Source organism: Paramormyrops kingsleyae, chromosome 7 (assembly GCF_048594095.1).
Source record: "Paramormyrops kingsleyae isolate MSU_618 chromosome 7, PKINGS_0.4, whole genome shotgun sequence".
NCBI classification, from domain to species: domain Eukaryota; kingdom Metazoa; phylum Chordata; class Actinopteri; order Osteoglossiformes; family Mormyridae; genus Paramormyrops; species Paramormyrops kingsleyae.
In genome coordinates, this window is record NC_132803.1 from 8248947 (window position 1) to 8321035 (window position 72089).

At 43.7% G+C, this 72089-nt stretch overlaps 2 protein-coding genes across 6 annotated transcripts; one reads left to right on the forward strand and one right to left on the reverse strand.

Moving 5' to 3' along the window:
* The first annotated feature begins 17708 nt into the window (after positions 1–17708).
* Positions 17709–60292, forward strand: tcf7l1a (transcription factor 7 like 1a). Of its 3 annotated transcripts, none has more exons than XM_023800070.2 (12): positions 17709–18684; positions 18804–18876; positions 18979–19106; positions 49479–49562; positions 52770–52905; positions 53003–53105; positions 56648–56731; positions 57112–57255; positions 58798–58957; positions 59047–59154; positions 59282–59336; positions 59454–60292. In XM_023800070.2, exons 1-12 carry the CDS (start codon positions 18499–18501, stop codon positions 59939–59941), a joined length of 1749 nt encoding a protein of 582 aa, XP_023655838.1. In that variant the 5' UTR covers positions 17709–18498; the 3' UTR covers positions 59942–60292. The 3 variants fall into 3 exon arrangements, with proteins under 3 accessions (XP_023655838.1, XP_023655839.1, XP_023655840.1); XM_023800071.2 differs by having other exon boundaries at positions 18807–18876; XM_023800072.2 differs by lacking the exon at positions 17709–18684 and having other exon boundaries at positions 18828–18876; positions 18957–19106.
* Positions 60293–65725: 5433 nt separating this feature from the next.
* casp17 (caspase 17, apoptosis-related cysteine peptidase) lies at positions 65726–71071 on the reverse strand. 3 transcript variants are annotated; one of them, XM_023800068.2, is made up of 6 exons: positions 70865–70971; positions 70567–70607; positions 70210–70398; positions 67342–67505; positions 66665–66791; positions 65726–66361 (listed from the first exon to the last, which is right to left on the reverse strand). In XM_023800068.2, exons 1-6 carry the CDS (start codon positions 70927–70929, stop codon positions 66057–66059), a joined length of 891 nt encoding a protein of 296 aa, XP_023655836.1. In that variant the 5' UTR covers positions 70930–70971; the 3' UTR covers positions 65726–66056. The 3 variants fall into 3 exon arrangements, with proteins under 3 accessions (XP_023655836.1, XP_072570288.1, XP_072570287.1); XM_072714187.1 differs by lacking the exons at positions 70567–70607; positions 70865–70971 and adding an exon at positions 71026–71071; XM_072714186.1 differs by lacking the exons at positions 70567–70607; positions 70865–70971 and having other exon boundaries at positions 70210–70544.
* Positions 71072–72089: the final 1018 nt, after the last annotated feature.

Genomic DNA, 72089 nt, shown 5'->3' on the forward strand with positions numbered 1-72089 from the left:
GACAACACCAGGAGCGAGGGTACAGAACAAGGGACAACACCAGGAGCGAGGGTACAGAACAAGGGACAACACCAGGAGCGAGGGTACAGAACAAGGGACAACACCAGGAGCGAGGGTACAGAACAAGGGACAACACACAGTAACACAAACATAACAACTGACTGGAGAACAGAGCAAAGCAGGCACTTAAATATACATAGAAAACTGAGGCAACAAGGAAACAGGTGTAAGACATAATCATTTAACCAATCAACTGAGGCACAAGAACAATGAGAGGCAGGTGGAAGCTGCAACACTAAACAAACACCGAACTAAGAGACATAGAAAAGACTGAAATTAGGAACACTAACCATACACTAGTAATTACTACACTAGGAAACTTAACTTGGAACAATAATACACACAGGGAAATCCTAAGACCAAGGGAACCAAAACAGAACATAAGAAACATGGGGGAAACAGAACCCCCAGTAAATACTAATAAACAAATGAGGCTAGTTAGAGGCCAGCCTGAAACGCATGAGCAGCAGGTACTCAGTCTCTGAGCCACACACTATGGGCTTAAGGGGCAAGTGGCAGGAAGGAGGGCAGGATGACCAGCAACAGCTGCTGGCCAAACGGGGAGGAGACATGAGGGCCGGGTCGGACATTACAGACCCTGACATACCAGCAGCGCTGCCACCACGTGAGTCTGGGCAAACAGCAGCACCCCCCATCCCCCCACCTCGGCCGCCTGGATCACAATGACACATCCTTCCGTCTCTCTCCCCCTTTCCCTGGCGTTTCCTTGGGAAACAAAAGAGGGATTTCCTCTTAAACAGATATAGGCCGGCAGTGCTGAGCAGACAGCACTCTCAGAATGTGACTAAATTAAGATTAGACTAAGCAAACAGGAACATTTGTGGACAATACATAGAAGGATGCAGGGAATCAGTCTGGAGTGTAACAGGTAACAGACAAAAAGACATGTTTTTTTCCACTAAAGAAACCATCAGGAATTGCACAAATGCCTTGAAGATGGATATTTGCCAGGAGGGCAATGCTGTTATGACTGCTTGTCCATGTGACATTTTCATGACAAGTCTGCCTTATTAATCAGCTTACCATGCTTACAGCTACAGGTTCTACCAGCCCAAGACACAGATTTTCAACTTCATCCACAATTAATGCGTCCATTATGCACTATGGGATGTTAGCTTGCATCCACAGCATGTTCCAACTGTATCTGTAAATCATGTATGGTTATTAATTAAATAAAATCATTGCTGTAGAGGTTTAAGCCATGGGCAGACAGCGGCTGACACATCTGGTATAGCATATTACTTAGGATTGCTAACGATTTACATCATCAGGAGACTAAAACCAAAAAAGACTTATTTTAGTTCAGCCATCATAGCCGTGATAGATGGAATACAAGGACAGACACCAGGAAATGGATTTTAAAGAGAACAAAGATGGGGGCTTTTTTATGCCACATTGCAAAACCCCCATGTTTCCTAGAATGCAGTAGGATGAGCACTGGACGGAGGCATTTTGGGGGGAGGATGCATCTTGTTTTTTTGAAGGGAACGTTCAAAGAACGTCCACGCAGAAGTAAAACACGGTGAAATATATGCAGTCTCAATGCAGTTCATATTAACAGACAACAAAACGGCAACCAACTAATATGAGAAGTGGTGAAGTAGGAAAGACGACGGGGGAAGGGGATTGGGGGGGAGGAGGCAGGCATTCACCTTGCCTCACAATAAACAGTTTGTTCTACCAATATGTTCCTTCATGCCCGATGAATAGTTGGACTATCTGGATCAAGCTGGGGCAAAGGTCACAGGATTCAAGGACTCGATTTTTTAAAAAGGCCTGGAAGTGATAACCGTTTCTCCTTCTTTGGTTTTCTCCGCCACAGAGGCACAGAAAGGCCTCCGCAGCCTCAAAGGAACAGCTGACTGCTGCATAAAAACTCCCTGATTGTTTGTAGATGATTATGTTTGTATTGAGCCACGTTTTCTGTTTCATGTTTGGTTGTGTCACTGTGGGGTGGGGAGGGTTGATGGAGGCCCATTTCCACGTTGCCTTTGAGCCTGGTTACGTGGGCAGAGAGGAGGCCAGGGCCAAAATAAGAGGGTTGGTCATTTATATGGTCCTGTCCACTTTCTTTATGTGTTATAAATGAACAATAATGTACATACATTTTTATTTGCTGCAGAAAATTAGGTTCTGTGGTGAGGGTGTAATTCCTGAGATGTTGTCCTGCACAACATTGTAGTCACAAGTCCAGTCCAGTCAGACAATTACAAGAGTACACTGAAGTGGGCAAACAAGTGGTCTAAAGTGCAGATGTTCTCATGTTTTTCCAGTTCATCCAGTCACTTTTATTATTCTCACATCACCAGATAATGTATAAATGATACAGGAATGTATCACAACACACTCATGTAAAGCACCTTGGAGCAACTTTTGTAAAAGGCACGATATAAAAATGAATTGAATTGAATTGAATTGAATTCAATTGAATTGAGTAATGGAAACTTCTAGGTGTGGATCGGGATTTGAAAGCATGGTACTATGAATTCTCACTGTGAAGGGTTGGTGGTTCCAAAGCAAGCAGGCAGCTAAATGACAACTCTCAAATTTTTATGAGAGGCCTCTCAGATGAATGAAACTAAAATAAAGCTCACTGACATGCAGGCTTCAAAGCAATGAGCTCTCAGCCACTGCCCAATTTAACCCAATAGAAAACAGCAAGGTTGCCAGGGGAAGTGGGTTACACAGCATGCAATATTTATACCCAAAGTTTGTAATCATCACTTGTGCTGTGCTGAAAATGGCAGATCCTCTATTCAGGGTGAAAAACCAAAGAACAGTGAAAGTAGGGAGATGTTACAGCACTTTGTCATACAAACATCAGGATTCCACTTCAGCAGCCCCCCTCCCCCCCCCCCCCCACATGCACACACCCCATTCACACTCAGCTCTCCTTCCCCCTCTCAAAAAGTATCCATGTCATGGAGATGAAACTCAACACCTGAAGCAAGGAGAGGAGGAACGCCTCCATCTTCTGTTAAGGGAATGTGAACCATTTTCAAGTCCTATGTTACATTGATTCCCCAGGGGTATCCTTGATGTAAATGTGATGTATATGCATGAAGTTAGAGAGTACAGAGCTCTGTGTTGGGGAGTAATCTTACTCCCTGCAGCTGTGAAGCCACAGCCAGAAAAAGCTAGTGGGTAATGAAGAGTTCATTCCTGCTCTCCTTTCTGTCTGCAGTCTGCTGATAAAGTTGTAGACATCGCAGTCATCTAGAGTAGAGTACAAACATTGCAAGTCCACTCCCAGGAGAAACGCAGACTTCGCAGTGAACGAGCTGAGGAAGGTTTCCACAAAACATTTTGCTTGCGTCCTCTTCCGTCCCCACCTTCTTGACCAGATCACACCATGACCAAACCACAGTCATGTTCTACTTTATACCTAGCTACCATAAGATTCCTTTTTATTTTTAAAGAAACAGACAGGGTAATTGTCAAGCCTCCTACTAATCCCTTCTGCGGAATTCATGTAGCTGTAACTCTATCCGTAACTCTTGGTCCCTCATCTACTCAAACAAAGTGTTTACTGCTATAACTCATTTCTGGATGCATGGGTCAGACCTTGACACACTGCACTCTGGGTTTGTGCACAAGCTCATAAATCTACTTTATGATGCCAGTCACAACTCAGTGCTGTATTCCACACGCATTGCTGTCAATCCAGTGCTTGCTTTCAGCATTCCCACACCTGATACATCCCTGGTGCTCACAGGTCCTATATGTTTGGGCCAGTATGAGGATGCCGCGATGTGTGGACACACATCCATGATGCACTTTCTGGTGTGCTCTTGGCAAGGCCAGGTGAATTAGAATGTCAGAGATAAAGTTTGATATAAAGCAAGGATTTTGTTTAGTGAAGACTACAGTATATAGCCATGGCAACTAAAACTGTACAGACGATAAGAAGATTTGATGTTGACATTCAGTCAGTCCGTTTTGGTCAAGGTATCACTCCCCATTCCAGGTAGTGACCTCACAACGTTTCACAGCATAATAATCATTTAGTAACACTAAAGGCCATGTTTTTAGTAATTTAAAAACACATTCAAAATGCATTATAATGCATTCATAAAGCATATTAAACATGACTACAAATATTTACAAAAAAAGGCATAAAACATCATAGCCATGTTTATAATGCATTATGACTGCCTTATGAAGCTCTCATGTATAATACACTATACTGTAGATACCTTCATAATGCAGTACAACACATCTTTAATGCTTATACCGACCATTATAATGCATTAAAACACTACAAACATGGCCTTAAGCAAAGTGTTACCATAATGTGTTATTTAGCCGATGCTTTTATGGAGAGCCGTCTTTACCCCTTGGTAACAGTGAATGTATCAGCTGAACAATTCAGGCTAGACCTCAGTGAAGGGGTGTGCTGGAAGAGAATGTCCTGACCCATAATCCAGACTCTTTGATCTTAACAGAAAAACCCAGCACTCTCATCAGAAGTATTATTGATAGTAGACATGAATCCTGAGTAGCAGGTCTTCTCACTTGCTCAATATATGTACAACAACATTGCAGTAAAGTAACATTTTATGCGTGGTAATGAGAAATACAGGGGTCTTTCAAAACACAGCTACAGAGGACCATGGAAAGTGATGGGTGGGTGGGAGTGAAAGCAAACCACCTACACTTTAGCTTCTGGGCACGTCCTGACCTTTCATGCCGGCTACACGGGCATGCAAATGTTGCCAGAAATGTCCCACTTCCTCGCCTGCATGTACTTTTTGCCTAGGAGTGGAGAAAACTGGACTGGCCAGATAAGACGAATTAAGGTAGATACATGCCATCCACATACATACAGACTTTGTCTTCAGCGCTCACTCTGGGAATACTTGAGCAAACAAGACCAGTTTAAACCCGACTTGTGTTGCCACCAAGGCTGAGACGATCAGCCCAAGTCCAAAGCCAGTTCTGGTCATGGAAATTTTTAAGAAAGGCCAGTACAATTCCACTGCTGCTCTACGTCAGTTGTTAAAATCGAGAGGGCATTTAAAATTTCGGCCGTTCCTTTTTTATAGGCACAAGACTTCCTGCGTTGAGGTGGCTCCGTGGTTTTGCACACAAAGCTTCCATTGGTTGCACTAAAAATAGCAGGAATGATATCATCTTGAGTCAGCCTGAATAAGAATGTTTTTTCCTGGTTGTGTCAGTGTTTTTACTCACAACACTGATAGGGTGCACCATGGGTAATTATGATTCTTGCTCAGTTATGGTATTATAACTGTAACCAGAACTGCAGGGAGTACGGCGGCCAAATGACCAGGGATGGTTTGAGCTGCTTGAATAGCCTCAGTACTGTACCCATGAGCAATGAGCCTGAAAAATACATGGGCAACTTGCAGGTCACACCAGGTGTTTTGGTTTAAAATGTCTGCTTAATGACCAAAATAACTAAATAACATACCACAATTTCTGACACTCACAACGTCAACACTTAGAGTCTGATATACAGTAGGTCATATTAAAATTTTACGATTGGGAGTTTTACACAAGTAAGTGTTAAAATGATGGCTTCTAGATACAACATTTGCACATCAAAGGTGTGTGAGGGCATATGATCCTTGAGGGTGATATTTCTCCCAGTACTGGGAGTCGCTTGTTCTCTAGGGATTCAGGCTACTGGGAGAGCAGGCTACCACCCACTTCATCTGGCCCTATGTTTGCTCCACCCAAATCATAGCCCGTGAATGTGACCTCCTTATCTGTAGGACAGATACCTACGAAATCTGTGCTGAGTTAAATTCCCATCTATCCATGCACCCATCTGCTAACGATGCAGTTGGGTGGGTTTTGTACAGGAAGGGAAGTCCATCCTCCACTCATTCGAACATCTGCTTCTCTAGACAAATACAGGGTGTCCTTTAACTTTATTAAAACATGCATCGTAAACTGCTACTGACTCATTTTTGGACTTGGACTGAAACTGATGAGGTTTGTTACCATCTTCAATGGACCCAAAGATTTCTGAGTTTTGAAACAAGCAATGTCTTGACACAAGTTTAGCCATTACCATGTGATCCATCAGCCAGTGGTTAAACCTGGTTAAAAAGGGGGTCAAATCTGCGCACAAAAGATTTTACTATCCTTACCAGACAGTGCCGGCTCCAGAACTAAATCACTAAGAGTGCATCTGAAATTACCGAGGGGGCATGAACCCCACAACCATGTCACAGACTGATTGACTTCCACCTAAGTGTGCACGTTATTAATTTGAGAGTGCTATGCACCCTTAGGAACCCTTGTAAACCCGGGTCTGTTACCAGAAAACATGTTTATAGTGTCAGGGCTTGTTCAGCAATGCCGATTTATGGGCTAATACAGTATATTTGCGACCAAAGATTGGCATTTCTTGATGGTGGTGGTGTCTCTGCATAGTACAGAAACAGGGTGAGTAGAGATGGAATCATGGCCGCATTATGGCCAAGAGACATGTGGGAGATGGATCAGCGGGACCCCAACACAGTTGCCCTGCTGCACCCATCTGCCTATGACTGCACACATCTGCCTATGACTGCACACACCTGCCTATGACTGCACCCATCTGCCTATGACTGCACACACCTGCCTATGACTGCACCCATCTGCCTATGACTGCACACACCTGCCTATGACTGCACCCATCTGCCTATGACTGCACACACCTGCCTATGACTGCACACACCTGCCTATGACTGCACACATCTGCCTATGACTGCAACCATCTGCCTATGACTGCACACATCTGCCTATGACTGCACCCATCTGCCTATGACTGCACCCAGGGGCGGATTAAGGTGTACAGAGGCCCCTAGGCTACAGTAGTCTGTGGGCCCCCCAACCCCGCCCCCCTCCGCGCCAATGGGGGCCCCCTTGCAGGCTTAAGCCATATCTAGCCTGTGCGTTAATCCGCCCCTGACTGCACCCATCTGCCTATGACTGCACACACCTGCCTATGACTGCACACATCTGCCTATGACTGCACACACCTGCCTATGACTGCACACAACTACCTATGACTGCACACACCTGCCTATGACTGCACACACCTGCCTATGACTGCACCCATCTGCCTATGACTGCACCCATCTGCCTATGACTGCACACACCTGCCTATGACTGCACACACCTGCCTATGACTGCACCCATCTGCCTATGACTGCACCCATCTGCCTATGACTGCACACACCTGCCTATGACTGCACACACCTGCCTATGACTGCACCCATCTGCCTATGACTGCACACACCTGCCTATGACTGCACCCATCTGCCTATGACTGCACACACCTGCCTATGACTGCACCCATCTGCCTATGACTGCACACATCTGCCTATGACTGCAACCATCTGCCTATGACTGCACCGATCTGCCTATGACTGCACACACCTGCCTATGACTGCACACACCTGCCTATGACTGCACATTGCCTCAGTCCCAATGGTGAAACTTTGAGCTTCCCTGCTGATTATTTTCACTTCTTTCCTTGTGATCCTGAGGATTGTAGACAATCTGTCTGGAAGACCTCTTGTATCACTTCTTGGGCCTTCTGTTGGTTGTTTGTGTTTTGCATTTGCATAACCATGGCAAACATACTATCAGTTCCATAGAAAGGTCCTCATCACATTTTTGGTGATCATATAAGTAAACTCATGGATTGTGCATAGCTCAGCACTTCCTGCAACTGAAACACCAAGCAAGTAGGCAGGCTCTTGTGGTTTTGGACTTGTGACCAAAGTGATGGCATTTCCCAAGATGGCATCTGATATTGTACCCAGACTATTTTTTTCCCTAACAGTTCTGAGGATGGATCCCACGCTGCAGCCATGCCCACTCAGTCAGTCTCCCTCGCAAGAGTTTTGACGGCTGTCCTGTATTCTGCTCTCATTCTGCTTAATTGCTCTGTCTATTTAACCGGTGTAGCTGGTTCCCCTGGTGCGAGAAAATGTAGACTCATGTCCAATTACCATGCATTACTCACCCCTGCTTTTCCCTCAGTGCCTGAGTCTCCTCTTGTGTGGTTTTGCGTGTGTGATATTGCTGGTTCCCTGCCGGGTGAGTGTGAGTCCCCACACGTGTGTCATCATTCCTCCAAATCTGCAGATGTTCCTGCCTTACCCTTCACCCCCAGGATATGCCTTCTAGAGGATCAGACTATTAGTAGGCAGCTCCCCCCCCCCCCCCCCCCCCCCGCCACCACAACGTCTAGGGCCTCCCTCCGACTGCAAATCTCACGTATATGTGAAACATTTCTGATAATTAAGGTGCTGACATCATGCGTATTATATAGGCTTGTGACATGCTGCTTTTTTACCTCTCATTTTTATGCATATTATCTCATTAAGGTGGGAGTAAACAGAAAAAAATGTTTTTACACAATTTTGAAACGTAATAGCTAATGTTTTGTAGTTAAACTATGTCGTCGAGGTACAGTATGTAACAAAAGAGCAGGCTTGTGGAAGTTGCTAACTACTGCTGTGCATGATGGGTATGATATTTGGAGGCTACATACATTTCATCACTGGCGTAGGCAGTTCCTAGGTGTGAATTAGGAAAGGGGGGGGGGGGCGACAGCGGCATCCATTATTGCCCCTGGGCCCAGTGTACAGTTGTTCCACCACTGACCTTCTGGATTCCTGACCCCTGCTTGTTTTCCAGACTACGACCTTCTCATTTTGGTTCTCCATCCACTCTGCACTTGGATCCAATGTCCTTGAGGCAATTCATTCATTCATTCAAATAGTCACGGAATTCCTCACTGCATCATGGATCCAATGGGGCTCTGTTTACTTGGAACAATATCTGGGGGGAAAAGTCTGCAGCACAAGCTGCATCCCTGGCATCACCTTCACCACTGTCTGCTGCAGCAGCTGCAGCTCCTTCCTGGCAATGCAGCACTATGATGGGTTGCCTGAACACTGACAAGGTTTCTTCATGCAGTGCAAGCTGTACATCTGGCACAACACCACCCTGCTGGCCGCTGACTGGTTCCACTTCGAAATCTCACTCTAAACCGGGGGAGCCAGAGAGTGGACCACAGCATTATATTATCAAGCCTAGCACTTCACTCCTTCTCTGACTTTATCAATTACCTGAAGAAGGTCTTCAACCATCCCTCCCAGGGCGGAGACGCTGGGAATCAGCTGCTTGAACTTCATCAACGATCACATTCCACAGCTGAGTTTGCCTTCGATTTCCAGATGCTCACTGCCACCAATACTCCTCGTGGCATTCCAGAGAGGGCTAAATGTGGATCTCCAGACTGAGATGGCTTGTAGAGGGGAACGAATGGATTGTCACCACCCATGGTCACTACAAATATCAAGTAATGGGGTTTTTGGGCTTACTAACACATCCTCCCTCTTCTAATCCTTCATGAACACCATTTTCCAGGACCTCATAGACTGGTGTCTGATATTACTAAATCGATTATTTATTAGCCCCTGTCCTTAGCTGAACATGTGAACCATGTACGCCAGATAATTCAGCATCTCCAAGAACACTAACTGTTTATGAAAGCCAAAAATCACTGTTATCCCTGGGGCAGTACAAATGGATCAGATAGCAGTATCCGACTGGCCAGAACCACAAACAAAGGAGGAGCTACAGCAATTCCTTGGGTTGGCCAGTTTTTACCAGTGATTTGTCAGAGTATTCAGCACCGTTGCCACACCCCTTACTGGCATAATCCACATGCATAATCGGGTGATCTTGTGGAATGAGGAAGCACAAGCGGCTTTCTGTAACCTCAAGCAGGCATCCACTCGTGCGTCCATTGTTCCCCAGCCAGATCCCAAACTGCCTTTTGTTGTCAAAGTTGATGCATCCGATATCAGTGTCATGGCAATGCTATCTCAACGTAGCAGTACTCCACCCACCACATTCACCAATCAGCAGTATGTGCCAGCAATTGTACACCTGCAGCTCATCCAGTGAGCACACCCCACCCTGAACACTGGATATCGAGGGATCCAACACACTACAGAATTGTTGAGTTGCCACTTCAAGTGGGAATCCTGGGAGAACAACATTCAGGATTAGATATTGTCATGCCCAGTGTGTCTCCAGTCAAAGGCCTCTTGAGCTCTTTCCACAGGTCAACTTCAGCCCCTTCTGGGCCTCTATATCCCAGGTTTCATGACGCCCTGGATTTAATTACAGACCTACCCGAGTCTCAAGGGTATACCATGATCCTGGTGGTCATTGACCGATTTTGGAAGATGTGTCAGCTCCTCCCTCTGCTCAAATTGCCATCTGCTCCAGAGTTAGCCGAGATTATGTTCCAAAATGTTTTCGGAGTGTGTGGCATGCCGGAGGACATTGTCAGTGACTAGGGACCACAGTTCACTGCGAGATTCTGCAGTACAGTCTCTTCAGAATCCAAAAGCGAATAAACGTGGTCACGTGTCAGCTCCAGTTGCCTGATCCATAATAAATGTCCTTGCTCTTTATTGTATCTCTCCAGAAACCTGTTTGTTACAGTCCTCTGCAGCCTCCCACCAATCTACTGACTTTGCTGTCCCTGTTGGACATCGATGGCTCTCCAACATGCACTATTCATGCCCTTTTAGACTTAATGCAGTGAGATGGCCGCTTCCAAACTTGGTGGACTGGGAGGGATACAGCCCAGAAGGGCAGTATTCAGTGCCTGGCACAGACATATTGGAGCTGACCTTCACCAACAATTTCCACTGTTGCATCCAGATTCTCCAGCACCCTAAACTCATGGATGTCCCTGAAACAGCAGTTCCAGGCTCTGGGAGCCACCCATGGGGAGGCCAGCACTGTGAGAATGGATTCTGCTTCAACATGGCAGTCATGACTCCTCAATCAGTCTCCCTCAACAGAGTTTTAACAACTGTGTTGTATTCTGGTACCATTTTGCTCTACGTCCAACAGTACTTTGGGCTGGAGAAATCAGCAGAATCAAATACAGCTGTCAGTACTCTGGAGAAGGCGACTGGTAACTAGGGTGTGTCTGCGATGCAGACAGTGGAACAGGATCGAGCCTTTCAAGAAGACATCCAGCTTCACAGACATGGAGCTGAAATAACAGGTTATGTTTGTATGGCCACATTTAGTCAATAAAGCTGTTTGAATGTGCGTAAGTGGGGAGAATCCCTCCCTCCACCCAACAAGATTTATATAAATTAGCACTGCTGATCATCAAAATAGACATGCCTCGCTCAATTTTGCACCTACTTCTGGGATTATCACCAAAAAACTGAAATTCATAAGGGAAATATTTGGAGAAAATATTTCGACGGTGAAACCTAAGTGACAGGATCAGCTTGAAAATCAATATTTATAAAGATAAACCTTAATGGCTCTGTCTATGATTCATTCAACATTCCTCCACCTTTTCCCTGTGTATGGAATTCACAATGGGATTCAACAACCATCTTCAGAAGCACCAAACACTGCACATACAAATGCGTACTATTCGTTCTCAATAAATATCACTGCTAAAATTATTAATAATAACATCATTTTATAATAATAAAAAGAAATGAAGGTTACGACAGTGGTTAAGAAGACTCAATACAGAATGTTTGCTGTGGCATTAGGAGAACAAGAATTACAGTAATACCAGTGAACTGGTAAATTCACTGTGTCCCAATGGGTTAAACTAGGCTGCAATTGACAGCACATACTGTAGTGAATCCCGCCCACCACTGCGTGTGAAGCCAATTCAGGATTTACATGCAGTGACACACTTTCACACAGGAAGACTCTTTGTAATTAAACTTTTGAACCTATAACTGAAAATTAAGCTTTAGTGTTCATCCCTCCTCAATACTCAGCTGAAACATATTGCTGAACTTCTAGAAGGTCAATCAGTCACCCCAGATATGGCTGAGACTTTAGTTGGGTGAGCAGATAATCCATGTCAGAGAGGACACTATGAACTATGACAAGATTTGCAAACTACTAATTTAATAAGGACCTGGATTTCACTTCAGCACTGAGTTCTTGCTGTGTGCTGATTGTTCAGTCTCCTCTAATCATGCATGTGTCACTAATATTAATGTGAATCAGCTGGATGAGTCTTTCAATGTAGAAAACAGACCTGTCAAAGCACAAGAAGAACTGAACTATTTAACCAAGCATGCAAACCTTTCAGTTTTTGAGTGGTCTGTAAAAGCTGAAGTAGCGGAATGTCCTCCCTGTCATGGATTATCAGGTCACACTAACTTTAGTGAACAATTTACTCAGATCCAGGCAGCTGCAGTCTTGTGTCAAGTCACTCTTTGGAGTTGGAACACCACAGTACTCTGTGTTTTCAGTCGTATTTATTTATTTGCTTGTTTATTTGTTTATTCGTTCATTCATTCATTCATACAGGAGGAGGTTGACAGTCTGTTAATCATGAATTGAGTATTACTTGAATGCCTTGACAGGGTTCATTGTGCTTCTCCTCTCTCAACCACAGGCAGAAAGCAGATGTAGTACTTGTTATACAGTAGGTAACAACAATTGTCACTTGAAGGTCCTGGAGGGGCCTCTCTATTGTAACTTGGAGTGAACCACAGTCCCATGTGGTTAACAATTCGCCTTGGCTAATAGTGGCAGCTGGGGAACAATTACTAGGATAGTACTAGATAGTTCAGATAGTATTAGGATGCACTATGATAAGAAGGCAAGCTGGTGGAGGCAGTGTGTTGCTATGGGCAATGTTCTGCGGAGTTCAAACAGTAGAATTCCTCCAAGTTCACCAGATCTCAATCCGATCAAGCATCTGTGGGATGTGCCGAACAAACAAGTCTGATCCATTGAGGACATGGGTTGCAAAGGGGCAGTACATTTCTAAAAACTTTCCATTCCATGGGACTTTAACTGGAGAATTTTGTAAATTTTCCATAGGAATTACTATGAATTAACGGAAAATTCCCAGAATTTTGCGACCCTATTGAGGCCCCACCTTACAACTTAGAGGACTTAGAGGATCTGCTGCCATCTTGGTGTCAAATACCATGGGATACTTTCAGAGGTATAGTGGAGTCCATTCCTCAATGGATCAGAGCTGTTCTGACGGCATGAGGAGAACCTTCGCGATATTAGGCAGGTGGTTTTAACGTTATGGTTCATCAGTGTACGTTTAAGTAATTGTATCTTTCGTTACATAATTTATTACGTCACTCAAAGTTGTATCCCCTTGTACTAGTACAATGACAACGAGATTGAATCTTTGAATGCTGGAAACTGTACTCATGTAGAGAATACACTGGGCCCAGCACTAGACCACTGAACACCCGATTATTCCATTTATCCATAGACTTTTCAACTTGTGTTTAAAACAGTGGTTCCATGGAGTTCCTGAGTGTTGGTTATAGTGATGTGTGATGAAGCAATGCAGATTCTGGTGCTGACACAACACAACCCACCAAGGCCTGGGACTGCCCATCGTGATGCTGCTCTGCCTTGCAGAACAAAGTTTCATGTGAAACTATTTATAATTTTTCCTAGTAAGACTAAAGGAAACAATAGTTTCAAGAATGAAAGCCCAGTTAATCTTCTTTTTTTTATCTGAGACTTGTCTTGGTGATCCTAGAGTCATCAGATCAGAATTTATAAAAAAACTATATTCTATATTTTCAGTCAGCAGCCTTTGATATTCTTCCCCTTTATACCCAGCATAACGTATTATTTAAAAAAGTGAATCGAAGCTATATCAAATTTCATATTTACTTCTGTTTGTTGCAGATCTCAGTACAAGTGGTCACTAACACAATGAAATGCATGTTCCACCTATGCCCACAGTTTACAAACAGGGGTGGGGGGGGGGGGTTCAGCAGACATTAAAGATCTGCACTTGGAGGATCTTAAAAGGTCAATAAGCAGTGGCAGTATACACAAAATGCTGATGTCTTTTGGCAGTAGCAAAGCCCACAGGCAGTGCTGTCCTGCAGTCAAAGGCCAGAGAAAAAGAGCCAGAAGACAGCATGGCGGTGCAGTGGCCCCCGGCTTGGCAGTGGGGTGGCCCCCGGCTTGGCGGTGCAGTGGCCCCCGGCTTGGCAGTGGGGTGGCCCCCGGCTTGGCGGTGCGGTGGCCCCCGGCTTGGCAGTGGGGTGGCCCCCGGCTTGGCGGTGCGGTGGCCCCCGGCTTGGCAGTGGGGTGGCCCCCGGCTTGGCGGTGCGGTGGCCCCCGGCTTGGCAGTGCGGTGGCCCCCGGCTTGGCGGTGCAGTGGCCCCCGGCTTGCAGTGAGTTGACCTTTGACACTCAGCATGCCTCCTTTCGGACTGACTCACTGCCCATATTGCTTCCTCTTTCCTTCAACCTACTCACAGCATGTCCCCAGATTACTGGCATTTGGCTGGATTTTGAAAGCTGCCGTTTTAACACACTGATTTTCCCCTCAAGCTGCATTTGGTTCCCGCTTGTGGCCAAAGCCATTGACAGTTTTTTGCTGATATCGTTTTCCAGCGCCGTTAAATAATGACTCAGACGTACAACTGCTTTTTAATACATGAACTGGAAACTTTCAGGTTAGTCACTGGCTGTTAACCACCTTATTAGCTGTTTCTAAAGCACTTCTAAAGCATCTAAGCCCCCTCCCCACTCAGTGGTCCAATGTCAGCAGTCAATGCAGAAATCAATGACCATGTTTGGCGAGTCTGATCAGATCCAGTGGTAGGCAACCCTGAGCCTGGAGCGCCGGTATACAACAGCAGTTTCCATCCTACCTGATCAGCTGCGGTTCATCTGAGACCAGATAGGATGGACTGCATGCTGGATCCTGGCACTTCAGGATCAGGGCTGCCTACCCCTGATAAGAGCAGTCTGAGCCACAACACTATTAAAGGATGTGTGCACACCTAACACCTGTCTGATGTAGACTCTGGAAGAATGAAGTAGAGGTCAGTGGCCAGTAAGATGTTAACAGCCCTTAATTTTTTTCCGTCACAGTTGAGCCCTAAAAATGACAGGTATTACAATATTCATGTATGTCCGGATGTGAGACTCAGCAGAGCCACTCTTTGGCCTGATATGTTCAATTTGTGTTCCAGAGAACCATAATTGAGATGTTTCCTGTCTCTGTAGGCCCAGGTGTGCTTGAGGGAAGCTGGCAGTTTTTACCCCGAACACCCCTGATAAATATAACTGGCCACTGCAATCAAAGATGACAGCAGGCGGCTCTCTCCCTTTCTCCTGGCGTTACTGAGAATTTCATTAAAACTGACCGTCTCAGGCTTTTAGTTTTTTACTCTTTTCTTGGCACAAAGCAATACAGGCTGGATTAGCAGTGCCGCAGGGCCTGGATAGAGCTGACTTACAGTGCGGCTCACAGACACCCATGCTCTAGGGTTCGAGTTCGGGTTTTATCTGACTGCGTTTTACCCATAATGGCCTGACAGGCTGGTTGGTTCAGCTGTGTTTGGAGGTAGAGGTGCAAATCTGTGTGTGTGCTTGTTTTTTCCCTTCTCAAAAACCCTGATTCTAATTAACTGTGTTCCCATTCATCCTAGAAGCAAATTATAAATAATAGCTGACATGTTACAAAGTATATGCTTCCAAACTGTTTGACTTTAGGTGCAAATCAGTTTAAATCATCACTGATGACCTATCGCCCTCCCCTCCCCACCACCTCTACCCAGTTCACGCCTTTTAAATATGGTTTTAATAATATTGATTGTCTCAAATTGGAAAAGGGAAGTATTCGGGTCTGTTAAATATGTTGCGCTTGTTTTTCCCCTCCTTTTCTGGATAACACTGGCACATCCGGAGGCCATTCTAAGTGCCATACATCATCATCTGCTTTCCTCTCTCTAGTCATCTGCTCCTCCATGAGTGGGTTCCAGATATGGGTCATGAGAACCTCCCCCCCCCCAACACTTTTCCTGTCTGTTTCCCCTCCTTTCCCTACCCCTTTCAGGTTTATTTCTCAACCGTTCGGTCAGTTTATGAAATTTAGACTAGACTGGGGAATACAGGCTGAGTAAGACTATCCTATCCACATGACTGACCATGTTTCATGGTCTTTAATATCACAGACTGAGTAATTCAGGTGTCTTGGCACAGCACAGATCTTTCCCCTGGGGGTATGTTTATATATTGATATTTATTTCAATTGTGGAGGAAAGGGAGTAAATCATAGGAAGCAACACTTTCCTTACATTACACACCAGGAGCCCACACACAGAAATGGAATGGCCCTTCAGCCATGTGTAATTAAGCACCTCCTGTAGGGCATCCCTAGTGGCATGAGCCAATGTTAACAAAGGCCAAGAATGGGGATTCCCTCCTGTGAGGTGAAGGCTGGGTAAATAGTCCAGTCTGGGTGTATTGTTTCAAACACTGGTGTCTAGCAGATGCAATACAAAGGGGCAAATCAGGCTAATCACAGGAAGAACAGAACCTTTTATTATAAGGGCATAATGAGCTGCATGACAAAAGTCAGACAAGCTAAGCGCCGGGAAATTATCCGAAGAGTAGCGTCTTGTCGAATTTACTGCCACAGCTGGCAGAGCAACTATAGATCACATGTTACTTTACACATCTTCAGAAAGTTGCCGGACCCCAAGCCGCGTGAAGCACGCCACTCGGCAGGGATTGGCAGGGGCAAAAAAAATCAGATGGCTGAAACACAGAAGTAAAACCCCGAAAAGGCCAGGCTCAGCTTGTGAAACACTGAGCCCTGACTTCCTGTCAGAAGTAACAGAGAGCATCAACAACAAAGAATGAAACAACGTAACTGTGAAGTTGTCTGATTAGAAAGAGAACAACAGGTCTTCCAAAGAGAAGAGAGTTTGCTGCTTTAAACCACAAAAAGGCAACACACAGCCAGCTGGTCGCACGGGGGGGGGGGGGGGGGGTCACCATGGTTCTGTGCTCAACCAGCACAATACTGTAATAACACTACTACCCATCATATTCTGTCATTGCCATATGCTAGCTCACCGTTGTGAGCAGGCAGTGGGTTGGGATCATCCTGGGGGGGGGGGGCACCGCTGCTATAGGTAGACGTACATGTGCTGGAAGCGGAGTTTCAGACCCGCAAACAAAAACGGGGCCACAAAATAGGGGCCAGGTGCCCAGTTCTCATGCCAGTTGCTTGCTTGAAGAGGAGGAAAAAGGTCCGTATGGCAACTCCACGGGCATCGCTGTCACCTCCTGGCCCCGACGTGGCAGAAATTGTATGTCCCCTGTGCATCCATGGAGAATTCCTCACACTTACTACATTCAGTTCAAGGTTGGCAGGTGTATGGGAGTGACTGTGGGAGCACTGTGGCGGAGCAGCCTCCAGACCATGGTGGACGACAACCTTGGTTCAGGACTCCTGCCAACCTTATTTTGTAAGTGCTTTCAAAAGACCAAGGAAGGGCAACACTACAGTGAGAGAGGAACGACTTCAGGTTATATACACACACACACACACACACACACACACATATATATAGTACCGATATTGTCTCTCTCTGGACACATCAATCCATCCATCTTCCAGCATTGTGATGTGAAATTAACATTCAATGTTAATTATGCTTAGAAGGCAATTAACAAAAACAAAAAAGTTCGTACAGCGCAGCATGAGAAAGTAGGATAATATCCAGGCTGCTCCTTTAAGGAGTTCGAAGCTACTGAGCTGAATGAAGTGTCGGCTTTCACTCCAAACTCCTCCTCTATATTCTAATCGAGCTTCACTTCAGCTCCCAAGCCGCCCCATCTCCACACTCCTCTCTCAGCTCGCTGCGACCTACTTTTCCCCTTAACCCGCCGTGTATTTTTTTCTTCGTTCAACAACAGCCATTTGAAATATGTCGTTGGTAATCTTTGTTAATTATACAAAAAGAAACTTTGGGACTCCAATATAGCATAATTTTGTGGTTTCCTCACTCCGTCGGACAAAAAGCCAGAAGAAACTTGATCAGTAATATTTGACCATATTTTTCTCTTTATGAATTTTAAGTTGAAAAGTTGTTTTTGTCTTTTGGTAGGTTGATTTAAACTTTTCACTCTTCGGGATCGAGATCTATGCGCATGTGTGAATTTTTCTGGACGGCTCTGGCGTCGGCGGTTCTCCCCCACCCGGTTTTAATCCGGATAATATCGCTTTGGTTTGTTTTACATCTTCCTCCGCTAAACTGCGCTCCCAAACGCTCCGCTCGCCGCGCAAAAGTTGCGGCGGACTGATCAAGTTTTGCGCAACGAAACGCTCCTGTTTCTCTTTTCCTACATTTTCTGTGCAGTTCGGTGGATTACTTGCAAGTGTGCCCAGCTTCCAGCTATGGAGAAAACGATGCTTTATTTATTTTAAAGTGATTTTTTTTCCCAAGTCGGGGGTGGGGGGAGTTTAGACACGGCGGACAAGGAACTGTCTGAATCTGGAGAAACATTGTGGATATCGCATGACCAGTTTTCAGAAACTGCATTTTGGATAAGGGATCGAATTATTTATAAGTTTTCACTCGCGAGATGCCACAACTTAACGGAGGCGGTGGTGATGACTTGGGGGCTAACGATGAGCTCATCTCCTTCAAAGACGAAGGGGAGCAGGAGGAGAAAACATCCGAGCATGTGTCCGCCGAGAGGGATCTGGACGACGTCAAGTCGTCACTGGTCAACGAGTCTGAAAACAACAGCAGTTCGTCCGACTCCGAGGTAAGTCTGCTGGTGGATTGGCCGATCGAAGCACTTTGCACCACATTTCCCTTCCAAAAAAAGAGCAGCGAAGTTTCACTCTGCGTGTTTTTCCTCGTCGTGCTCCCTGCTTGTGTCAGCAGGCGGAGAGGGGGCCCCATTCCAGACCGGACTCGGAAAGTTATGAGAGACAGAGAGAGTATTTTGCTGAAGGTAGGTCCAACTTCTGCTGCTCAGATCGTCTACTTTATCACTGTCTTCCAGCATTTCTTCAAACAAAAAAATCCACCTAGTGTTTCCTCTGCCCTTCTTAAGTGTTAAGAAGACAGCAAGATGGAGGTCTTTTTAAGACGCCCCCTTATCCAGGCTATCCGTTTCTAATGATTCCGGATCTCGGTGGCTCCTACCTATCCAACGGGTCGCTGTCCCCCGGAGCCAGGACGGTGAGTGGCATTTGCATGAATGCATGCTTCTTTTATTTCAGTGCCGCACCTTTATGCACGGAATGGGCTATTTGCCCTCTCTGTCAAACACTCATCGTGCACGGGTTAAAAAAAAATTGGCAGCAGAGCCCCGATCGGAGCGCCATGTTTCCCTTTAAGTAACGTCTATATGCGCAGTCAGTCCTTTGTTCAGCTAAGGGATGACAGATTTGCATTATTTCGTTATAGTTGGCCACGAGGTAACGGAATACTAGTATGGATCATTTCTCTTTGTGTCCCGGGGGGCTGCATCTTTTTTGGAAGGGTTGGAAAGTGTGTGCCGGAGTTGTTCAGCGGCGACGAAACAAAGATGGACGTGGAATGAGCTTTGCATCAGAATCGCTTTTGTTACTGCCCTGGTAAAATTATGGAAGTTGTTTAAAAGTGCGCATATTTGGGGTGCACTGGCCTTGCGTGTCAAACTGTGGCGCACATTATGTGAAGTGACTAAATGCAGTGACGAGGGTATCCAAATATATTAATGGCTGATCAGTGTGAATTGGTTCTTTTCGAGTTGACATTCAAAAAAAGATGCCACTCATGTCGATGTTCAACACACTTTATATCCATAGTGCGGGCCGCCTGAAAACACCCTAAACTGCCTCATTAAGTGCCTGGATTGTGACGAGTGGTTCAACCGCGGTCATGGCCTGACCAGCTGGAGTCTTGTTAGAGATGGGTCTCCATGTTTGAGTCAATAAGATCTTTGGGGATATTAAATCAGTATTCATTTGGAGGTCCGACTGCAGAGTGCAGGCTGGCCTTGTGTGACCACACAGATCTTTGAATATCAACCAATCCAAACATTTTCATCCAGGGGTGGACTTACCATAAGGCAGAATTCCCAAAGTTACATTTATGGATATAAGAATACAATCATTTAAATTATAGCAACATGTCTGTTATTTGCATTTTTACTTACTGCTCTTGGAATAGGCAAACCCTGTCCCAACTCTAATGGCTTCATGGTACCCAGTTTTCTTTTCACGCTGGATTCTGGTGGTAGGCTGCTGGTTCTAAAAGTAGTCTTACAGAAAAAGAAGATGGCAGAAAGATACAAGACTAACATTACATCGCCTGTGTCTTTGATACTATCCCATTAGAGTGGGAGACCTATTGTGGACAGATGTAGAGAGAATAGAATTAAATGAACATATGCAGTAATTCAAGACTGAGCTTAATCTCAGGGACAGAGTTAGGGTTTGTCTATCCTAGGCTGCAGCTAAGGGCAGTGACAAAAGAGGGAATGGTTAAACTTCATAAATTCCACTGGAGCAATACTCCCCTCCTCCTGATCAGTAAATTTTACCAACAGCCCCCATCCTCATAGGTGAATTTTACTGCTGGGTCCCCATGCTTTGATTGGCACATTGTGATTCCATCATTCCATCAAAAAAAAAAACAGATAGCTCAAAAGGCCAGCTTAGCAGGCCCCCTACCTATGTTAGCCTAGCCCCCCCCCCCCCAGTGAAGTTTATCCACCCCTGCTTTTATCTGGGACAGGACATGCATATTATCTGGAAGGGATCTGTAGACGTTGTGATCGGACTAATATGAATAAATTATTCTTGGAAGCCCTCTCCATCACGCGTCCCGACAACAGCACTCAGGTGAGATACTGTGGCATGTTCTGTTGCTGGAGGAGTGAATTATGGGAAATATTGTTGGAGCTTCAGTGTTTTTCCTGGAGTGCACACAGAGGATTTCTGAATATAAATTTGTGACTTCTATTCGTAGATTATGACTTCTCTTCTGCATATGTGAAGATCACATATCAAAACATTCAGAGATGGAGTTAGAGCTGAGGGTGTCGGGGTTTGGAAGTTGTGTTTTCCAGGTGCTTCTTGTTTTACATGCAAGCCCTGTCTGTGGCACTCGTTTCAGATGAGAACGGTATGATTTACTGGTTTTACACCCAATGGGGTCGAGACTTCTCTAAGGAAACCGAGAGTATGAGGACACAATGGGGCAGAAGGATGGAGGCTGTCTGTCTGCCTGCAAGAGGTTGTCAGCTCTTTAGAAAAGCCTGCAAACTCCCCAGATGGAATTAATGGTTGGGCCAGTGGAGAACATATTAATAACAATTACTTACTAGAATAGCGATATGGGTGGAGTTTAAACGGTGCAGTAGCTGGATTGTGATATTGCCTGAGCACCTTTGATGCTTTCTCTGGTCAGCACGATAAATCAAATTATTTGTTTGATCTTTTCCGGACTTTGCAGACGTGTTGTGCGGGTGAAGATCTGGAAAATCTGTCAGACATCCCATCAAAATTGAAGCAATGCCACTTAGTGACAGCAAAGAAAATGGTGACTTAGGGTGTATGGTATACTCACACTAGGTGATCTGTACCATGCCCAAACATGTTTGACCCCCAAAATCCAGTTTGTTTGACTAGTGTGATTGCTCCATACTATGCCCAGGCACAGTACGCTTAACCACACCCTGGCCCACGTGATGGCCGGGGAATTGGATCATTTGGACTCTGGCTCAGTACGGATAGTGTGATCGCTAACTGTGCCTGAGTATGGAACACAGACATGACGTCAATGATGCGACTGGCACACACACGTACGTGAACTGGACCCAGAAGGAACAGATTGGGCAGGCTGTACAGGTTGGGTAGCGACAAATATTTAACCAACATTGCGGCAAAGAAATCAGTTTGGTCTACTGCGGAGATGTAGTATTTGCTGGAATTTTGGACTGATGATGATGTCCAGAAACAATGGGATGCAACACACACAACTCAGAGGGACTTTGTTAAAATTCAGGATTCGCTTCTTATACATGCAGCACAATTAAATGACAATCGCTGCGCTGCATACTCGATAAATCTATGAGGGCCATGTGTCATCACGCCCAGAACGACTCCAAATAAACCACAGAATAAGGACATTAATTATCCTCTCCATTGTGCTGTTCAATAGTGCTTTTCTTCCTATGTTTCCTTCAACATAAGTCATGCGGTGATGACAAACGCATTCTTGGGCCCGTAACATTAAGCACAATGCGAGCGCAGAACAGTGGGGGAGGGGGGGCACTCGTGCACAGGCACTGTACGAGGCAGCCAGGCCAAGTGTGAGTGCACCCTTACATAAGATGCTGGACCTGGTGCACAGGATAATTCTGTTTGGTTACCACTTGCTAAAAACATCATATGGCTGAAAATCTGTGCCTGGTAGACCTGAGACAAATCACCCTAAAACTGAAACACCAGCAGAGGGCGAAAAGACAGGCTTGCAGACACCATCTGGGGAAAAAACTGTTTTTTAAACTTCCCCGGAACGTTATACAGTGATTATTAAACTGTAGGGCTCGATTTTCTTGAATATTCTAAAAAATGTTTTGCTGTAAAAATGAAACTTTATCGTGGGTGGACCCCGTCCCCCTGTGTGGACAGTATGCATGCAAATTGCATGCAATTTAATAAATAAATATACAACTCAAATTAAAACACAGAGACAACAACTTAACTAAAAACTATCCACTTTCACGAGTTTGGGGTCTGGTACGTTAATGCAGATTTTACATGTATGGCTACACTATGCCAGCTTAGTGAGGCTTGTGTGTGAGTCTAAAACAATCTAGGTAACAGTAACACGTTTGATCTCAGAAGAAAATCACAATGGGGTCTGTATTTGTACGTATGACACTATGTGGTAGTTGTACTTAGGGAGCCCTGGAGGGTCCACAGAGACGTTTTTTTCTATTTTATCCACATGATGTACTTTAACGTGCCCACTTAACATTAAATCGAGCTCGTTAAATCCCTAACGTGAGCAGGATCTTGTTTTTTTTTTCCCCAATTTGCTATTTCGACGTCTCAAGTTTAGTTGTGCTCAAGCTGTTTGTGTTCTTGTCAGTCATCCAGAAAAAATGCTTGCAAAGCCGGAAGCCGGCATGAAGTGCACAAATACAGGCTTTACGGTAGTCTTAATGTGTCTACCATTGCAACTTAGTGTTCGGATACACTACCTCTTAGGGGTTATGGTCCTCTAATTCTTAATACTGTCCAGTAGTATTCTCTGTGCTCATATTTTTATGACAATAAATGTTTCCCATTCCATATTTATTCTCCTGTTCTTTTTTTATGGACCAAAACAGCACTTTGTGGTCATTTCGTTACAATTTTGACATTTACATATCAGGTGTTTTTTTTGGGGGGGGTGGGGGGTTTGCCTTTTATTTTAATTTGGTAACATTTACATGCCAATTTATAAATAAATTATAGTTGTGCGATAAATGAATAGGCCTGCTTTCAGAGTTATTTGTCAGGCCTCAGAGCAGTCAGATAAACGCACATTCATTTGCTTTCACTTCTCCAGTTGATCCATCCAGTAACTATAGAAATTGTAGAAGTTGGGGTGTGTGGGCGGAGTAGGGATTGGAAAGTTGTTCAGTTCAACATGAGTTTTTAATCTTCTGTCTTCCAAAAAGGTTAGACTGGAAACTCTCTTGCCCACTCCCCGCCTCTGTCTTATAAAGCTTTTCTGAAAAAACTGCCCCCTTACTTCAATTAGTGAGGTGTTAGGCAGCCATTGTTGCTGCACGCTGGCCGTTGATGGCCTGGGGTGACCCCTGTGTTGGCATCTCATTAACTTTAATGGGCACTCAGGCGCAGGGCTGATACCTGCCTCTGAGCCTCTTTTGTTCTGTAAACTCCAGCCACTTAGGTCGCATTAACTGCGTGGCAGTGGTCGCATTAAGTGCGGGGCAGTGGCCCCGTTTTGCGTTTCACGGCCCATTGGCGGCTCCGAGTCTTCTGCATTTCCCTCAGCTCCCCCTTCTGAATGTGCTGAACAATGAGGGGGCTGGAAATGTGAGCTGGAACATAGTTTATTTTTAGGGAAGAGATTGCAGGTCTCTTTGGTGAATACCACCCCCCCCCAACTTTTCATTTATTTATGTTATGTATCATGGCTGCCTGGATTTATCTTTTCTGTTACTTGTAAACCTTCCCTGCCATTTTTAACACATACAATGCTTTTTCTACAATTGTCCTTAAAATTCAGAGTTTGTAGAAAACCTACAGTCTCCCGTAGAAGGCTTTCCATTTGATGTGACATCCGTGACACTAAAAGTTATATGTATCTCTAAAAGGTAAATTTATATATATAAATTTCGAAAATTTGTCTGTATTCATCCCCAGAGGTTACATGAAAATACATGTGAACTGATTCCTTGATGCTACACGTGTCTATATACTGAGGCATTTTGTTTGCCAATGTGAGTGTAAATGCAACATCTGTAATACTGGAAATACCTAGTTCCTGGTTAAGTCAGTCTGTGGTTGTAGAGGTGCTATTAATGGACGTGCAACTACTGTGGAATAGAAGCTTCAAAGGTTCACACTTACTGTGGCCTCGCCACGGCATGTGCGTTTGCGGTGATGTAATATTCACATACGAGGACCGTGTACCACTTAAATGGAAACGATGCAAATGTGATGCAAACACAATGGAAACGATGCAAATGGTTCATCCAGTGACGCAAACATGCCACAACTGTAAAGAAAATCGGACCAAAGATTACATACAAACACTGTTTCTACCCTCTCTAAGTAGATGAAAACAAATTTGGCTAGCTGAGGTAGTCCAGAAATACCAGCGTTTAGATGATTCCTCGCTGTGGGATTACAGATCGGTGTTGTTATTCAGACTGGAGGTAATTCCCAGCAAATATGAAGCTGTGAGGGATATTTCTTCTTGGTTGAACTTGTTTTGAGAAATGAATGTTTTGATGATGCGAGTCTGATGGTCTCTGTCTACTTTGCTTGCCTGCTGGGAATTTGTCAGGTGCCTGCTTGAAGAATCCTTGCATCCTGCTGTTGTACCCTCGACCTACGAGCCGCCCATTTGCTGAAAGCAAGCCCACATTCTCCATGTGCTTGGCCGACCCTTGTCGTAGCTTTTATTGGACATGCACAAGGAAACTGTTATCATCCTGAATGGGATTATGGGCTTTCTCATGGTTTTTTTTGTTTTTGTTTTATTGGGAGGGAGGAAGCGGCAATGAGTAATGTCATAAAACTGTGCAAATAGCAAATAAAGGATCGTTTCAGACTTGGCCACTGATGCTCGACAGCAGTGCCGGAAAGCAGCACGTTTGGGCCTGAAAGCAGATATTTGAATTTTAAAACTTAAATGATGAAGAGGAGCTGGACAGCCTCAATGGCACATACTACTCAAATTTAAACAATGCAGGAGGTCTGTGTCGCAAATACACCCTGATTGTTCATTGACTAGTGGAAAAGTAGCTGAAATTTGGAAAGGAGACTGAACGAAAGATGGTATATAAACCTTTTCTACCCTCTCAAGTGACAAATGGTTGGCCAACTTGGAGTAAGGTTGCGGCATTTACGTAATTCACAAAATTGAAGCAAATCAAAATTGAATTGAATCGGCCACTTGTGAATTGAGATCAGATCAGACTCCCAGCCCCTACTAGGCATCCACATGGACTGCTGACACACAGAGCCACACACTGCATCTGCCTGTTTAAGTTCACGTTTGCCCAGTGTGGTGGTTTTCTGAAGCATTACAAAGCGCGTTCCATCCTGGGGCTAAGTCTGCTACCTTAGCTGATTTGCTGGATGTGGGCCCCTAAATCCACCATTAACTGCAGAAGACTGGTAAATGACTAGTTTGAGGCCTGAATGTTAAGACAGTCAAAGTGGGTAAGGCCCTCTGAAATCAGATTTATTTTAATCTGTTTTAAGTTTTTATTTGTTTTTTATTTTTACTTTTACCTTAAAGACAGCTATAGATAAACAATTGCAAAACGTCACAATGTGTTTAATTGAAACTGCTGACACTTTGTCATAAGCGTAAACATTGTGGTCTAAGCTGTCGCAAAATACGTGAACTTGTAAGTCTGGTGGTTCCTACCAGGGATGCGTGAGCCGATCCGAAATAAGTGGGTGCCTGCGGTCAGCCGCAGTTGTGAGTCAACTAAAGTTGTTTTTAATGATATTTGGGTCATTTGCGGATGGGTGAGTTAAAATTTAAGCAAATAAATTAAAGCATATACAATTTAAGCGTGAGTCAGTTGGGCAGCAGGTTAGGCATCATTTTGTCTTAATTAAAATGAGCATTTTCAGTCACAGTAGGGTTGAATAAAAGTTCCGGTTGCTCGTGGATGGACCGGCGCATCACAAGTTGCTACACCGCAATGGAGACACGAGACGTAAAGGGCGCATTTGGGGTGCGTTCCTGTAAACATTTGAGCTGCCTTTCGCTCATTTGATCACATTTGGCTGTAGCAGAATCCTTCCTATTTAAATGTCTCTGGCTGTGTTTACTGTTAGGGTATTTTCCACTATCTGGGCAATCATGAAATGTGGAAAAATTTCACAGGTTTAAAATGTCAACAAAGTATCCTCAGATTTTACATTTATAACAAAATATCGCTTCCTTGCCTCAATTCCGCAAATCCATCCACATTTTCTGCATTATGGAAATCACGGGGCTCTAAGCGGGACATTATAAGGTCTAACCAGAGTTCGGGGTTTGGGGGGGGGGGGGTGCAGGGGGTGGCTTGACAGCCGCAGTTGCTAGTTGCTGATTATTTAAAAGAACCCTCAGGTTTGTGTCTAATGGAGCAGTGTGGCTTGTCCCTATCCACACCCTAAGCTGCAGGCAAGGGCAGTTATAACAAATTGGTGTTTTTTATAAGAGAGAGAATTAGCGTAGAATTTGTGTGGAAGAAATGCATTCTTAAAAAAAAAAAAACAACAGAGCAAGTACAGCAATAAAATACACAAATTTACATCACTGTCTGCAAACCCTTGATCAAAGGGCTGTGAGTAATTGATTTTAGATGCATAAACAAATTTGAGATGGCGCTCAAGGTCGGAATGGAAGTTTTTCTGTTTTGTCCTGCTGAGCTGTAGCACTACCCCTCATGTCTTTAAAGTGAGGATACGCAAGTGCCGAATGCTTTAAATGCCCCACAATTTTTCTCCGTCTGGCAACAGCGTCACTCACACTTTGCTGTGATCGCAGCCCCCACGTGTATCGCAAGTTGTAGCGAGTGTGCAAAATAGCTCAGGCCAGTGACTCCCAAACCATCCATTGCTTTTTTGTATTACTCACGTTGTCTCGCACAATTGCGTGCTCTATTCCACTAAATGTTACTTCCATCCGTCAATTTTTTTTAAACCGCTTATCCTGTCCAGTGTTGCGGGGGGGGGGGGGGGGGTCTGGAGCCTATGCCAGAGGTTACGGGTGCAAGGCAGGGAATAACCCAGGATGGGTGGGGTGCCAACCCATCACAGGGCACACTCGCACACCTTTCACCCAACCACACACACCTATGGGCAATTTGGCAACCCCAGTTAATCTCAGCATGTTTTTGGACTGTGGGAGGAAACTGGAGTACTTTCAGGAAACCCCAGTCTCCATACAAACTCCACACACATGGAATCCTGGTGGAGACTCGAACCCAGGTTCCAGAGGTGTAAGGCACTGGTGCTAACCGCTGCACCAATATACTGCCCCCTAAATATATTTCTACCTTTCAAATATTTGTTTTTTACAAACATAAAGGTTTGAAAATTTTGTCTGCAATTAAATGTAGCCAAATAGAATTTCAATCTGTCCGGTAAGTTGGTGGTGTTGCCACACGTTGTAGCAACGGACACAAAGCAGTGATGTCAAATTCTCTTTGGAATCCAAAATATTTCCATACAGTGGAAGACTGGTGTATTTTGGTGAGCAGTTATTTACTTTTCTTCCCCTCACTCATTTTTGTGGTAATTTCTCACAAACGTGCCACACTGCCTATGACTGAATCAAACGGCAAAAAATTTTTAATTATGCTGCATGCAGAGCTCATGCAAATGCAGTGGTGGTAAGTTTTAGGCCGATTTTTTTCAAAAAACATATACTTGATAATGTTGAAATAGAATCATCAGTAAAATTGCAAAGCTTGCAAGTTTTGTTTTCTATGACTGAGTAAAAACTTATTGATGGTCTCAATCCAACTGACTGTTGTGGTCTTTTTAATATGACAATTTCACTTGCATAATTTCGTGCAGGCGTAGTATTGAGGGCAGTGTGGTACCGCAGTGAATATCTCTGCCACTGCACACCACTGCTTTCTGCGTGTGGAGTTTGCCTGTTCACTCTGTGTGTACGTGAGTTTATGCCTGATCGTCTGATTTCCTCCAACAGTCCAAAAACATGTATCTTAAGTTAACTGGAGTACTGAATGAGTGAGTGACAGAGAGAGAGAGGTGTGTGTGTGTGTGTGTGTGTGTATATACACCCTGCAATGGGCTGCTGCACCACACAGGATTGGTTCATGTCTTGTGTCATTTGCAATATAAAATGAACAAACATATATTTTTATAACTGTATTTTACATATAAATGGTTCTTCAATGAATTGTTTGATTAATCTGTAGAGATACTTGATTGATTTAATATAATGTAATTGTCCATTACCTGTATTACAGAATGTATTACGGTAGAATGTTAGTAATTTGTACCTTGTAACTTGAGGATCTGTGGGAAGAAGAAGCAGTTGGGAGGTCTTAGAAGACCAGGAGTAGTTTAAGAAAAATTCTTGACATGCATTCCTGGCAAGTTCATCACTAGCTTAGGGGTTTATGTTGTTTTCTCATGTTTCCTGTCTGACGTTGTAAGTCTTTCTAGCACCAGACAGCACTGTCGTTATCCAGAGCAGAATGTAGGGATTGGGGATGATGCAGAAAGTGACTTTGAGATGCTGCAGAAGTAAAACGCATGTTTGCTGCCTGTACAGCATGTAGGGCACACAGAGTCCAAGGAGCACAGACCAGGCTTGTCATTTGAAGGTGAACAGCAGGATACCGATACTCCAGGATACCGATACTCCAGGATACCGATACTCAAGCCCTGTTTGTTCCAGTGGTCATTTTATTGGAGGTGTTTGTCTAGTCTGATCCCTCTGATGAAACATTCTATTACCTTAACTTTTTTACTGTCATTGAATAGTTACTCATGCACCAGCTCATGCACCAGCTGCCCAAATTTTGAGCAGAAGTGCATTTAAGTTTAACACAGCCATTAGTTTCCCAAGGATTTGTCGAGCCCCTGTAGGCTGGGACTGTCGCTTTAAGACCGTGAGCTGGTGGTGGAGAATGTGGGAGGGCAGGGGCTGGCAGCGTGTACAGTCATGTTTAAAAACAAATCGCCAGTCTGATGTTTATCAGCATTTTCGGGTGGGATCTCCATTCGCGTATCTGTGTCATTCTTTGCTGAAGTGTTTGCCTCAAAGGTGCGTTAATTACCCCACAGCATTTACCCCTCTAAATTTGATTTCCGTTTTTTTTTTTTTTTTGCTTTCACTGGTCTCTGCTTTGGTATAAAGGACTTTGAAAACAATGTTAAGTGTTATAGGGCATGAGGGAGATTGCATCTCTCTTGAGTGGAGGACAGGTCTGTCAACACCCAAAGCCTTTTCCACTCTGTCAGCCACTGGGTGGGGGTGGGGAGGGGGGGAGCTTGGGGTGAGCGCCACAGAAGGGACATTGTCCAGGTTTTGGTTTGAGCAGCATTCCTTAAGAAAGCTGCAGGCCTCTGGACGAATGTTTTCCCAAAATGGCTACAGCCAACTGTTGTATCCAGAAATCTTCAAGCTTAAAATTAATTTAGCTTCATCTATTGACCTTCTTTCCTACTGTATGTTTGCTGAAGGTTGGCTACTTACATGGAAACCTAATATCTGTAATAGATTTCTCACACATTTTGTAATGTGATGTTAAATGGACGAAAGTGCCTGGAGCGATCTGCCTGGGTATGGATAGATTTGCTAGGAAGCCCCAGATGTTGTTTTTAAGCATAACACAAACTGAGTGGTTTTTCTTCCCTGTAAAACATCACTGTGACACTGATAAGGTGACACTGGTAATACTCAGTGTAGCAGTGCAGCCGTGGGTGAGGGTGACGGTATTGATGTCACACTTCCTGGCTGGCAGAGTGTCCTTGACGGACCCTTTGCTGCGTGTCTCTGATGTCAGATTAGGGCCGTGAAATTATTCTGTTGTTAAAGGAGGAAGCTAGCTGTGCACTCTTTATCAGGGCATGCTGGGTTATTGACAGGTCTTGATTGGGTGATAAATGTCCAAATTAAATTAGCATTTACCTCCAAGTTACTCTTGGAGGCTCTCAAGGTGGCCAATTCACCCTCAAAGTATTTAAGCAAACAAATAAATCCAGCTGCACAATAGCCTGAAGCCGCTGGGTTTGGTGTCATCTGGTTGGACGCCTGACGGAGGCGGGTTTTGAGTGCCACAGGAAGTAGAGTTGAGGATGTGGATGCGAGATCTATGATCAGCCCTCTTTCCTGTTCATCTGATGGGGTGCAGGGTGGGGGGGGGGGTTTGGAACATGGTGTTCCCTCAGTGTGATCTGGGCTGACAGTCTAATCTGCCAGTATTTTAGATCTGAGCCTCTGAGGACTTGACAGGATTCAAGACAAGGGAGCCATCTTGGGCATCGTGATATTGGGGAAAAAAAAACATAGTGTGAGAGTTGAACTTTTTGTGATAAATACCACAATATTTATAAAACAAAGTAGCTGAAAATTTACCCGAAAAAAACTATCCAAATAGAAGTATATACCAATAATCTGTGAAACACACCGCGAGACACAAAGCAGTGCCGACAAATAACTATTTTGCTCAATATAGTCTCTGTGGAATCCAAAATATTCCATAAAGCGGAAGACAGATATATTTTGGTCAGCAGTTCATGTTGGCCATTCTCCTCATTCATTTTGTTACATTTCCCACAAACGTGTGTCTGAGGGTGAGTTTAACAGTAAGGACAAAAGTGATTATGATTGGCTTGGAGAACACATGCAGAGCTCATACAAACACAGTAGCTGCAAACTTTAGACTTAAAAAAAAAAACATTAGATAATCTTGAAAAGGAACAAATAATTTGTAGAGCTTTTAGTTTTGTTTGCAATGACAAAGTAAAATGTTTTAGTGTAACTTAATTAGCCTCCCTTCCGCCAATGCAGTGCTGGTGCCCAATGAAAGGTTTATGTGCCTGAAAACTATCTCTGGCAAGACACCACAGAATTGCGTGTCTTTGTGTGGGGAGGGGCTACAATGAACAGTAAACTTCAGAGTCACATTCAAAGCTGTCATAACTGCTTGATTGAACTCGATTACTCAATCATTACTCAATCATTAAAAAGCATTGATTAAAATTTAAGGTGGAAAGAAGATGGAGCAGAATGGATGAGGGCCCAAATAGAAAGTCAAAGCATGAATTGTTTGGAAGTACTTTGCAGTAAAAGTGAATAAAAATGCATTTTCCTGTCAGTATCGCAAAGCAGGACCTAAATATCACAACAGCAGAACTGCAATGGAACTACCTCTTAGAAGAAGACATTCAATTTGACGGACTCGCGTAATATTGCAAGGTTAACCATAGATGCGTACCATTTAGCCTCTAGGAGTAGCTTAACATGTCTTTGTCATCATGTTGTCATAAATTCTTTTGAATAATTTACTTTCTACGATTACTGTACGTCAAAATAATCTGTTAAAACAAAGGTGATGCTGTATTCATGTGTAGTTGTGTGTGTGTGTGTGTGTGTGTGTGAATGGCTATACCGTAGCTTATGGGGATACAATGTCCCCACAACGTGATGGATACCCATTTTTTTTCTTTATGGGGGGTGTTAGAGGACTTGGTATTATTGTTTTATCCCATGAAATAAAAATACGACTTATTATAATTAGAGATCGGATCGTATCGGTGCCGATGCAGACCTATTTGACGGATTGGGTATCAGCCATACGTACCTACTTATTTAAGGTGGAAAATCCCACGAAACAAAGTGCACATAATTGTGCAAGACGACGCAAGTAATCTGAAAAAAATCAAAAGATGATTCGAAAGTCGCTGGCTTGGGCTGTTTCTGCACACTCGCTACAGCTTGTGATAGACAACAAAGTGTAAGCGACGCTGTAGCCAGTGGGAGAAAAATTGTGGGGCATTTGAAGCATTTGCCATGTGTGTGTGTGCTCACTTGATGACATCACTATGTGACACGCTACTGTACATCGCCCAAAAGAAGCCGAATGGTCATTTAGTGCAGTTGCTGCAAAGTTGTTCATTAACACGCAAGACTCACATTTACAGAAATGTAGCCAGTTCCCAGGTTATAAACGAGATCCATTCCCTGAGTTTTGTCTAAGTTGAGTTTATAGGCAAGTCAGAAAAATAATTCAGTACATAATAATAATATGCAGTATTAAAAGTAACTGCATTTGGTATTGTACTGTACATTGAGCCAATGAACTGCTGAAGTCATTTCATGAACGTCACAAAATGTGCGTTTGTTGTTACGAACCGTCGTGTTTAACTCAAATAGGTTTTATGTCGATCCGCTCGTAAGTACGAGTTTAAGTCAGATGTTGTTAATCCGTGGGCTACCTGTAGATGCCTCCCCCCGTCTCTTAATTTCTCAAATGACATCGTTATTGATTCTTTATTTCGGCTTCAGAGTTGGTTCTCCAAAGCCCCGATGCCTTGCCCCCTTTTCCGGTTGATAGAACGACGTGGCGGTACCGAGGGCCGTTCGTGTGTCCCGGGTTCCGTCTCCTCTCCCGTCCCACACGCAGCCCCCACAATCTGAGCTGCCTTTCCTTTGTCTTGAAGGGAACCCCAGCACCTATTTAGGTTGTGCCTCGTTCTGCACTAATAAAACTCAATCGTTGCCAGAGTTGGCTTTTCATCGGTCTGGTATTCATAGCAGCAGCTGTTTCCAGTTATGGGTTCAGGGCTGCGTTTCCTGTGGCCGTGGGAGAGAGTGGGTGAGTGGGCAAGAGTGGCAAGGGACTGGGGGTGTGGTTAGTTAATGACTCAAATTAGTTTGAGCACAGGTGGTTTGCATCCTATACCATTCTTACACCTTTTCTTGTGTACCTGGTGGTGTACCCTTATTGGCTCGACTCGCTTCCCATTCACTGTCGGCTCAGCTTGACACAGCTGCTTGACAGAGATGATGTGTATCTGTAACATCTTTACCGGGTTGATTTTTTTTTTTTTTTTTTTTTTTGCATTTTGAGCAGGTCGCTATCAAATAACTGCAATCAGGACATTGTTGTAAAGCGAGATCTACCTGGTTTATGGAAGGTGAGCTCGTTGCTGTGAACCTTATCAGTCTTCAGCTTTGTTTAACAAAAAGGTGTGATGAACTTGAACTTTTCAGACTGTATTAAGGCTGCGTGATTCTTAGAAAAACATGCATGTTTTTGTGATAAATCTTGTGATATTTATAAAATAAGCTTTTACCCAAAGTAAATTAAAGCCAAAAATGATCTACCACTGGAGTCTGTCATATAAGTTGGTTTTATTGCCACAAATTGTGCTGACAGCAGTGTTGAGAGATGACTTGCTCTTTCTCAGTATTCTCTGTATGAAATGCAAAATATTTCCATACAGCCTAAGGCACATGTTTTTTGGTCACCAGTTCTTTGTTTTTCTCCTCTTCACTCTTTGTATTCTCCAGCCAGGGAATACATGTGTTCTTGAGACCAGTCCTCTGCTGCCATTGACATTTTGCTTGCTAAGACCATAACTCAAAAATTATTTGATGGATTATGTCTCAATGTCATTTTAGTAGTATTTTCTCCCCAGGAAAATTTAATATTTTACTACTCAGTACCCACTAAGTTGTAAAACAGTTTCCTATGTATGTTTAAAAATTGTCAGTTAAGGGCTTTTTAATACTGAAGTTGTTTGATAAACCTGACTTAAATAATCACTGAGTATGAAACATATTTATAGAGTTCTGTAAAATTTATGGATACCGTTTCGACATGTATCACTTAACATGCATGAATATTGTTATCGCTCACTTGGATGCAGTTTTACGAGATGTTGCAGGTTTACTGTTTAAAGTTTTATGAATATTTATTAGTTATTAAAAGTACATGTGTACAAGAGTGCAGAGCTGGTGCGAATGGGCAAATTATAATATTCTTGGTGTTCACATCATTATATCTGTTAATAAAATGTCATTATTTGCAAAACCTCCATCACTAACAGTTTAACTACTGTAAATGAGTTTCAGCTGGTACTGTAATCAGTGTTTTCTTATTCACGCTGTATTGTGCATAGTTAAATGCAAAGAAAACTGGGGCAACTGCTGCATAAATGAACCATCATTAAATTGCAAAGCTTGCTAGGTTTTGTTTCCTATGACTGACCAAAAATGTTTTACCGCAACATAGTGATGGTTTAAATCCAGCAGACTTGCAGTTATTGTGATGTGACAGTTACATGTGCATCAAATACCCTGTCAATATTAACATTGCACAAATAAAACTGAATAATATTCAATTTGGTTTTGTTTGTCTAGTATAATTTCGCAACATTATATTGTTTCAAATCGCTTTACAGTATCCCTGCCCAAAGCCCCCAGGGAACAAGTCAGACACGGTTTCATCAATGGTTATTTGGTCTGGAATCTGTCTCTAAGCTCCACGCTGACGGTGGTGACGTTGCGCTAGTGGTGCGTGTGACATTACATGAGACAACCTAGAGCAGCAGCAGAGAGAGCGGTGCCCTTTTCCGCTTGGTTCCGAGAAGACATGGCAGCCGCCTCAGCAACTCCTGAACTCTTCGACAAAGAGGAGGCCTGAAATGAAATATGGAGATATTTCAGGTATAAAGTCACCGAAAAGGCCTAGAGATATTTCAGGTATAAAGTCACCGAAAAGGCCTAGAGATATTTCAGGTATAAAGTCACCGAAAAGGCCTAGAGATATTTCAGGTATAAAGTCACCGAAAAGGCCTAGCCCCTAATCACAGCGGCACCACTGTCCAAGCGCTGTTTTAAAGTGAATCTCGCGAAGGGAGGCAGCACGTAAAATTCATGGTGTACTATCGTTTACTGTTGTAAACTTCTAGTTTAGAGAGACGTCACAGGCAGGAGGGTGGCCAGAAAGGACGTAACTGATGTCACAAGCAGTAGGGCAGGCACAATTTCTTGTTTTTTTGGGTCTCCAGGCAGCACAGCCCAGGAGGATAAAAATTCATGGGGGATAAAAAAGTGCATTAGCCAAAGCAGAGAAGACTAGAGTCCGTGCAAACAGTTAGGTGAGTGCAGTGTGTAAGTGCAGTGTATAAGCTCTGTCAGATAAGGCTATGGCAGCATAAGTAGGAGGGAGAGTCTGGTGGGAATGCAGGCATGGGGGGTCCCTGAACGTCAGCACTCCAATTCCACAGGGGGGTGTGAAGCTAGAGTGACAGCACTGACAGTTCAGTTCATCCAAAGCCAATGGCACCGATCCCCACCCAGCTCTACACCTCACACTGTAGGCCTAACTGGGGGTAAGCAGTTAGCTAGAGCTAGAACTAGAGTCCCTATAACCTAGACTAAAGACGTGTGTTCTTAGTCTAGACTTAAATATTGAGAGTGAGTCTGAATCTCACACATACACTGGAGCTCTGTAGGAGAAAGCTCAGCAGCCTGCCATAGCTCTTTCTACTCTAGATACTGATCGATATTCTCCATAAGATCAAAATGGTCAAGGTGGCTTGTATAAGACTTCTGAGATATTCTACTGCAAGGCCATCCATTGCTCGATAGGTTAATAGCACTGTCTTGTAATTAATATGAGACTTACCTGGTAGCCAATGAAAGGAGCATAGAACAGGGCTAATATGATCATATCTTCTAGTTTTTGTAAGTACTCTGGCTGTTTCCTTTTTGTACCAGCTGAAGTTCATTTAAAGACCCTGGTTGACATCCAGATAGGAGGGCATTACAACAGTCCTGCCTGGAAGTTACAAAGGCATGGATTAATTTTCTGCATCATGGAAGAGAAGAGCATCTTCCAAAGCTTGGCTATGTTCCTTAGATGGTAGAACGCAGTTCTAGTAATATTTCTTATAAGCATCAAGATCTCTGATCACTGTGTTAGGAAGACGAGTTTTAGGTCGCCAAACTTACTTGAAGCAGCCTTAGGACCAACTAGCAGTACTTCAGGTTTCTCTGTGTTTAACATGAGGAAACTTTTAGCCATTCAACACCGGATGTCTAGTAGACAGTCTTCTAAGCCTGAGAGCTGGGATACATCATTTGGTTGACAGATGTATATAAATGTGTATCAACAGCATAACAATGGAAACAAACACCACGATTGCTTATTATATTGCCAAGTTGTAGCATCTATAAAATAAACAGTATCAGGCCAAGCACTCATCCCTGTGGGACACCGTATTTAACTGTAGTGGGCTCAGAGGATTCTTCATTCACACAAACTGATAATGATCTGTTAAATGAGTGAAATCAAGAAAATGCTGTCCCTGTGATACTAACTTCTGTGGCGGCACAATAGAATATTATGGTCCAGAGTGTCGAATGCTGCAATTAAGATCTAATAATATCAACAATGCTATGTAGCCACAATCAGAACCCATAAGCAAATATTTTTTTTTTCTTTTTAGTAGGGCTGTTTTTGTACCGTGGCGTGGTCAGAAAAATTCTCTATAGAAAGGAAGACAGCCGATCAACAACAACTTTTTCCAATCATTGAAATAAACGGAAGATTTTTGACAGGTTTATAATTCCTTAGATCACTAGATTGAAAATTTGGTTTCTTGAGAACAAGCCTAATATCAGCAATTTTAAAAGGTTTTGGGACCTTTCCAAGCCTAAGAGACAAGTTTAACAAGTTTTACTGGGTGATGCTAATCAGCAGTGCAATCTGCTTAAGAAGTTTAGTAGGAGTTGGGTCAACAAAGGTTAGTAGATTTGCAGGAGGAAATTAAGTTCGAAAGTTCTAATTGTGGTAGGGGAAAGAAAGATTCAAATGCATTATTATTATATCAATACGACTAGAAGACTGGTCTCATCTTAGCTATTTTACCATTGAAAAATGTAATAGTCATCATTTCTAAGAGCTTCTGGAACTTAGCATCCTTCAATGTTAAAGAAATGTTTTTGTTCTCTTCTGTCATCCTGGAAAGATGCAGACCTAGCAGTGACTAGCGCAAGTCTGTGGTTAGACTGTTTCCAGGCGACATCTAGTTTCGTTGAGCGCCGTTTGCGCTCTAGCCTGCATGAAGCCTATTTAAGGTCACGCGTGTGATTGGTGTATTGGGGTCAGGGTTTCTTATCGCTGTGTTTTTTTCCCCTTAAGTGGAGCTACAAAATCTAGTATGTTGCAGGATGATTGCTCCATATTCGCAGCTATCTGATCACATTAATTTTCAGACATATGGTTGAAGGACTGTGGAAGTTTGTCAAGAAATGCTGCAGTGGTTAATGAGGTATTGGAATGATTGGTACTTAGGAGCTGGAGCTATGTTGTATTTCACATGTCAACAGGTAATGATCTGAAATTAGAAGATTCTGAGATAATAGATGTGTGTTCCACCAGTTCTCCATGGCTAGGTATCAAATCCAGGGTAGGGTTACAGGACCGACTACTTTCTGAAGCACACCAACAGTGTCAAGCGAACGCTGTGGTTAAAGGATGACTCATTTTTCATGTGAATATTAAAATCACCAACAATCACTGCTCTATCAGTGATGACCACCAGATTTGTTAAGATCTGCAAACTCCAGTCCCACCAGACTTTTGGAATATGTGCCCCATCCCCTCGTTGGCAAAAGGAGGGTCGTGAGTCTGGCACTGAATCTGGGGTGGTGGGTGTGGGAGTTTGGGAACCCATGGCCTGGGTTGTGCTATACCTCAGCGTCCTTGTTTCCTTCTCTTGAACTGCATTGCATCTCATGGGAAAGACCTTCAGGAGCCTTGCCTCTTGCCTTTGGTGGTGTTTTCTTGGACTCTATACCCACAAAAAAAGCTGAAACCTGCAAACACGCACACAGCCGCTGTCGTTCTCTCCCTCTTCCTAGTGTGCTTCTCCTTTGAAGTTCCCCAGAAGCGGCTTTCAGTTTGAGTCGAGTGCTATGAGTCGGTTTAGGTCAGGTGTCTGAAAGCCCTTCTAACTTGAATGTATGTTTTAACAGACTGAGCTGGTCACCTGAAATGGGGGTTTGGCCTTTCTGCTCCGTTTTCTCCTTGGCTTTGTTTTCTGCTTTGCTTTCTGTTGCATATAATGCTGGTAGGTGAAGCCGTAGGTTGGGGTGACCTGTTTGTATATTGTGCTTCAGGAATTGACAGATCGATGAAAAGCACTGAGTCAATGGGCCACCCTAACTGGCTGGGATGACTGATTATTACTTTAAAAGCAAATGAGGTCAGCAACCCTCCCTACCCTTTCTGCCTTACTTTCTGCTCCATTGCATAATAATCCATGCTTAAGTTGATGTTTGCATCTCAGTGCTCTGTCAGGGTGTAGCAATTCTCCAGATCTACAGGCCAGTTCGATTCACACCAATGTGTTTTTTTTTTGGGGGGGGGGGGGGCGGTATTAGTCACCAACCAACAATTTGGAACACTGAAGGGACGAACACCAAACATATTAGAGTTACTTCACATAAAATGAGGAAGTGTTTTGAAACACTGACGACAAATTGTCTACGACACGATTGCCGTCCATATGCTCTACTGGATAACGAAAATGTTCCCACCGCTGACTTGAATGTGTTGGGGGGGGTCAAGAATCTCAGGGTTATCATTCATCGTCAGCTAATGGAACTAGCCTAGCTTTTACTGCAGGCGTGATCACTGGGGTTGGGGGGGGGGGGGTTTGCTAGACAGAACCATGATACGAGATCCTCAACATTTGCAGTTTTGGTCTCGGCTTCAGGACCTTTAGACCGTTAGTCCCCTGCCATCCTGGATCTCACTGTTCTGCTCTTCACTAAAGAGGGAGATGGTTTAGGGCTTTATGCCGGGGGCTGCTGGCTCTCCATCTTACCATACGGGGGTTCAGTCCTGTATCTCTGTCTGACCACCTGATCCAGCAGCGTGAAACTCTTCAGACTCCCTAGGAGAGTCAGACACAGCAGAGGCTGAGAAGTTAGTGGCTGACTGAGACCCATGGCAGCGAACAATTTTTGTTTCAGACTGTTATGGTCTGTTTCTTTTCTACACCTTCCCATGACCACTCCCCCACACTGCTGTCTACAGCTGGAATTTAAAGGTGTTTTTTTTGCATTTTAATGGCAGTTTATGGAGTCCAGCCTGCAGCTGCATGAGGCCCAGTCTGGATCACATTAACTCAAGTGCAATGATTTATAAATTGCTTCTCAGGCTATAAATTCCTGCTGTAATTGCAACGCCCTCTGTTTCTTTGCTACAAATGGACATTGACACACACACACACACACACACACACACACACACACACAGCCCACTTCTGGTTGTTTGCTGTCTAGGGGTGGCTTTGGAATTAAGGAGTGTGTTAGTCTGTGAGATGGAGCTGGGGGGGGGCATCTTTCAGGGGTTATTTCCTGAAGCCAGCTGCTCCTATCACCTGGAGCCCCCCACCCTCAAAACTCATGATATAACTGTGGTCAAAACCAAAAATGGTGTAGAGAAGTGAGCAGTCAATTCTGGAAACTGATGTGTCAGATGCAGGAAAATGTTCAAGCATAAGGATCTGAGCGATATTGACGAGCCAAATGGTAATGGTGAGACGACTGGGTCAGAGCATCTCCAGAAAGGCAGGTCTTGTGGGTTGTTACTGGTATGTAGTGGTCTGTACCTACCAAAAGTGGTCCAAGGAAGGCCAACCAGTGATGAGGTCATGGGTGCCCACGGCTCACTGGTGTGCATGGGGAGCAAAGGCTAGCCTACCTGTTTCCATCCCACCGGGGAACTAATGTAGCACAGATTGCTGAAAAAGTTACGGCTGGCTTTGATAGGAAGGTGTGCATTGCTGTGTATGGGGCTGCATAGCCACATGCCAGCCAGAATGCCCACGCTGACCCCTGTCCTCCGGCAAAAGTGCCTACAATGGGCACGTGAGTAACGTAAGATGTAAGAAGGTTGCCTGATCTGGGGAGATGTGGCAGCGTGTGGCTCAGTGGGCTAAGCCTGTGTGCCTGTAATCAGAAGGTCGCCGGTTCAAACCCAGCCTCAATATATCTGTAGGTCCTTGAGCAAGACCCTTAACCCCCAGCTCCCTGGGCGCCCCAGCGGGTGGCTGCTCTTCGCGTGCAGCTTACTTACAAAGAGCGAGTTGAGGGAGGCGTAAAAACAATTTCCCCACGGGGATTAATAAAGTGATGATGGATGATAATTATACTCTTAAGACATGTCTTACTGTCATCTCTTCTATTTATTCTATTGCACTGTCTTGTGTCGCACTGTTTTTGCAACGTATGCAAAACTTGTCGTCCTGTGTGGGTGTAGTGTAGCGCATGGTCCTGGAGGAACGCCGTCTCCTTTCACTATGTACTGTATTACTGTGTATCTGGTTGAAATGACTATAAAGCCACTTGACTTTGAGTCACACTCTCTTGTACATCGTATGTAAGGGCAGGTGCATGTGCGTCCTTTACAGTGGATATTAAAGGTGGACCCACCCCTGTTAAAAAGCCAGGTTTTTGTGATGTAAAAAATGAGATCCCGATAAATCATTTCAAAACATTTCCTGACCCATTACCTGTACAATTCAATTGAAAAACAAACAAATCTGTTAGGGGGGAAAATATTAAAAAGTATATAAAAAGTGCAATAATCTGGTTGCATAAGTGTGCACAGCCTTAAACTTATAAGTCTTTGGTGGCTGAAATGCTGACATTCTTCATACTGCTGTGGCCCATGTTTAGGTAAAATGCCCTTTAGGGTTGTGGCGTCATAAGTGCTGGAAGTATCGAATCTGTCATGTGTGAAACGGTTTCAATACTCGGTTTTCATTGTATCGATTCTATAGCCTAGTGCACATGCCTAGACCTGAGTGCAATCTCACACACGGGGTGTTACTGAGATGTCTGGTTCAGAAGCGCCAGAGCTTTCACCACTGTGCTTAATCAGTATGGAGTGCAGCCAGAGTGGCTTCTGGAAATACTTCATTCCGAATGAAGATGGTGAACCACAGGACACATGCAGACCTGTATGGAAGCTGTGGACAATACTGACAAAGGCGGCAGACAACACAAATGATCTTAACGTTTAAAGGATCGACACGAGACGTAATACAAACTTTCAGAAGATGGGCATCTTATTTCTCAATTAATGAAAAATGAATCTACCTGTTACGGTTAAAGTAGAGGAGTGACGTGCATTTACCCTGCTGGACAGGAAGGTTCCTGTAGGGTTACAGCATTTCTTGTAGTTGGGTAAACATTCCCACATGAAGACACCAACCTGCAGTTATTACCTGTGGCAGGGCTAGACATAAGGATTTAGGAGGGCACAGCCACTTTGGCCTTAGCTATTCATATTTTTTCTAGGGCACAAGGCCATTAAGCCTGGGCACAAGGCCAAAATTACTGTAATTACCAAGTTTAGACAACCTACGCAATACGACCTTCGATTTGAGACAGAATATCTATAAATATATATATATATATATCTATAAATATATATATATATTTATAGATATATATAGCTTTATTTCAAAAAACAAAATCCAACAATAAAGGAGCCGTCAATTTTTTTGTATTTGTTTGCTCAGAACACCCGTATTCTTTTAGTGTACATGACAATTGACTTGACGTTCGTTTTTTGCACACTGCACGCTACCAGTCCTATATCCTCCCAGCAGAGCTTGGTACTTCTCGGAGTCAAATCTGCTCTGCCTCGGCAAATGTTTTTTTACAACACCATCTGACACTTACCTGAACAAAGTAGATAATTTGCAACATTTTGCGGCAGTAGCCGCGAGTTCAGCTTGCTTTCTTTTACGTTCTCGATCTTTGCGAGGCATGGTGACAGCATAAGCAGCAGACGACAACTACACGATGATTACCGAAGAGGACACCTATCTGTTATTCTGAAACCGTCGGATGGCTTTTCCAATCAAAAACGTAACCCCCGATGATGCACCATTGTCATTGCTGTGGCTCCATAGTAGGCTGGACGATACATACCGTACCAGCCAATCATGCGATGAACACATGATCATATTAGTCCAGAATTCATTGCGGTTCATTCAGTTTACGAGGTAAAGTGGACCGTGTCGTGCGCAAGTCTTTTGTGTAATGAACGTTACTTTCGGTAAAAAGGGGGCATACGGCCAGACAAACATTAAAGGCAGGCCAATCTTGGCCGTAAGATACTTCAATTTTGAGGAGGCGTGCGGCCAATTTTGAAAGGCACGACGGCCATTGGCCGCGGTGCCGCGGCTTATGTCTAGCCCTGCTGTGGGCTGCGTTCAGCTCCACACAGTATTCTGAGATCATATTCATTAGTGTTGATCGTTCAGATATACACCTTTGGAATCTTGTGTCTGTTAGAAGAGTTTGTACTTTGATGCACATGATATGGCATGTAAAAGTAATGTGTATCTGTTCTATTAATCATAATTATACTATAAAATGGCATATAATTTTTAAGTGTTTGTTTACTACTTGTGAATATTTCTGATTGTGATTACAGTGTGATTACAATGGCTGCTACTGTACTTAATATGCTTTGACTGACAATGCAACGAGAAGGTTTTTTTTAAAAAAAAAAATATAGTGATACCAGTTTACAAAAGGCTTCTGAAAAATGTTCGCTGGCCCTTTTGGTTTTGGGTTAGCTTTGGTGGACAGCAGTCCCTAGGATGTTACAGACCCGTCAGAATTGCCGGGCTGGAGGTTTAGTCGGATGACATCACAGCAGCAGCGAGCCCAGAGGCTCAGACTGACATCTGGAATGGGCCCAGATAGGCAGCATGTTTCCCTCCTGCTGGGGGGGGGGGTGCTTTGTGATTGGTTGGGGGTCTCGGTCGCTGTGGTCCCACTCTTTCCCACTAATGGTCCTTTTGTGCTTGAGTGCCTGAGTAGAAACAACTCCCTATGCCCAAGCGACCCCCATGTCACCGTGGAAACCCTAGTGACCTTTAACCTGACCAGACTGACTGGGGGTCACAGTGGGAGTGCAGTATGTTGGGGGGGGGCGCACATTCTGATCAGGGGCATTGAAGCGGGATGCTGTTGGGCTTATAGGACTTCCTGACCGCCTGCAAGCCCCCCACTTGAATAGATTTGTCTTCTTTCTTTTAAAACTTGTTATATGTCCCGTGACCTCAGGGTCACATGTTGAAGGGCATTTTGGGGGAGGATCCTTATCTCAGTGGACTCCAGGAGAACTTAAGTATCATTTGCCATTCCTGTGCAGGCTGGGTACTGCATGTAAAACCAGAACTCAGGGTCAGCTGCATGTACTGAGCGTGCAAGATAAATACTCATGATTAAGGAGCTCTTACAGTCCTTTTATAATTGTGTGAGGGGAGGGCAGTATGAATGTTCACTCGTGAGACTCTTTTGGCAGGAGGGACAGAGGACAACGGCCCTCCGCTAACTGGCAGTGTTTATTGTTCACTATGACTGACTGAGCAACCTGTTAAAAAGGTTCCCGATTTCCCGCCTATGCATTCCAGCTGTCACAGGAAAAGGGAATCCTTTATCAGAGAGCAGTCTTCCCTGGAACAGCCTGCAGATGAGCACTCCAGAAAAATAAGCAGTTTCCTTTTAATTATGTCTGCGTGCTCCTGAAAAATGAGGGACAGCTTGTTTACACGATCATTTCCTGAAAAGATCAGTTTTCTGCCCAAAGTACTCTGTATTGCCCACTGTATAGTTATTACAGGGCTGGTCTTGAGATCAAATCAAATCGAAGTTTATTCATGAAATGCACAACAATACAGCGTACGCTAGTAGATGCAGACAATGAAATTGGGGGCCAATTAAGCCACTTTTGTCTATCCAAAGTAATTTCATTCGGTTAATGTGCATGTAATGTGATGCTGACATGGCATTGACAAGCGGCCTGGTCGCTTTATGGCTCGTTCATCAGTATCTTCCAGCTGTTCCGGCGTCTATTAGACGCTGTACGCATGTCGAAGTTTGGGGGCGAAGATTTGGGTTTGTCCCCGATAGTTGCAGTCCCTCTGGCCCTGTGCACTGCAACTTCTTTCTCTCTCTCTCTCTCTCCAGATCCAAACATGTTTCTTTTCCAGTGTTTTGTAGATCTGACATAATTCAATGAAGTGGCGATATGTTACAATTCAATTCCCACGTAAAGATTCAATAAAGATTCGTCTTTTATTATTGTATTTCCTAGACTTCAGGGAATGCATGTGGTTTAGCACCACTTCACCACCACCACAGATGCCTTGCTTGTAAAGATATCATCTCAGAACCATTTGACCTATCTTTTTCAAACTTTGCATAGACATTGAATGGGTCAAAAGTGCAGAAATACTTGACTGTGCCAAAATGTCTCATGGGAACCGATTCAAAATTGGGACCGATCATACTACTGCTTCTCAAAAACATTATATGGATAAAGATCTACAAATGGTTTCATTTACAGATAAATTGCCCCAAAAATGAAGCAGTAGTGCAGCGTGGCAGCAAAAGAAGGAAACTGCAGCTGTAGAAGACTCTTGGTCTTGTGAACACAGCAAATATTTTACGGATACAAACAATGCAGGGTTGACAAACTGGAAGTGACGGATCTTTTTCAACCTTTGTGGACATGTTGTAAGGTTGAGGATCTGGACCTGATCAAATTGAGATAAATTGCACCAAAACTGAAGCAGCACAACATAGTCAATTCAGTTCAGTTTATTTTTATATAGTGCCTTTCACCATAGTGTCGTCCCAAAGTGCCTTACATGGATGTGTTGTGATATCTTAATCATCATTAGAGAGAGTAATACAGAACGGGGAAATAGGAAGGAAAGAAATTAAATAAAGAGGAAGATGACAACAGAGGAGAGGAACCAAAAACTCCCGGGTAAGGAGGAAAAAAACCTCGGGGGCTCCAAGGTCAACTGGCTGCCCGACCCCCCAGGGCATGATAACATTACTGAATAATGTTGAAGCATAGTGAAAGCACGGAGAAGGCTAAATCAGACACTTGTTCTTGTCAGCATGATCATTTGCCCAGTCTTTTCCAAACTTTGCACATTGTATGGGTGAAGATCTGGACCAAAATTGGAGCAACAGCACTTAATGACAGCAAAGAGAAGGGTGAGGTGATTAGAAGCTGATCATCGTGAACAAGATTACTCATTATTATAGTATTTATTCTGTAATGATGGATCTTACTATGACAAAAACAGGCGGGGAAAAAATCTACACCTGAAAATTTGAATTGAGAATTGGAATTACATTTACGGAGAGCAGGCAAGAGCGAAAATGGAGCGCAAATGCAGGCATCTGCAATCTAAACTTATTGCATGGGTCTGTTTGCAAACTTCCTAAGAACATTGTACAGGTCAGTGATTCTGAACTGTGGATCTGCTGCGGACTGGTAGCCAGTCAGCGAAATGTGTCATGGGGAAATCGGAGAAATTTATTGTGGGAGAAATTGTTTCACCTTTTTTTGGAGAGGTGGGGAGAGTGTGTAAGGTAGGCTTATAAAAATATTTTCTTTTGACTATGCCAAAATTTATCATGGGTGACCCCCCACAACCCCTCCCCCCGGGCTCAGCTAAATTTATCATGAGGGAATTTAATCATGTCACTTATCCTAGTCCAGTGTAGTCGGTGGTGGGACATCAGGCATAGATCTGGTGGACATGATTTACATTAAAGCGAGTCACGCAAAGGGTTGCCAGATATGTACCATTATTGTGAACTCATGCTGCAAGCCAAGATCAGCCAGATAAAGTCACTTCAGCAATATTGCTTGTTGGTTTGTGGGCACGGAATTGGTGAAAGTTTTTTTTTTTTTTTTTTTTTTTTTTCCCCTCAATTTTTTTTATTGTACAAAAGGATCATGTCCATAGTCATGCAATGGAGTCTTTTGGGAAATGTAAGGATGAGAGTTTGCACCCGTCACTTACAGTGTCAGTCAGGAGTGTGGACGCGCCGAGCTGCCTACACAGGAGACCGTGTGGTATCACATGACCTGGACACCAAACTTAAAAACAGCAGGAATTTGACCAAAGAGTGAAGGAAAAGTGGCTAATGAGTGCTCAGCATATGCGGGACCTCGTTCAGGACGGCTGGGAAAGCATCCCAGGAGGCCACCTCATGAAACTGGTGTAGACGAGTCAGCCAGTCATGGAGCAATTGGGGTTAAGGGTCTTGCTTAAGGGCCCGATGGTGGGATCACTCTGCCAACCACAGGATTTGAACCGGCAACCTTCTGAGTCCCAACCTACGGAGCTGCCCCCCCCCCCCCCAACAATTTCTTTTGCTTTAAAACCCTTTTCAAGAGTGCATACCTCCATATATGTTATTTCATAGTTGTGGTGTGGTTTATGATAATTCTATAACCACAAATAAACCTTTGTATGGGTAGGTGTGTCCAAACTTTTGACTGGTATGTTGCGTGATCACTCCATATTGAAAAAATGTCACGTCCCAGATTCAAAACAGAACACAGAATTTTATCTTCTATTTTCTGACTGTGCTTGGGACCTCGCCATCTCCCCCACAAAACAAAGCTGCCAGTTTTTTCCACCGTTCACCACGGCCATGTTTTACTGCTTTGCATTTAGTGTTTCATGGGCACGTTGAACAGTTTTGTATGTTGTCAACAGAGCTCCTGCATCTCAAAAGATTAGTATTGCACTAGTAGCACAAAGCTCATAGGTTCTATGAGGCTATGTTTTGGTCCAGCAGGGAGAGCAGTATAAGGTAATGGGGAAAAAAAATATTTTTTTTGTAAGAAGGTGTTTTATTTTAAGGTGTTTATAATTTATTATTATTATTACTGTGTACTTTGCAGTTTTTTTAATTCTTAAATCACCTTTTATATGCCCGTTTTATATAACTACATGATTCATTAACTTTGGTTGCTCTGTACAGTTTCCCTGTTGCTGACACCCAGATTCCCTGTTGACAGTGAGTTTGTTTGTTTGTTTGCTTGCAGGGAGAGAATTGTGGTCTTAATACCCGGGACGGTGCAGACTAGTCATTAGCAGAGGGTGGAGGAAAAGGGTTTTTGTTCTGTGTGGCCCAGTCCCATCCAAACATCTCTGCTTAGCGACCAGGGAGAGGACAATTTTGGGACAGAGCAGGAAACAGAAATGGACCGGATTGCAACCCAGAAAACATTTCCATTAGTTGTTCTGTTATTTATCTTGTGCTGTGGCATTTGTTAGAATCGGCTTTCGCTCAGCTGTCTCTAAAAGTCTTCTCTATCAGTACTGACCCTTCGCCCCCCTGATTAGATTGTACTTCTGTTGCACATGGTCATGGCCTGGTTAGCAGGAGCAAACAAAAATGACCTTGTTTGCAAACAGCATCCTTTATGGCTGAAGCTGGGGGCAGGGGGACCAACTAAACATGCACCGTGACTCAGGGTGCAGGGAGACCAACTGAGCATGCACTGTGACTCAGGCTGCAGGGAGACCAACTGAGCATGCACCGTGACTCAGGCTGCAGGGAGACCAACTGAGCATGCCCCGTGACTCAGGGTGCAGGGAGACCAACTGAGCATGCCCGTGACTCAGGGTGCAGGGAGACCAACTGAGCATGCACCGTGACTCAGGCTGCAGGGAGACCAACTGAGCATGCCCCGTGACTCAGGGTGCAGGGAGACCAACTGAGCATGCCCCGTGACTCAGGGTGCAGGGAGACCAACTGAGCATGCCCCGTGACTCAGGGTGCAGGGAGACCAACTGAGCATGCACCGTGACTCAGGGTGCAGGGAGACCAACTGAGCATGCCCCGTGACTCAGGGTGCAGGGAGACCAACTGAGCATGCCCCGTGACTCAGGGTGGGAGGGGCACACAGTATCACTTAAATAATATGGAGCTGTGTCAGGCTGTGGGACTACTGGGAAGTGTGGTTGTGGCTTAAATGTCACAGTTGGGTCTTTGAGTGCATCTTCTAGTAGTTTGTTCCAGAACAGCTTTGTCCATATCCAGATTCATCCATCTTCATCTTGTTTTTTTCCAACTAAAATTCACAAAAAAAAACCACTAAATTCCCTGAACTTTATTTTACATTATCATTTTTGATGCACTTTGTTCTACTTATAATTGTTTAAAATCGTTTCACTAACAAAAATGACTAGCTTCAAGTGTGACCTCCACTGTTGGGGCCATCAGGATTCACCTGAATTCAACAGAGTATTTCCTGGTTCTGCAGCACTCTTCTGGTGTTTGCCATCAGAAAAGTCTCATGAATTAATAAATAAAGACACTTAACTATAATTTATTTAACATCATATATCAGAAGTTGCAGGCTATACTGTGTGGCATATTGGGTGTCCAGGAAAGCCACTGCCCTTTGTGCCTGTCTGCCAAACACTCATTCAGCCTGCATTTGCTCCCAGGAAGTGAAATCATTGCAAACAGCAGACTCATAACCAGCTTGACAGTCATGGCAATGTTCTTTATGAACAGGCGGAAGCAGTTCTGGTTTAGCGTTTAAGTGGGGGCCCTGGCTGGGGGGGGGAGTGGGGGCCCTGGCTGGGGGGGGGAGTGGGGGCCCTGGCTGGGGCGGGGAGTGGGGGGTGTTGGGTTTCAGCTCTGTTGTGAGGGGCTGGAGAGGATGGCCATAGGATATTAGGATATGAGAGTTCCTTTTGGGTCCGAAACTTTTGAGAGATGCTGAATGGCGTGCTTCAGACACCAATGGGATGAGAAGAGTGTGTGTGAGCGGAGCAGGTTACCAGCAGGAGTGATGAGTTTGGGTGCCTGCATGAAAGTGAGAATGAGATATGACTTTATATGACTGTAAATGTTTGAAATGATCCATGTACCAGATGAACAATCAATAATCATGGGAGGATCAATAATCACGGGCGCTGAGGCAAACAGGGGGCACATTTTCAGAAATTGTTGCATTTAGTTGGAGAAAAATGCAGTGCCTCAGCGGACTGTCCGGATTGAGAATAATAACCTAACAGTTATTCTCCAGGGCGCCTACACACACATCCTAGTAATCGCGGCTCATACCGTCTATTGTGTGGGCGGGGGGGGTGGAGGCTGTTTGTTTGGTTTGGGTCAGAAGGTTAATGCACTTCACCACAGTGCTGCTGGCCACGCCAGACTGTCTGTGCAGGCTCCTGCAGGCCGAGTCCAGGCTCTCCCCCCTGCAAACTGGGACCTCGCCACCTCCCCCACATCACAAAGCTGCCAGTTATTTTCACCGCGGCCTTGTTCTACTGCTTTGCATTGTTGCCAGTAAGCAGTTACCAGCAACAGTCCATCTATGTGCAGTCGTACCTGAAACTATTGATCACTTGTACTGGGATTCTGGGAATGCTTCGTATCAGCTGGGATCGAGCCGTTCTCTTTACACCTTTCCTGGCTTACAGACTATGCTTTGTCTTCTCGCAGTACCTGCAGATGAAATGGCCGCTTCTAGACGTTCCCAGCACCGCAGCCCTCAAAGACCCCGGGTCATCTTCGCTGGGACCCCTGGTGAGTGTCAGCTGCTTTCTCTGTGTGGTTACAGGGGGTCATGGGATTCCTGTGGTGCGACTGTCACGCAATAGTGCCCGACCTTTGGGAAGGCAGAACGGCAGCAGAATAGTGACACAATAACCCCAGAAGCAAGATTTCAAAATGTAGGAATAGTGTTACTTTTGAAAGTGCCAGCTACTGCAGTATGTCTGGACATTAAAAATTAACCTCCTCACGTCCTACAACAACCTCCTTCTTCTCTTTCTTGGTTGACCTCTGTTCTGTGAGGATCACTGCTGCCACCTACTGGAGATACCCAGTCAATTATCTTGCACATGCGCACTTGACTCGCCTGGACACATGTGATCTCCGCTGGACAAAAAAACCTTGATTACATGTACACCGTCCACAGCTGTCTGGCGCAGACACCTGATGATGAAATTTACGTCACTTCACCCTGTGCTTGACAGTCTATGGCTCCAGTGAAAGCCACTCCGCTTTTAACCATTTCTTCACCTGTGAAATATAAATTTTGAAAAAATTAAATTTTAAAAAAGCTATAGATAAATAAATGAATTAAATATTCCAATAATTAATGTGTCCTTTTATTTTTAAATAATTCCATAAAAGCTATTATGTTTAATGTTTGTCTTCTACTTATCTTTAAGTTCTATTTTGCGATAACGTTGTGATTTTCATTAGTCATTATAAAATATTTCTCATAATGCAAATGCGATTTCTTAAAAAAATCCAAACTATATTTCACAGCTCCATGATGCCTGACTCACTCTCTGTCTCAGTTCCTTTATCAGCTTAGTTCAATTCAGTTTTAATTATGTAGCACACTTTCACTACATTGTGTCAAAGTGCTTTGCATTATTCCTCCCTGAAGTGTCATAAGTGGCATAAGGAAGCTCATTCACAATGGGAGTCAATGAGAGAAGGTGGGAAATCAAGGTCAATGGAATATGGTAATTGGTATTGGATTACAGGGGAATGAATGGTGTATTTAAGACTGAATATTCACAAGGGGTAACCCATGCCTTCAGCCCAAGGCTATATTGTCGGTCGGAGGTGGAGGTGCCTGAGTAGGTCGCGCATGGGGGAATCGAAATCATGCCCTCAGCCATTCCAGAGATCTGTTGATCTACCAGACAGGAGTGTAGTTTCGGAGTCAGTTAATTTGTTTTGGATTTTCCCATCTGCAGTTGTTTAGGTGGACAGTTAAATGCAAGACCTCAAAGCCCTGGCACATAAAAACATTTTAAGAAGGAACAAGGAGACTCCTGGGAAATCCTGTGACCCGAGACTGGTGTCCTTTGCAGGGTCAATCAGAGGTACAATCCTAACACTTGGTGACTGAGGATGCCTAAGCTTGTCAGGAACTCGATGTTTAGTTCACAGATTTAGTTCATATCTAAATCAGACCTGTATAACCACAGTGAAAATAGAGACTGACTCTTGGAGTACTAAGCTCTTAAACACATCCGGTTTACAAACCCACTAGAATCGGTGGAACTGCGAACTAAGTTGATAGATCTTCAGGTGGACTCCAGGACCATCGCCCCAGTAAAGCATGTTTTGTAACCGACATGTCTGTGTCATATTTATGTTTGTGTCGTTGGGTGAGAGTGTAGCACCAGCATCCCAGTGAACACCTGACACTTGCATCTCTGTGGACCAGGGTTATGCAAATGAGGAGTCTTATCAGAAGCATTCTGGGAACTGGTGAACTGATACCAGCTGAGTTTCAGTGGAACACAGAACGGGCTGCTTCCTGATGGAGTTGATGAGGAAGTGGGTGACAATGAGTGTCTGTCCGTGGAGGGGTTGGGGGTGCTCTGTACTTTAATGTGCCCACTCATCCTTTCACATTGCCATTCAGGATAGCTGATGTCCAGTTCCCCCCACCAACTTTCACACCCCACTAAAAATTAAATACACACACACACACTTCTTTTCTTGGCATATATGATTGTTCCCCCCCCTCCAGTTTTTGGCAGGCACACTGACAAACACAGAAAAATACCTGCACTCCTTGCTTTCTCTCTAATACACACACTGTCTTGATCCAGCATTGCACAATATGTGTGTCATTAGCACAGGTCTGAGTGAGGGATCAGTTTCAGTGTCCTCTGGAACAGGATACAGTCTTGCCCAATATGACTTTTGCTTAAGTCAGAGTCCAAACTGGCTTTGATTCAGAAAAAGCACACGCCATGCAGCTATGTGAGAAAATGTCACTTTGGATCCAAGGATCTGCTTTGGTAATATAAAGTTTTATGAACTCTCCTCCCCTCAGGGACCCCTCCCTCTTCCATCTCTCCTTGGTTGGTGAAGCCCAGTGCTGCCACCTGATGGAGGCCATGCTCATTACATGCCAGACTTCCACCCCAATCAAAGCCGTTCATATTGTCTTTAAGACACTTTTTTTTCTAACTTCCATTTTATTTCTCAGAGAAAACTTTAATCTGATCAAAGTATGGCAGCTTATGGTTTTACACATTGATGTGGTTTAAGTAACTCCAAGCTAGATACTGGGGTGGTGGGTTAGGGTGGACAATATGGAAAAATATGATATTTTCAGGTAGGATCATGATCTTATAACGATCTTTCTGTCTTTCTTTCTGTCTTTCTTTCTTTCTTTGACATGTACCTGACCTGTAGAGAGTTGGACCCACATGTTAGAACTTTTGTTTCAGCTTGACCTCAGTATAAAACATTAAGTAAGTGGATTTTAAGAATCCTGATTTCTGTTGTCTCAGACCGAGGCTCCGATCTATTGCTGTGTTTCCATTCCTTGCCTATACCTGCCTGCCTGTTAGCCTCTGCGCATCATTCCAGCGGTCTGTGCGAACAGTAAGCGACCTTTGGATGGTTGTGGTGCGAGGTGATGCAGCCATTGGAGCACACCGGGCCGAGAGGGCGACAGGCCATGCAGGTCACCGGAATGACCTGCGTCTGCTTAGTGCTTCTGGGTGACGGCGGAGGACTCTCACATGCACATTGAGAAACTGGGAGATGAACAGGCTTAGTTCTCTGCAGTCTCACTGCCGCCTGTGTGTAACCGTCCCCTTTCAGCATCTAGGGGGCGAGCTGGGGCCATGTTGTCCTAGGGGGGTGTAGGGATGTGGCGTGGCCGAAGGCGTGACTTCAGACTTTGCTGCTCAGGTAAGGTCTAGGTTGAGTGTGGTTTAACCCCTAATTTCTTTCTTACCCCCACAGTCCAACAAGGTACCTGTAGTCCAGCACCCGCACCACATGCACCCGCTGACCCCGCTTGTCACCTATGGTAACGAGCACTTCTCCCCCGGGACCCCCCCTGCACATCTATCTCCGGAGATCCTCGACCCAAAGACAGGTTAGTCGCATCCGCACTCTTCTCCCCAACCGTCTAGGTCCTTCCTCCTCCTGGACTGTGACAGAGACTTACCAGGTACCCTCATCACCTCCTGCAGGCATCCCACGGACTCCACATCCCGCTGAGCTTTCGCCATATTACCCGCTCTCACCTGGGCATGTAGGACAGATTCACCACCCCCTTGGCTGGCTTGTGCCACAGTAAGTACCCTCTGCCGGCCGCCGGTGGCACCTTGCTAGCGGTAGGATCCTTGCTTTTTGAACCAGTAATTAAGTCTCGGTGCTGTCTGTGGTTATGCCTTTACCTCTGGCTTTCGGGGTGGGGGAGTCGCTGTCCGCATGCAGCTGAAGCCTCCAGCATTGTGCATGTTAGTAAATAAGTAACGTAATCGGACAGCTGGACCCGTTCTGGTGATGCAGCTTGGCTGTGCAGTTATTGTCTGAGCGCTGCCGTGTGCTCCAGGGAACTGCTATGGCACTCTTGAGAATGTCACATGATGGTCTTCAGTCGGCCCTGGGATGGTCTGCAGTACTGTAAACGGCACATGTCATTAACACGTGTTCGTGTAAAGACATTGAGATGTTACTGGCCGATCATAGCTTTTGTGCTGCTTGTCCTGATGACGGTCGTGGTCAGATCAGTCCTCTTTTTCCATGAAGTACCTGGAAGATACACCACCAGGAAAACCTTTTTGCACGCAGTGAGATTTTCTACATTTACTAAAAGTGCACTCAGTATTCTTTGCTAGCAAATTAATTTTCAGTATGTTCACCATTTGAGGACCTTTATTAACAAGAAAATGTCATATCTTTGATTAATCAAAGTAACCTCTTCTAGCTGTTATAACAGCAGAGAAAATGAGTCATTCTGTCTACAAGGGACATTAAATCCTACTCTGTTTCATGGGATGAAACAGTTAACTAGGGCATTTAAAGTTAGAGAGCCTACAATTTGAATATGCCATCACCGCACAATCAGTTAATGGGATGTCAGATCTACACTTACATAATCTTTCCATGTTATAAAGGAAACGTGTTTTATTTGACTTATATTTTCATTTATAGTTGTTCATTCAAATTTCCAGTACTTACCCCTCTGGGGTCTTGGGGTTTGTAATCTGACGTCAAAGTATAGACATTGCAAAATGCAGTTTGGAACACTTGCAGAAACATTATAAAAGTACATAGTAAGCAATGCTGGCAGTTTGTTTTGATCCCAGATATCTGATCACCAAAGTCTTGGCTGCATGAAGATGACTAAATGGTGTAGATGCAACATTAATTTGGATAAATAAATAAGAAAAATTTATGTCACTATTTCTGGACTCCTTCTATTGAACATGTAGGAGCTCTCATGTGTATGAATGAGCCATTCACACCTGGCCACACCCCCCACCCCCCCCCTTTATGGCTCTGACGGGGATGTTTCTGGATGCGCTGTTAATCAAATTACCATGCGAATGCGATTTGAATACGCGCTAATGCGGCTATTTAGAATGTGAATAGCGATCTTCGGGTGAGAGCGGTACTACACGCCCCCGATGCAGGTAAAACAAAGTAAGGTGACATGGTTTGATTTTTTTTGCCGATTTAACCTAATTTAAAAAACCTTAATACTTCCGAAAATGGACGTTTTGAAAAGACAGATTACGGACATAGTCAGCGTTTTTTTTTTCTGCATAAAGGTTTCAGCGAGTTATAAACTGAAATAGACGCGAAAAATACGCTGCATTGCTGACGATGCGCTCGACCCCAGAGGGTTAACAGGAATTTAAAAAAACTGCAGTTTATGAAATAAATGGAAAAGTGTTAAACTGCAGTGTGCATGACCTTTGACTGGTGCTGTCAGTTTGTCCTCAGTTCTCCCTAGGGCCCCTGCCCTTTTAGCTGTGCCTGGATAAGTGCCCTTCGGAGCCATTTCGGTGGCCTCCTTAGAAGCACCCCAGCCGGCTCCCATCTGTCCAAAGGAGCGCCGGCTCTATTTTGAGATTTCGAGGTCCCTCCAAGTCCCGATACCCTGTGCAGAAGCCTCATTTCATGCTTGAAATGGCGACCTTGTTCTTTTAATCATTAGCTGCAGTTCCGGGCCATAGACGAGAATTGGGAAGTACATTGACCAGTAAACCTCAAGCCTCATTTCACGATTCAACTCCTGCTTCACCACAACGGACCTTTTCCTTGCATGCAAAACTGCAGTGGTTGAAGTTATCTTTATTTCACATTTCCTCTTAGCATAACAAGTTCCTTAAAGCCCTTCACTAAGGGCAAACTCTCCCCCCTCACCTTAAAGGAGGAATCCACTTTTCTCTAGAGTGTTCCATAGTCTTGGGGGTGTCTGTGGGAAGTGCAGGCCTTAGTTGGATGAGGCTATAGCAGGCAGGGCCCCATTTGTAGCCCCTCATACTGGATGCATTTCCAAGCATTGCTAAGTTTTGGTATCCAGTTCATGAGAATCGCAAACATGACGTGAGACAAGATGCAACCATACCAGAAGCCAACACCCACTCTAAACTGTTTCAGTTTGTGCTGAGGATGTGAACACAACTCTTACTGCATGCGTACAGACTCTGGTAGCCCGTGTTACGGCAGCACCCCCTAGAGGCCTAGAGCATAGCTGAGGCATGTGGTCATAAGAATTCTCTAGGGCTGTCACTATCGATTTTTGATATTATTGAGTAATTTACCAATTAATCTGACAATTTGGCAAGTAATCATTTATATATAATATAATATAATATAATATAAACATTGCAATTGGCGCAAGGCAGGAACCAACTAGCCATTGCAGGGTGCACACTCAGTCAGATATACGGACAATTTAGGCACTCCAGTTCACTTACACGGTTTTGGACAGTAGAAGGAAACCGTAGGATCCACCGAAATGCCACACACACACACGCAGTGTGAACATGCACACTCCACACACGCACCCACACACGCACAGGGTGAACATGCAAACGCCACACACACAAAGCGGCCGCGCGCGGAGACGGCACTACCCACCGCGCCACTGTGCCGACCTCGACAGGCTCACATGATGTGCGACGTTATTATCGACATGGCATTTCATGCACATGCAACTGTCACATCGCAAGAACTGCGATAGTCTGCTGGGTTCGCACCATCACTAAGTTGTGCTAAAACATTTTTACTCAAAAAAAAAAATAAAAAATGGTTTCAATTCCCAACCACATGGCTTAAGCTGACCTCCTACCATATGCACTTACAAAAATCCTTGTGTTGTAACATGATTTTTATGGACATTCTAAGGCTTACAAGCCCAATTCACCACTCAAGCTTAGATCTGGGAGGCCATTCTTGCCCCTTCAGGTACCTCTATTGTTCCCCATGTGGGCATTAAGCTCTACCCATAAGACCACATCTTCTTCTTTGTACCCTTCATTGGGAGTCTATTGGATTGTTCTTTTGTCTGGCCCACGGACCTTCTTGGTAAGGGAGGCGTTGTCAGGAGGTCAAGCTGACATAACATTGTTCTGTGGATTGAGGCAGGCAAGCATCTCCAAGGTCACGATTCTTGGAGGAACACTGCAGTTTTATCTGTTTAATAAACAAAAAGGGGTTAAGAGATTCGCTCAGGAAGCCTTCGTGTTATTTGAACCTATAACCTTTGGCAATGGTGTGCTGGTGCCGATGCAAATGAACAAGCGTTTTCCACATCCGGTGGGTCTGTGACAGTCTTATGCTGTAAAATTAAAGCTCTTCTCTCTGTCCTGTTACCCCAGACAAGCCCAGCCCATGTACTCCATCCCCGCAGGAGGGTTCCGTCACCCCTACCCTGCCTTGGCCATGAATGCATCTGTTTCCAGGTGAGCCAGAGAAATTGAACCATGTTACACAATATGATATGAAAGAGAAGAAAACTTGTCCTAAACACCCAGGACAAAGGGGTTGGTGGAACACTGCTAATCTGACTTTCCTGTGATGAACAAGCACAACAGAATCATTTTCAGTTTTGTCTGTGAGATTTGACTGTAAAACATATTTGCAATTTTAAATACAACAGTTTTAAAAGTACACAAATATTCTGAGAAAACCCGGTGGTTCAACGTTCAACCAGACACAAGCAGATCCTTTAATGGATGAAGTACCTCTTCATGGGTGCTTCAAGCAGGCTCCTCCCTTGACCAGTAGCTCTTGTGTGATGAGTCCATGTCACCAATCCATGGTGTTCTCTGTGTTCTCCCAGCCTAGTGTCCGGTCGGTTCCCCGCCCACGTGGTGCCCCATCCAGCACATGGCCTGCATCAGACGGGCATTCCTCACCCTGCCATAGTGTCGCCGGTCATCAAACAAGAGCCAGGCGCTGGCAGAATCAGCCCCACTGCACATTCGTAAGCACTGCCTCTTCTCACACTCTTCTTCTCAAATCGCGATAGAGGTGCTGATAAAAGCATTTTAAGTAAGATTAAAACAGAACTAAAAGCACAGGAGACACACAAAAACCGAACTGAAATTAAAACAACAAACTCCAAAACTAACAAAAAAAAAAATGAGTAGAAATGAAAATTTATGATCTCTTTTTAATTTCTATTCTGCCTATCAGCTACCAGACATCCCTCCTGTATTTAATTAGCATAAGCATCTTAAAGTGAAGAGGTGAAGAGATTAGATTAGACGACAGCTCATTGGTCAGCTCATTCACCGCTTAGAAGAGGTTGTAAAGTAACCAACCCACGGCATTTTTATAATTCGTTATTAACTCTGGCTGGCAGATCGAATTTTTATTTCATTTATTTTTTATTGCACAGAATAAAAAAACAATGTATGGTCAGTTTGCTAATCCGCGCCTGTAAAATCAGCAAGTTTTATTGCTGGAAGCCATAATTGTTAATATGCACCTACATCTGTAAATGTTAAACCACAAAAATATGTATCTGTAAGCCTCCCTCCCCCCGCAAAGATTCTCCCATCAGCCCCCTAATGCCAAGCAGGTTGTGTAAATTGCCAAACTTAGTACAGCCAGCTGTTGCTAGAGTTATGTCTGCTTCTTGAATAGTTGAACACTGTGGTGTAAATATTGAGCAGATGGAATTTTTTTTTGCACCCCAGTTACATTTAATGCATCACTTAATACATTTTTCACGTTCTTAATATTTCTGCATTGGAAAATTTGATCGCTAACCTACATATTTATGTCTTATATTGCTGGCGCAGATGGTGAAACTTGCTAGTGCTTATTAGTGAGATAATGTTACATTGTATTTTATTCTGTGGAAAACGAAAGGTCAAACTGCTGGGCCAGATTTACTAAGGATCATGACAATGTCGTGGGTCGTAAGTAAAATATAAATAAAAGGCTGTGTCCTGTTTTAATCGTGATCGATCCCCCCAATAACTAATAAATAACTAACAAAATGACTTGTATATCCTCCACTATTTTGGCTTGGCGGTGCATTTTTTTGTAAGAAATTGTGTGTGAAGTTTAACCTTTGAACTTTTTGTGGCTCACATGCTTAGCAGAACTTTTAGTGCCAAATAAGTGGTGTGAAAACAATAAACACGCTTTGATTCATTTTTTTGCTTCTGGACCGACCAAAGCTGGTTGGAGAATGGTACATTGCCCTACCCTGCCATAGTGTGTGAGATGTATGGGTCCCACTGAGGACTGACTCCATACAGGACATACCCCAGCCTTGTGTTCTATGCTTCTTGGGAGAGACTCCAGGATGGACAGTCCGATAAGTTATGTGGTGGGAAAAATAATCAAATAAAAACAAAAAACTGGCTTCCTCACCCTTTGGCTAGTTAATTTTTAAAAGCCTTGGGTTGTAGAGGTGGTTTGGTGCTTTTATGAGTTGAGTCTTGGGTTAGATGCAAACTAAAGGGTATGTTTGCGCTGGTGTACTGACAGTTCCCATGCTGAATGTGCGTAGGAAGTCGCCAGGGCCAGTTAAGAAGGAGGAGGAGAAGAAGCTACACATCAAGAAGCCGCTGAATGCCTTCATGCTCTACATGAAGGAGATGAGGGCCACAGTGGTGGCGGAGTGCACCCTCAAGGAGAGCGCCGCCATCAACCAGATCCTGGGCAGGAGGGTGAGCGTCTTCCTGTCCGCCAGACATTTCTCTCCATCCTCCTCCATCTGTGACTCCGCCCCTAACGGTTCCGCTGTGCTTTACCGCAGTGGCACTCTCTCTCGCGGGAGGAGCAGGCCAAATACTATGAGCTGGCTAGGAAGGAGAGGCAGCTGCACTCGCAGCTTTACCCAGGCTGGTCTGCACGGGACAACTATGTGAGTACTACTAGCATGAGATTTTCACCTCCACCATTAGGGGGCGCCATGACTGAGGCACCGGCTTAGAAAGTCTTTGTTGTGGTGATGATGCAGCGTGACCCGTGTTCTCTGTCTGACCACACAGGGAAAGCGGAAGAAGAGGAAACGAGATGGCAAGCAGGGAGACTGTACATCAGGCGGTAGGTCGAAGCTGCGAGCACCACGTTTTATCTGAGAGACCATGAGATGGCACAGGGATGTTCATTCTCCTGTGGAATGCAGGTCATGCAAACGAGAGCGTCTTCCTGTTTCCACAGACAACTTCCTGTGTCAGACTAAGAAGCCCTGCATTCCATATCGCCCCCCAGAGAAAGTGTGTGACAGTCCGTCCTCATCCCATGGCAGCATGCTGGACTCCCCAGCCACGCCTTCGGCTGCCCTGGCCTCCCCAGCTGCTCCTGCTGCCACCCATTCTGAGCAGGCACAGCCCCTGTCCCTGACCACCAAGCCCGAGGGCCGGGCACCACCCCGCTTTCCCCCACCAAGCAAAGTCTCTGCACCCACCATTAAATCAAGCCCTGCTTCCTCAGCTTCAGGCTCCAACTCATCCCAGTCCAACATCTCTCCCCATATAAGCTCTACAGGCAGCCAGACCACACCCCTTTTGTCTCGGCCAATCCCCTACACCTCTCTGTCTCCCTCCATATTGTCACCACCTAACCCTATCCATAAACTGACCCTGCACTCCCATCATGCCTTGCTTCAATCTCAACCCCTGTCTTTGGTTACAAAGTCAACTAACTAAAACTGATTTTTTTTAATGCTGAAAATGGATTTGTACTTTTATAGATACTAGACCAAGTTTTTATAAAGAAAAAAAGTTGAAAAGAAGAAAATATTTGGTCAATATTTGACTACTACCATTTTTGACTATATCTATGATACTGTTGTATTTTTTGTAAAGTTTATTGCTAAACTGTTTGTTTCTCCAATGTGCTCTTTGTACAAAAGAAAATGTATCAAGAAACCTTTCCCCTTAGTTCAAATTTCATTAATATTACATTACAGTTGTTGTTCTTGGAAACTGTTCCTCCCACTTGATATGTATGACTTATTCTTTAAATGATAAATAAACTTTGGAACTCTTTCTTACAAATTTTTTTCTTCGTGTGAAGGATTCTGTATACAGCCTGTGTAATGCTGGATGACCTGAATGTGCCTTGCTGAATATTAACAGCTATGACTGTCACACAAAATACTAATAAGGTAATTGATTTCCCATTGGCATTTATCCAAAGCAAATTACATAGTGTAATACTACATCAAATTTTACATTTTAATGCAATGACTCAGTATCCTTCTCAAATTGGCCTAAGTTTTAGTGTGTTTATTTTGGGTATGAAAATGGCCTGCATTACCTAGGGTGGGCTTCAGGTTGGATAAGCGGCTAGGAGATGGATGGATGGATGTGTGGATGAGTAATGCACGCTGTAGTATAGCACATTCTCCTGTTCCCGGCTCCATAATCCATAATTTAGCTAGTAGACATGGCAACTGTGCTGCATTAACAGGATCTGCTTCTCTATCCATCCAGCCACCAGCTATTACTGGTTTGTGCCCAGTCATTTTTAATATGGAGGTATAGGCTAGATATGAGAAAATAAAATCTTAGCATTTAAATTTTTTATTCTACTGACTTGCAAAAATGACCCAAAAAAGCAGACATCTGTTCCTTCGTAGAATGTCCAGTCCCTGGGCAACCCTAGAAGCGCATCAGAAATATCCACTTGTGCCCAAACTTGCCAGCTTTCACAGCTACTTCATTTGCATACTGGCATGCAGTAATGACATTAATTCGTTTGGCATTAACGAGAGGTGACTCCAGAGGCCTCATTAGGCAATTTGATCAGCGGAAGAAGAACATCGTCCCACAAGGGGCAGGAGTGTGCATTAGATTGTAGGGCAAGGGGACAGTGAGGTAAGTTTCCGTAAATAAACGGCAGGGTGAGATAGTAATGGGCCGGAGTAGAGCTGCATGTACATGGTCTCACTCTTAATCACTCTTTGGGGGAGGGGAGGTTGCCTTGATAATACTTGATGATGGGCCGTATTTTTATTGAAGCAGATGTTCTCATGTGTGATACGTTTCCATTTTGCTTCAGCCAAAAGCACTAATACATAATATGTACTCTGGTCAGCAGCTGTGCTGTTTGGTGAAAACCCAAATACCACAAATACGATGGATGGAAGGGTGGGTGTTGACCTCCACAGCAACTGGGTACGTGAGGGTATTAGAAGATAACCAGTTTCACCACAGTTCATGTCGTCTTCAGGCAGCAGTATATTTGCATTTATTTATTAGATGCTTTTGTCCAAACTGACATATAACTGTGAAAGCAGAGTCAGTCAGTCCATGGAGTAATTGGGGTTAAGGACCTTGCTCAAGGGCCCAATGGCGAAAGCACTGTGCTGACCCTGGGATTTGAAGAGGGGACCTTCTGATCACAGGCATCTGATGCAAAGAACTTCAAATCTGTGAAGTTTGTAGCACTGATACATCCGTTCTGGAACTCTCTCCTACTCTGTTCCTATATCCAATCCTATTTGTGACTTCAAATCACCCCCTGCTGAGAAAACCTTCACTTTTAAATACAAATGAAATGTTTTGCTTTAAAAGTGTTCATTTCATACACAAAGGAGAGAGGTTAAATACAATCAGGTATAGGTGTCTGTGTACCTAATCGCCTTTCAGAATCGCCATTCCCGTCAGCTCCAGTTCAGTTTTCGTTAAGCAGACATTTTCATCTAAAGCAATGTACTTTTTGAGAAAGCAGGGTTGGGTGGCAAGTCCTTGGAGCAAAGCTATTCAACTCACGGTCCTCCAGGCCCGAGCCCTGCTGATTTCCCAGCCTTCCTTCACCTGTGAGCCAGGTGTGAAGCCTCTGTTAGCCAATCAGAATCAGTAATTATTAAACTACCTGGGAGAACTGAAAACACGGACTGGATTTGGAATCGAGGACCAGAGTTGAATGGACCTGCCTTAGAGTAGTTGAGGGTTAAAGGCCTTGTTCAAGGGCCCAACAGTGACAATCACCAGGTTACACCCAAACCCACAATCCTGGAGCTGGGAGGATGCAGTGCTCTGCGTTACAGCACCGTCCTTGAGAAATTAGCCAAAAATCTGGTGTTCGGCTTTGTTGGTTAGGAGTACCTGTGATTGGAAGGTCAGTGCTTCAGATTGCATTGCTGGCAGAATGATATCAACACTGGGCCCTTAAGCGATGCCCTTAGCCCTAGCTGCTCTCTGATCCTCACTTGTACATTACAGTGTAGGCAGGAATGTATTTCCCTTGTTTGACGTCAGTCCAGCCGTGGTTTCCAGAACACAGCCTCACCCAGGAGGGACAGTCCATTTCATTCCCCAGTGAACTTCCAGACAATCTTGTTCCTCCAGCTGTCTGCCAGACATGGGTGGAGAACAGCTGACTCAGCGGGTGACGCAGTCAGAAGGGCTGCAGAAAGATACTCTTTTTTTCCCTCTTTTTTTTAATTTCTCAACTCTTAAAATTTCTCTTCTCTGCTTTAGCAGTGATGTCTCGCCTGTATCTCACCAGTTGGATGTAAATACTTTACTAATTCACATGTAGCTCTTAAGAAGGCAAAGCTGCAGGTCCAGCAGCCACCCAACACAGCCTCCCCTGCAAACTGCCCAGGCAATCATGCCGCTGGCAGGTGCTTTATCGCTGTTTATACACTTTCATTCTCTACCACAAGAGTGCAGATCTGGGTATGGACAGTTGGGACATGTCCCACAGTACCAAATTGTCCCTACCCAGTATTTTTTAGTAATCTCAGTTTTGGGGCCATTCCAGAATGCATTGATCAATTCCAGTCCTGATCAATTCCAGTCCAAATCAGGAAATGGAACTGGAGTTGGAACTTAAATCTCCCTGAAATTTAAATTCAACTCCAATTCTATTCCCTGTAGGTTTTTTATCCAAATCCCAGCTCCAGTTCCATTTCCTGATTTGGACTGGAATTGATCAATGCATTCCGGAATGGCCCCAAACCTGGTGTCCCAGTTCCGTTTCATTTCCTTCCTTGTCTGTCTCGCTAGCTCATTATTGCCCTCTGTAAAGTCTACAGCGGAGATAAGGGACATAGTAATGACTGGGATCACGCAGCCAGTTGAGAGTGCAGTGAGTGATTGCCAGTATCGTTTGCTCATTATAATAGCACACCACGTGAATTTGCAATGGTTGTTTGCTGGCTGATAGCACAGTGTACTATGCCCATGATGACAAGTACGCTTCACTCAGTTTTACATTCAGTTTACATTTAACGTTCACTTAGCAAATGTTCCCCAAAATGTGATAAAAACCTGTTATTTTAACATTGTGGGGACCATTTTTAGGTCTCCAGAAAGTTCTGTGACTGCAATCAAAAACCTAAAAATGCCAAATTTTTCATATTTTGTTTGGTTACTTATGGTTAAGGTTAGGGCTGGGTAGGGGTTAAGGTTATCATGTTGGGATTTTCCCCAAGGACAAAGAAAGATACGATTACGAACCTTTGTGTGTGTGTGTGTGTGTGTTAGATATACATTACATTGTGGGGACCTGTCAAATCTGTTATTTTGACATTGTGGGACAATTTTTTTTTTAGTCCCCACAGAAAGGGAAATTCAGTTTTGTGTTTGCCTGTGTTTAGGGAGGTGGGGTGTTGACTGATTTGTAGGTGAAAATCTGCGATATATAGTTTAAGCCTTAAACTAATGTTGAAACCAAACCTACGCCCTTGCTCTACAATATCAGTAAATGGCATTTATGTCAGCTTTGCTCTGCTGAATTGCTTATCATTTAAAATTACAGCTCACATCCGGGTACTTCGCTCCCAGACTGTCTGCTAGTCCCATTCATTAAGACAGCAGGTATGCATCAGAATGTAAATAAGCAGCAGGATCTTTCATACGGTGTTTTTATGACGCATTTCTGTTCGCTTATATCTGTACATCATTCTGCCTCAGTAGCGAGCAATGCGCCCAGGGCATGCCGGTAACGTGCCACGCAACAGGCTTCTCTACTTTCAATTATGTATTAAACAGCTGATTGTTCTAGATATGCCCATATCGTCACTCAGAACCATTTTGAAACCTGTTCACACTTCCAGTTTCAAATGAGGTCTGCAGCTCCATTTTGAAAAGTCATGCGACCAACCTACTGACTTGTTCTTAGGTGGCAAAATAGATCGAAAAGACTGCTTTCTCTGAATGTTTGTTGGGGAGTTTTTCAGCATTTTTGTTTTTTTGTTTGTGTTTTTACGGTTGGGTTCAGAGATATTTCATGTATAAAGATATAGTAGGGATGGCAATTTCGAAACAGCACCCTCAGCATCAGATTACAGTGATCACCCGCCTGTCGCGGAAGTTATGTTCCAGACTCATCAGTGATACTGTAGGTGAAAATCCGCGATATTGAAAGACCATATAATTTATATATATATATATAGATAGATATAGATATATAGATAGTTTAAGGCTTAAACTACCTCTCCCACACTCTTTAAACACATGTAACCTTATTAAAACACATTTTGTAAACACATGTGATATGCGGATGTTGGGCTAAGGATATGAGTAACATAATAATAATAATGATAAAGGGATATGCAAATATGGTCAAGGTCTTCCTGTGGCACTTAGGCTCACTACTACCGGAAGGTTTAGAAGATGCAGGACACATGGGAGCCATCGTAGGGCTTAAAACAAAACGAAAACTTCACAAAAAGTTTGCTCACAACAATCGGACCACAAGCAAGGTATGCGATACGCAGAGAACTGTGGCGCGTCGGGGAAAAATCCGCGATATAGCGGGGGATCACTGTATACCGAAAGAAGCCATCCATCTGAGACTATAGTATTATTTTTCTTCGAACACAAAGGTAATAACGCAGAGTACATTTTAGAGCTGTTACTATTACTTGATAAAACTATTACTCAATTATTATTATTCCCTGGCAATATCACGGGAGGAAGACAGCAGATGTGGGTCCAAATAAAAAAGAGAGGAAGCCTGAGTTGTGTGGGAGCAAAGTATCAAACAGCAGGCTGCAATGAAACAACATCTTAAAAGAAAACAACCACAGACTCAATAATGCGAGGTGAACCACAGACCGAACCAGCATACAGAATTTGCATCTATTTTTCACCATCCATTGCAGACCCGGGGTCCTGCTTTAAGAACCTCACGCTGCATGGTTGAAGTTCACTTCCTTTTTACTCACTCCCAAAGACTTGGGTAGTTGTACCACATTGCTTGCCCTCTGTCACCTTTCATTAACATTTACTACACCTGTTGTCCTATCTTGCGATTAAAATGGCACACACCTCATTTCTACCCTACATGCACTCATCAACACAACCGATTTGATACCAATTAATACTTCAAAAAGCTACCCACAGCTACCATAGTTGGTACCTACTATACCCCACCCACTAACTATAGTCAGATGGGGAAAGCGAAGGGCAATGTCTACCACAGCCACTTGATCAAAATTGGAAATTCATATCAGGCTTAATAACAGGAAGCAGTTTCACACAGACATGAAAATCTTTATTGAGTCCAGTTCCAAACTTTTGGAATACAGTGAATACTCAGCTATAATCATGTCCATTTATAAGCAGGGAGGGTTCCACTGTTGTGTTTTTATTGGTCCATCCAACCCTGCATATTGTCCATTTGTCCAATCATGCATGTAATGAAGTCTGAAAGCCTTTCAGAATATGCAAATGAAACCCATAAATAACGGTAGATTTCCACTGCATATGCAAAATGCATTTTCTAAAGTTCCTCCAAGATTGTTAGCACCAAGAGTTCTTTTTCCTTCAGCTGCGCCTTGGTCCACAGTCCCACTCAACTGCTCTATCGAATACTGGCCCTTCTGGCCTCATCTGCTGGCTCGTCAGGCAAATACTGATGGACGCCCCATAGTCCTGTCTCTCTCAGGGAGAATGGGAAGGCTTGGCGGGTGAGGCGGGATACGAAGCAGGGCATCTCCTTCTTCCCAGCCAGCTGTGGCCCCCGGGCCTCGAAACCATACGCCACTCGGTAGTTGAGCCGTGTCAGCAGCTGTGTAACCTCCAGATCCTGTCCTCCTTCCATCTCTAGGAGGTCACAGAGGGTCTGGAGGAACACTGATCCCAGTGGGTGCATGAAGGCAGAGTAACCTGAAGAGAGGAAGAGAGGCCCACAGTTACTGAGAGATGAAGGCTGCCAGCTGATACAAACCCACACAATGTGTGGCCTCTAACATTTAATAGGTTTATTTCACCCAGTGTTTCAATCAGGTCCCAGTCAGACTAAAATGTGCTCCCAGTAGTACTTGTATCCAATGACTGAACTTTGACTCCTGTTCTAGTCCAAGCCAATGTTCATCATAATTAGATCCTTTGAAAACAACAGGTCATAAAATCATGTGACTAAGATAAAGCTATCTTGTGATTATTGCACTGGGCAGGAGGGAGACCTACCTGGGGATGTGGCAAACACCACTGCTGAGTCCACTGGGATGGAGAGGAGATGTGAAAAACTGTCCTCTTTGTCGTCTTCTGCGGAGTCTGTCTCCACCCCAGGGTCCAAATCAACCCCACGGCAAGCCTGAGTACAAGAGAAAAATGAAGACTGGAATGCAACATGCAGGACCCCGTACCAAATGAGGAATTAGTGACTAGAAATTCCACAGCTAGAGATCTTGGCTAATTGTATTGGCAGTTGTCTCAGCAGCAGCAGACCATTTGCTCTCCACAACTGCATGATGGAGAAATGCAATGAGAAGCTTTGCAGAAGAGCTATAGGGATACAATTGAGAAGTATCAGATTATGCTTCTGGCAAGTGCTGTGGTTAAAGTGTGCTTAAAGAAGCATTTCCCTTTCTTTTGTTATGTTAAACAAGTGTTAAGTGCACCACAATGGATCACTCAGGAGACTGGTTCTCAAACGTTTTGTCTACAAAATGCCGCCCCCCCCCCCCCAAAAAAAAAAACAACAACAACACTGTTAAAGAATCATGACCCCTTTCATTATGATCAATGTCACTGAACAAAGCATCACTGGGGGTAAATTTGCTAATGGATTGCTAAGGATGACGTTTGTGTGCAGAGCAGGAGGTGTTTGGTCAGCTATTATTTATTCCGTATCGGGGAATCACCTGCACAAAGAACAGCTTGGTCTTTCCATCCATGGCAGGGTTGCTGAACAAGCTAAAGATCTGTGCGAGCTTCACAGCCTTGCCGTCCACCCCAAACACCAGCCCCTCCTCTCCGTGGCTGGAGATCACCCCCACAAAGCAGTCCTCCACAGACTCTCTGCTGGCTAAGGGAGGAAGTTGGACAGGAGGCGAGTCAGTTAAGAATGTTCACGTTCTCAGCACCTTGGAAAGTGTTCGTGTTAACTACTACAGTACTGAAAGGGTTTCCTTCAAGAGTCTGGCAAGCATACCCATAAAACCAGGGCATTTAAATATGCAGAACTATACAATAAAGGCTCAATATAAATACAAGTTCTTACATTAACACTCATATTAATTAGTTTCCTTGTGGGTATATGAGCATTTGGCGATTTGGTTTCTCCCAGAGAAATCCCCAGGGCTGAACTTCCTTATGGCAATTTTCACACAGGTGAAGTCATGTGATTTCTTCAAACCCTCACTCTCACTGTCTTTAAGTATCAGAAACCAAGAATCCAAAACCAGCTGGATCATTCCATGCCAACTCGCTTAGAGCCTTGCAGGTCATATCATGGATTTACTTATTACATTGTGGAGACAGATCTCTCCTTAGAAAAGCCATTATTTTGAACTCTGCCCCCCTAAGTTCTGAAAGCATATTTTCATTAAATTATTTCAAAATGAATGAGTGACAGCACATCCTCAAGTTTTTTATATGTTTAATGTGGTTCCTGGTACTTAATGCTAATAGCATTATCCCTTTTGAGAAAATACAGGTCAGTATTCAGCCAAAAATGGCTTTTTTATTCTGGTGGCATTTTCATGGCACTGTTGAGCTTCTGACTTTTTATGGAGAACAAAATTTTAAAGATTAATAGAACACTAACATGACAGGTTTTTAAAATCTGGGAAAGAAATACTAAATACTTATTTTTTGAATGATGTTTGCATACTCCTACATGAAACATCACTTTTCCAAGTTCTTTTAACAGCTGCATAAATTTAGGAACAGAGATCAAACTGAAATTCAGTGGACATCGCCTGAAGAATCTTATTTATAAACATTTGTGACTTCAGAATAACAAAAAAATATTCATTTTAACAACTTTAAACATTTCTCATGCAAAAACTTTTGGGTGGACAGTTTTAATAATTTGCACAACTTTATTACTAAAATAGGCAATTTATCGATTTTTTCCCATGAAAATCCATGACATGAACGGCAAAGCTCTTGGTGAGTTGGTGTGGAATGACCCAGCTGTGTTTCACACTTGAAACTGAAAGTAAATTTGAAGTGAAAGTTAACTTGAAATCTGAGTTAGCGGTTAGTGATCACATGATGACAGGGTCACATCCCAGGCCACTGTGCTTCATTTGAATGTTCGGCTGTTTTATTATATAGGCATAGGAAGCCCGAGTGAAGGAAGAGGGAGCAGGAGATTCAAATTACATACAAGTGCAGTCAGCAGGTTCCCCCAGTTGGGGGGGGGGGGGGGCAAAGCTGGGCACAAATGTAGACTACAAGGGAATCTGAGTTTTAAAACATAAGAAAATCATACACTATAGTGAGTCCTTTAGCACATTCTTCATGACAAGTTTGAAAACACTCTTACCAGTAGCTGTTGCTAAGATTTTGAAAATATTGTCTAGTTATTTAAAAAAAAAAAAAACATTTATAACCCTGTATATGAACCACTTGAATGATAGAGGCAGATTTTAATATCAGAATGCCAGGTAAAAAATCATTTTGGGTCTCTGGGTCTTCTAAAGGTGTCTATGAAGTAAATATTTAGTATATCATGGAGGTCTCCTTCTGGACATAGACTACCACTGAAAAGTTTTTGCACACACTGAGATTTTCTACTTTTGCATGTTACTCACTTAATATTTACCAAAAATACACTCAATATTCTTAGCTAACAAATAAATTTACAGTATATTGACCATTTGAGGACCTTTATCAACAAGAAAATGTCATATCTTTGATTCATCAAAATAACCTCCTTTAGCTGTTATAACGGTAGAGAAAATGAGGCATTCTTTCTACAAGGGACATTAAATCCTGCTCTGTTTTATGGGATTAAACAGTTAACTAGTGCATTTAAAGTTAAAGGAGAGCCTACAATTGGACTATGCCATCACCACACAACCAGTCTATAGGATGTTAGACATGCATTGTTGCAAACTCTTTCCATGCTATGAACATTTTCCATGATTCATCAATCCCGGTCACTGTCTCTTTCAGCTTTTGCCATCAGGCAAGGGATACAGAACAATGAAAATCAGGACAAATCGCCTAAAAAAAATCCGAAAAGCAATCATGGCCTTAAACTCAAAATATAACTGTTAATTTTTATATTTCATAAGTGCAATTTGTATATTTTTAATATATTCTTTTATTACTCTTGTGCCTCATATTTATGCATTATGCACTTTTTAATTTCGTTGTCAAGTGACAATGACAATAAAGGTTTATCTTATAAAGGAAACTTGTTTTATTTGACATATTTTCTTTTAGTTGTTCACTCAATTTTCAATGCTTAACGAAAAATTTGAAATAGGCAGTTTTCCATTTATTTTATAAAGTGGTAAAAACCAGTGGTGTGCAAGAACTCTTGACTGGTAGTTTACAAACGATATTCTGTATAGAAGTCATGCTAGAAGGATATTATACAAGATACAATTCCACGTTTCAGGATGGACACAGCAGTTAGACCTTTAAAAAAAGGGCTATAATCACCCCTGACCGAGCGTCACATTTGAGTTCAGTCCCCAGGGAAGACCGCTTCCCGGGAGCAGGGAGAAACGAAACGCAGACAAGGCGAACCAGGCGAGCTAAACACTACACACCTGCCTCAAAGACCTCGTAGGTTTCCTCCGCGCTGAGGTCCTCGTACACGTCCACTTGGAAACCCAGTTTGTACAAGATTTTGTGGAGCCTTTTTGTGTCTCTTTTGGCTCCGCGCCTTTTGGCCAGTTGTACCCCGGGATAGAAGTCCGTCACGGAGACCAAAATCGCCCGGTTTCCTCTCGGTATCTCTTTAAGACAAGAAAACATCGTCGAAATAGAAATAAAATCGCCAGCGTCGAGCATCCAGAACAAAAAGAAATCTCGGGAACTGGGCGAGAATTACTCCGAGGCCATTTATATATAATCAATTTATCTGAACACGTGTTCCGAACATTACGAAATACGTGACCATTTACCTGTGCACACCCTGTTATTTCCAAAGGCTCGGCTTCTTTTCCTTGGTGTACATACGGTAAAGACAATGTATATTTACCTTGATTTTTTTTTACGTCACATTTGTTTTTAACGAAATTCTTTTTTCTGCCAGAGGTATTGCAGTGTTAGAAAAAATTAATCTTCCTAATGATTTAAAAGGGAAATACACAGAAATTGTGTAGAAAAGAAAATATATCCAAATATAAAATAAGTTATTCTGAAACTTAAACTTAACTTCACAGAACAAATGAATTTTATTTTAAAGCGTTTGAACCATACCCTACGTAAAATCGACTTAGTGTTCCTAATATTTTATTTCCTATAATTGTTTGGGATTTCTGCATCACGTGACTGTCCGACAGTTCGATTGCTTGAAGGAAGCAGCTTTAACTGTCAGAATTACTGGACGTGGTTTAGTCTCGCGACGCGTTGACACAGACCGATGTAGTATAATCTGTCATCACCCGTCATGACAAGATCTGAGTCAACCGTAGATTTCAGTCGTGCATGTCTTGCAGATCTGAGTCAACCGTGTTATACCGAAGTTACGTGCGGAGTTGCTCGGTTTATCTGACTGGAGAGAGATTTTCAATTCGAGACAAGTCTGGACGCATTTACATATATGTAACGGTTTTATTAGCATGTGAATAGTCTGTATGGCAGGGCTGCACGGCCCTGCTCCTGGAGAGTTACCATCTTGCAGAGTTTAGGTGCAGCCCTAATTTCACACACCTGATGCAGATAATCAGGCCCTTCAGTAATTCATTTCAGTATTAGAGTCAACTCTGCTTCAACAAAGCTGACTCCAATACTGTCATCCAAGGTTGACTCACTGCTCAGATTCTGTAGTGCAGGGTTCTTCAAATCTGGACCTCTATTCCACATCCGGGCCGTGTTTTTAGGTCTCCCAAGTAGTTTGTTTAATGATGACTGATTCTGATTGGCCAGAGGCTTCACACCTGGCTCACAGGTAAAGGAAGGCTGGAAAACCAGCAGGGCTCGGACCTCGAGGACCGTGATTTGAATAACCCTACTGTAGTGTCTCACCCGAGTTATGCTGCGTTCCATTTGAACTGGTAACTAGGAAATTCCGAGTTTCTAGTCGGAAATTTCAACTGGAACACCTCCTGAAACTGGATTTTTTTTTTTTAATTTTAACTTTACAGAACAATTATAAAACAACAATTATATACAGCCAGAGATATTACACGACACACAAAAGCAGCACATACAACAACATGATAATATTCACAAAGGACTATTTTTCAAACAATGTCATTATTACAATTGCTTTTCTATTTTTACAAATTTTATTTAGATTCGTTAGGTCTACTTGGAAAACTGAGAAGAGGGGTTTAGATTTATTTTGTTTACATTAGTGAATATAGAACTTAGCTAAAATGAAAAGTTAACCACAAAAACCAAATCTGGATTTTCCTCATTACTGTCAAAAATTCCAAATAAGACGTACATACAAAAAAACTAAAAGGTACCGTATATATTA

Excerpts from the sequence above, each read along its gene's own strand:
- tcf7l1a (XM_023800070.2), top strand. The coding sequence starts at position 18,499 with ATGCCACAACTTAACGGAGGCGGTGGTGATGACTTGGGGGCTAACGAT. Across the intron at positions 19,107-49,478 it reads TGTCCCCCGGAGCCAGGACG|TACCTGCAGATGAAATGGCC; the intron begins GTGAGTGGCATT and ends GTCTTCTCGCAG. Across the intron at positions 52,906-53,002 it reads GATCCTCGACCCAAAGACAG|GCATCCCACGGACTCCACAT; the intron begins GTTAGTCGCATC and ends CACCTCCTGCAG.
- casp17 (XM_023800068.2), bottom strand. The coding sequence starts at position 70,929 with ATGCAGAAATCCCAAACAATTATAGGAAATAAAATATTAGGAACACTA. Across the intron at positions 67,506-70,209 it reads CTACGAGGTCTTTGAGGCAG|CCAGCAGAGAGTCTGTGGAG; the intron begins GTGTGTAGTGTT and ends TTCCTCCCTTAG. Across the intron at positions 66,792-67,341 it reads CCAAGCTGTTCTTTGTGCAG|GCTTGCCGTGGGGTTGATTT; the intron begins GTGATTCCCCGA and ends TCTTGTACTCAG.